This window comes from Vigna unguiculata, chromosome 1 (assembly GCF_004118075.2).
Source record: "Vigna unguiculata cultivar IT97K-499-35 chromosome 1, ASM411807v1, whole genome shotgun sequence".
Lineage (NCBI taxonomy): Eukaryota > Viridiplantae > Streptophyta > Magnoliopsida > Fabales > Fabaceae > Vigna > Vigna unguiculata.
The window spans coordinates 39,336,278-39,387,214 of record NC_040279.1 but is presented as its reverse complement, the minus strand read 5'-3'; the positions used below and the strand labels follow the sequence as shown (position 1 = coordinate 39,387,214).

Here is a 50,937-nt window from a genome sequence, read left to right as displayed (position 1 = left end):
AGTGGATGAAAACACAGCTATTGCTAGCAGTGGCAATGAAACTGATCCACACGAATTACTGCTCATGACTGATGGGGTTCCCTGTATAGTGGAAATATTTCACTTCTTGTGTTCTTTGCTGAATGTCACTGAGCATATGGGAGTGAATCCTAGATCAAACACAATGACATTTGATGAAGATGTGCCTCTTTTTTCATTAACTTTGATTAATTCGGCCATAGAGTTGGGAGGGCCATCCTTCCGCCATCATCCAAGACTGCTGTGTTTAATCCAGGATGAATTATTCTTCAATCTTATGCAATATGGTTTATCAATGAGCCCTCTTGTACTTTCAATGGTGTGTAGCATTGTTCTCAATTTGTATCAACATCTTCGTCAAGAACTCAAGTTACAGCTAGAAGCATTTTTTTCTTGCGTAATTTTGAGGCTTGCACAAAGCAAATATGGTGCATCATATCAGCAACAAGAGGTTGTGATGGAAGCACTTGTTGATTTTTGCAGGCAAAAAACATTCATGGTGGAGATGTACGCCAACTTTGACTGTGACATAAGTTGCAGTGATGTCTTCGAAGATATTGTTAATTTGTTGTCCAAAAGTGCATTTCCTGTGAACAATCCATTATCTTCCATGCACATTCTTTCCTTAGATGGTCTTATTGCTGTAATGCAGGGAATTTCCGAAAGAATAGGTAGTGAATCTTTAAGTTCAGAACAATCTCCTGTGAATTTTGAGGAGTATACACCATTCTGGATGGAAAAGTGTGACAGTTTTGATGACCCAAATGATTGGGTTCCTTTTGTCTGCCGAAGAAAGTACATAAAGAGAAAATTAATGATTGGAGCTGATCACTTCAATCGGGATATTAAGAAAGGTCTAGAGTTTCTCCAAGGAGAACATCTTTTGCCTAACAAACCTGATTCCGAAAGTGTTGCCTGCTTTTTAAGATACACAGCTGGGTTAGATAAGAATTTCATTGGTGATTTCCTTGGAGATCATGATGAATTCTACATTCAGGTTCTTCATGAATTTGCTAAGACATTTGTTTTCCATGATATGACCTTAGACACAGCCCTACGTGTATTTTTGGAGACTTTTAGGCTTCCTGGAGAATCACAGAAGATACACAGGGTGCTTGAAGCTTTCTCTGAGAGATATTATGAACAATCACCAGATATCCTAGCTAACAAGGATGCTGCTCTCGTGTTATCATACTCAATTATATTGCTTAATACAGATCATCATAATGTGCAGGTCAAAAAGAAGATGACAGAAGAGGATTTTATCCGAAATAATAGGCTTATAAATGATGGCAATGATCTACCTCGAGAATTTCTGTCAGAGATTTATCATTCAATTTGTAAGAATGAAATTCGTACCACTCTTGAACCAGGCTTTGGATTTCCTGAAATGACCCCAAGTCGGTGGATTTCTCTGATGCACGAGGCAAATAAAACTTCTCCATACATTGTCTCGGATTCCCGTGCATACTTAGATTATGATATGTTTGTGTTGCTGTCGGGTCCAACAATTGCTGCCATTTCTGTGGTTTTTGATAATGCTGAAAGTAAAGAGGTATATCAAAGATGTATGGATGGATTCTTAGTTGCTGCTAAGATATCAGCCCACTATCATCTTGAAAATGTACTTGATGATCTGGTTGTGTGCCTCTGTAAGTTCATTACCATTTTGGATCCATTATCAGTTGATGATTCTGTCCTGGCCTTGGGAGATGACACAAAAGTAAGAATTGCAACTGAGACAGTTTTCACTATTGCAAATAGTTATGGTGATTACATCCGCACAGGGTGGAGGAATATTCTTGATTGTATTTTAATATTTTACAAGTTAGGCCTCCTTCCTCCTCACTTGGCCAGTGATGCAGCTGACGAGTCACGGATAACTACAGAAATTGGACATGGAAAATATAACTCATATTCTTTAGTTTCATCTAATTTTCAATATATTCCTCCAAAGAGATCCTCAGGATTAATTAGTAGGTTTAGTCAACTCTTATCACTTGGTTCTGAAGAGATACAATCAATACCGACAAAAGAACAGCTGGTTGCTCATGAGCAAGCTACACAAGCAATTCAGAAGTGTCACATTGATAGCATATTCACTGAGAGTAAATTTCTGCAAGCTGAATCTCTATTGAATCTTGAAAGAGCACTCATCAATGCTGGATCTCAACATCTGAAAGGAAACAGAATACTTGAGGATGAAGAGTCTTCGGTTTTCTGCCTGGAGTTATTGGTGGCAATTACTCTGAATAACAGGGACAGAGTTGTACTTCTTTGGACGGGTGTTTATGAACACATATCCAATATTATTCAGTCAACTGTGATACCTTGTGCTCTGGTAGAAAAGGCTATTTTTGGACTTCTTAGAATTTGCCACCGCTTACTTCCCTACAAAGACAACATTACTGATGAACTTTTGAGGTCCCTGCAACTTGTCTTGAAGCTTGACGCACTAGTTGCAGATGCGTACTATGAGCAAATTACAAAGGAAGTCGGTTACCTTGTGAGGGCAAATGCTTCTCATATTAGATCTCAGTCTGGATGGTGGACTATTATAGCTCTGCTCTCAATCACTTCTAGACACCTGGAATCATCTGAGGCTGGATTTGATGCGCTGCTGTTCATTATGTCTGATGGAGCTCACTTGCTCCCTGCTAATTACTTTCTCTGTGTAGATGCTGCGAGACAGTTTGCCGAGTCTCGTGTGGGACCGGTAGATCGATCTATAATTGCACTAGATCTTATGGCAAGTTCTGTGAATTCCTTAGAAAAATGGTTGAATAATGCTAAGAAAGCTGCAAAACAACAGGAAGTGGAAAAGATGTTGCAGGATATTGGGGAGATGTGGTTTAGGCTAGTGCAGGGACTGGGGAAAGTATCTTTGGACCAGAGAGAGGAGGTTAGAAATCATGCATTGTTATCTTTACAGAAGTGCTTGAAAGGAACTGTTGGGACTCACCTCCCACGTGATTTGTGGTTGACATGTTTTGATCAAGTGATCTTCACTGTGCTCGAAGACCTGCTTGAAATTGCGCAGTCACATTCTCAAAAGATCTACCCAAATATAGAAGGAACACTTGTTATTGCCTTGAAGCTTATGTCTGAAATTTTCCTCCAGTTACTCCTAGAACTATCACAATTGGTGGCCTTCTGCAAACTATGGGAGGGTATGCTAAGCTGTATGAAAAAATGTGTGAAGATGAAAATTAAAGGAAGAAGAAGTGAGAAGCTTCAAGAGCTTGTGCCTGAGCTTCTGAAGTACATTTTGCTTGTTATGAAATCTGCGGACATACTAGTGGAGATTAATAATGGTTCGGGAGAAAATAGTTTGTGGGAGCTGACATGGCTACATATGAAGAATATTGCTCCCTCATTGCAATCTGAGGTGTTTCCTGAGCAAGATACGGAGCAGCTACAGCACAGACAGGTTAAAGCAGTTGAAAGTTTGGGATCTGATGCAAACATTTCTGATCCTTCAAATGAAAAAGAGGGCAAAGATGGAGTTGAGATCAGTTTATTCTAGCTGACAGTGCCTAAGCAACCTGAATTGGCTTTTCTGTGTCCCTCTGAACACCACCACAATCTTAGTCTAACCTTGATCAATTTTCATTTTTGTATCTTGAGGTTGTGCGGGTGTTATAGCTAATTATACAGTAGATGACATTATTAATGTGGTTGGAGCAGGTTGATCAGGCTAAGCATGAAGTGAAGTTGCCTGTTATTTGGTATTCTCTCTTTCTCATCATTGGCACAGGGACTTTTGGTTGGAGATGTGTTATACTACATAGATACATTATAAAGCATCAGTATTTCATTCTAGGTTGTACAGAACTCAAAACTATCTCTTTTTGTATTGGCTGGGACATGTATTTACCCTGTATGTTAGGTATGTAAACAACATTTTTTAGATGATCATAAATATACACACACATATTAAGATTATTAAGTGTACTTGGGAACAAGTGTTGTTATATTATATAGACTTTGGTTCTGTTTCTAAAGAGGGTCAAATCGTTTTTGGTTTAAGCAAAATTAATTTGCTTTTGATCAATGTATTCCCTTTTTCGTGCCACACTCAATTTCAACCACTGATAACAACCACTGATAAAATTGTGTTCTTTTTGTAGAACCATGAAACAGACACGGGATTTTACCCCGTTTAATAATTGTTTATGGAGATTGAATTTCAACAATTTAATTGATAGGTTAAAAGTTTGCATTAAATAAATTAAGTATATTAGTTTCATGTGAATTCCTTTATCAGTTAATATAATTTTTATATAAATATATTTATAGAAATATAAGTGAACCTAAAAATATAAGATTGCAAATTTATGAATGTTCATTTAAAAAATTGGTATATTATCATTAAAATAATATTTTACATTATTTAATTATATTTAAATTCATTTTAAATCATATTACTTTACAATATTACTTTTTTTAATCAACTTACTAATACGATTTTAATTTATTATGAAAATATTTTCTTTAATATTAATTTAATAATATTGTTCAATAATTTAATAGTTGTAATTAGGAAAAAGAGTACAAATCTATATAGTATTTTATATAAAAAGTATTTCTTTATTGATAAAAAAAAGTTATCATCGCTATACTTCTAAATTAATTAATATTATTATTTAAAGTCAACCACTTTATCATTATAAAAAAATTATAAATTTAGGCATCATTATAAAATATTAGCAAAAACACAATATTAATGTGTTTGTGTGTGCGTATTTTATAAATATATATGATATTATATTAGTAGGTGACGATATTGTAATATCGTTGTATTTTATAAATATATATGATATTATATTAATAGGTGACGATATTGTAATATTATTAAGTTAATGTACAAAATAAATTTATACTTATTAAAAATAAAGTAAAATCAATGAAAAAAATAATTATTAATGAATGAAAAATAACTATTAAATTAGTTTTTATAGAAAACATGTAAAAATAGTTATGTATGGAGGTGTAGAGGGTGTCGTGTATGGAAGTGGGACGTGCTGGCGACTAGGTTAAATTTTGGGAAGGAAAGGAAAGTTTTATATTTAACTTTTTATTTTTTTTAACAAATTTTTAACTGAAAGGTATTTTGGTTGTTTAAATAAAGATTTGGAGGTGTAGGAAGCAATTATAAAGGTGCATGTAGAAATTGCCCCAATAAAGATTTTGATGACTTGGTGTGAGTCAAATATTGAATTAAGTCGGTCTAAGTTGAAAGGTTCATTAAAGTTTGTCTAAACTAAAAAATCAAACAAAATTAGCACAAGTTAAAATATCGAGTTGACTCAGTCTGGGTCGAGGTTGAGCCAAATCAACCTAGATCGAAGGTCGAATCAAGTTGATATGGGTAAAAGGTCGAACTGAGTTGGTTTTGTCGAAGAATCAAACTGAGTTAACCTTGATCAAGAATCAAAACGAGATGATCGATATGAAGGTCGGTACGAGTTAACCCGATATGAAGGTCAAGATGAGTCGTTTAGTAATCAAGCCTTCTAGTGGCTTATACTCTTTAGCTCGAACCGGGTCAGCTTAGGATGAATAACCAAGCTGAGTTGTCTTGGTGTGAAGTTTAATATGAATCAGCCTATATTGAAGAATTAAGATGAGTTAGTCCAGGTTGAGAAACTAGGACGAGTTAGTCCTAGTTGGAAGTCAAGACAAGTCGCTCACGATAAAAAAGTTGAGATAAGTCAGCCCTAACCACAAGTCGACCATGATCGCAAGTCAATACGATTTCGATCGTGGTTGCAAGTCAAGACAAGTCAATCTAGATCGTAGGTTAAGACAAGTTCGTCCAAGTTAAGACAATTCGGGTATGGCTGAAATTTATGATGAGTGAGTCCTGGTTGAAGATAAAGCCGAGTCGACTCAAGTCAAAAGATTGAGCTGAATCATCTTGAACCTAGGGCCTAGTTGAGTTATCTGGGGTCCATGGTCTAGCTGAGTCAATACAAGCTCATGCTGAACTTAATTAACTCGAACCCAAGTTAAATTGAGTTGGTCCAAACTTAGGTAGAGTCAACATGAGTCTAGGTCAAGTGAAGTCGGACCAAGCCACTGAAGTCCATCTAGGCAATGTTGAGGTGAGGTGACTCAGACCCAAATTGATCCAAGTGAATCAAACATCAATCAATTTAAATCTAGATCAAATCGTTGCAACCCGTGTTTAATAAACTAATATTTAGATATATTAGACTTATCTCATTAGATTTAATTTAATTGATAATTATATTTGCTATGAAATTTGATCAAATTTAAATTGGATTTAAATTTTTTAAGTCTAGTTAATTTAATTAAAATGAATATAAATTATAAATCTCATCTATTTCATTAGATATAAATTAAATCTAGAGTGAATTTTGAAAATCCCAATATGCAGCCTTATTCCGATAATTTAGCAGAAATAAACAATCCTTACAAGTTCTCACGCTCTTGTATATATGGAGAGAAGTCAAAATAACTTTGAGATAGACAAGTATAGTTTATTTAAAGTTTATACGATATAAATAAAATTTGTCCTACAACTTTTACTTTTCATAATGTTAATTATTCACTCTCCATACATAGCAAAAAGTAATATTGATAAATATTTTTTAAAAGAAAAATGTGTCAATTTTCCGTGTACATTTTGGGTGTCAACATTTTGCGTAAGATAACTACTATGATTTAAACTAAAATCAGATAGATTTTCTTACAGTATAAATTTTATAAACAACATTAGAAAGTTAAGGGATATTAAAATGATTATAAAATAATATTTAGTATTTACTTATTATTACAGGCTACAGCAAGATAAATAAATAAATAAAATTTCCTTAGTTTTGGAGAGTCATTTCCTTTTCCTTTCTTTTCTTTTTCAAATTAGTTTACAGAGAGACGCAGTAAAGAATAGAAGACCGAAGATTCCGATGAGGATCAGTAGCAGTACGGAGTTCCGTCAAATTTTCCGCTGAATCGCCGAATAAAGCAAAAACTCGCAACTTTTCGATTCGCTGAGAGTAACGAGTGAGTGAGATTTTATGCTTTCTCTGGATGTTGCAATTTTGCCATTTTTTCAAATGCCCGGAATTTCATCTCAAATTGCTTGAATAAAAATGCTGGATCACATCAGATCTTCTTCTTCTGCACGTGCATTTCGAGTAGTTGAACTCTTGCACATGTGCATACTTGGGAATTAGGATTTGTGTGTGTATACTAGTGTTTTATACTTACATTTCATAGGGTAGGGTTACCTTGTGTGTTAGACATTTACATGCCGTGGAACTGAGTTGAATCTGAAGCGTTCTCAGTTTTGTGTTTCTTGTGTTTGTATTTCGTGCTTCTTTTTAAGTTAGGGCATTACTCTGTGCTGCCTGTAAGAATAATGTTGTATGGCGCTACAAAAATAGCTTACTAGTTCTCCTAATTCTCTATGGAAAAAGCAGAAAGCGTGGAGAAGCATTTAATTTTTTATTTAGGAAGTGGGAAGATTGGAAGGACAAAATAATTTGGTAAATAAATCTGGACTTTTTAGTCTTAATCAGAACAATTCTTGATTATTTGTTTTGTAGAAATCTGGACTTGTTATTTTTGTTGTCTCATTGTATTTCAGAAGACTCAGGCCTTGCTTGGATAAAATTCTCCATTAACATTTACAAAATAAAATAAGAAAAATTGCATGAGTTTTTTCTTGTGAGCTAAAATTAACTTATGCATAATTCAAATCAACTTCTGTTGAAGCTAATATAAGATTGTTTTGACATATTAGCTCGTGCATAAGCTAAGTTTAGCTTTTGGAAGAAACTTCATTTTAATTTCTTGTTTTTTTTTTCTCTCATGAGTGTTTATGAAAAGGTTTATTTAAGCAGACCCTTATTCAGTAATTACTTGACGATTCTTCTTGGTTACCGTACTAGTCAAAGTGCTATCACACAACTCCTTTTAGTTATTTGGTTTGTGGACACCCTGATTGGTTTTACTTATTGGATTTTTGGCACTTATTAGAAAACTCTCGTTGAAAATCTATCAGATCCCTGCCGTGCCCTACAAAGAGTTTAAAAATGGGACGTCTGAAGCTGCAAGCTGGTATCAATGCAATAGAGGAGGAGGAACCTGAGGAATGTGATGCTGCCTACCCTAACAAAACAACTTTGGCATGCATGATAAATTCAGAGATTGGTGCTGTTTTGGCCGTGATGAGGAGAAATGTCAGATGGGGAGGCCGTTACATGTCAGGGGATGATCAGCTGGAACACTCTCTCATTCAGTCTTTCAAGACAGTGAGAAGACAAATCTTTTCATGGCATCACCATCAGTGGCAAGCTATCAACCCAGCTTTGTATCTACAGCCATTTTTAGATGTAATTAGGTCTGATGAAACTGGTGCCCCAATTACTGGTGTTGCTTTGTCATCTGTTTACAAGATCTTGACTCTTGATGTGATCGATCAAAATACTGTCAATGTTGAGGATGCCATGCATTTGGTGGTTGATGCTGTCACTAGCTGCAGATTTGAGGTCACTGATCCTTCTTCAGAAGAAGTTGTTTTAATGAAGATACTACAAGTTCTCCTAGCTTGTATGAAAAGTAAAGCATCTATAATGCTGAGTAACCAACACGTTTGCACCATAGTGAATACTTGTTTCCGGATTGTTCATCAAGCAGGAAGTAAAGGCGAGTTGTTGCAGCAGATAGCACGATACACAATGCATGAACTTGTAAGGTGTATTTTCTCTCACCTTCAAGATGTTGGCAATACTGATCATGCGCTGGTTAATGGGAGCACTAACTTGAAACAGGAGGTATGAGAATCCTGCTACCTACTATCAAAGGCTATATTTTTTCCCATGATTATTGTTTTAGCTTCTGGAGAAAAAAAAACAATACAAGGGAATTGGGGGGGAGAGGGTGATGTTTTCTTAGCATTTATTTCCCACAATTAACAGTTTGGTGATCACGAATTTAATATTTATAACATCTATTTGAATTTTTGTGTTTGGCTATCATTCTTGCAGACTGGAGGCCTAGATAATGACTATGCATTTGGAAGTAGACAATTGGAGAATGGCAGCATTAGTTCTGAATACGATAATCAGTCATTATCTACAAACTCTGCTCCCAATGTTTCAAGCGTTGTGAAAGCAACTGTGATGGATGAAAACACAGCAATAACTATCAGTTGCAAGGATGGTGTACCATATGACATGCATCTCATGACGGAACCGTATGGTGTTCCTTGCATGGTGGAAATATTTCACTTTTTGTGTTCTTTGCTGAATGTTGTTGAGCATACGGGTATGGGTCCTAGATCAAACACGCTAGCATTTGATGAAGATGTGCCGCTCTTTGCCTTAACTCTTATTAATTCAGCAATAGAACTTGGAGGACCTTCTATTTGTCGTCACCCAAGGTTGCTGAGCTTAATTCAGGATGAATTGTTCCATAATCTGATGCAATTTGGTTTGTCAATGAGCCCCCTTATACTTTCGATGGTTTGTAGCATTGTTCTCAATCTGTATCATCATCTTCGTACAGAGCTCAAATTACAGCTAGAAGCATTTTTTTCTTGTGTCATTTTAAGGCTTGCACAAAGCAGATATGGAGCTTCGTACCAGCAGCAAGAGGTAGCCATGGAGGCCCTTGTTGACTTTTGCAGGCAAAAGACATTTATGGTAGATATGTATGCTAACTTTGACTGTGACATAACTTGCAGTAATGTCTTTGAAGACCTTGCTAATTTGTTGTCTAAAAGTGCATTTCCTGTGAATTGTCCATTGTCTGCCATGCATATTCTTGCTTTGGATGGTCTTATTGCTGTTATACAGGGAATGGCTGAAAGGATAGCCAATGGATCTGTAAGCTCTGAATATTCTCCAGTGAATCTTGAAGAGTATACTCCATTCTGGATGGTTAAATGTGAGAATTATAACGATCCAAATCATTGGGTTCCTTTCGTCCGCCGAAGAAAGTACATAAAGAGAAGATTGATGATTGGTGCTGACCACTTTAATCGTGATCCTAAGAAAGGTCTAGAGTTTCTCCAAGGAACACATCTTTTGCCTGACAAACTTGATCCTCAAAGTGTTGCCTGCTTTTTCAGATACACTGCTGGGTTGGATAAGAATCTCGTTGGTGATTTCCTTGGAAATCATGATGAATTTTGTGTTCAGGTTCTTCATGAATTTGCTGGAACATTTGATTTCCAAGACATGAACTTAGACACTGCTCTGCGTCTATTCTTGGAGACATTCAGATTGCCTGGAGAATCACAAAAAATACATAGGGTGCTTGAAGCTTTCTCTGAGAGATATTATGAACAATCACCACATATCCTAGCTAACAAGGATGCTGCTCTTGTGTTATCATACTCAATGATAATGCTTAATACAGATCAACACAATGTTCAAGTTAAAAAGAAGATGACAGAAGAGGATTTTATTCGGAATAATAGGCTTATAAATGGTGGCAACGATCTGCCTCGAGAAATGCTGTCAGAGATTTACCATTCAATTTGTAAGAATGAGATTCGCACAACCCCTGAACAAGGTGTTGGTTTTCCTGAAATGACACCAAGTCGATGGATTGACCTAATGCATAAGTCCAAAAAAACTGCTCCATTTATTGTATCTGATTCTAAGGCCTACCTCGATCATGATATGTTTGCCATAATGTCAGGCCCAACAATTGCTGCCATCTCTGTGGTATTTGATCATGCTGAACAGGAAGAGGTATACCAAACATGTATGGATGGATTTTTGGCTATTGCTAAAATTTCAGCTTGCCATCATCTTGAAGATGTTCTTGATGATTTGGTAGTGTCTCTTTGTAAGTTCACCACACTTTTAAACCCGTCATCAGTTGAGGAACCAGTCCTAGCCTTTGGAGATGACATGAAAGCTAGAATGGCAACTGTGACAGTTTTCACTATAGCAAACAGATATGGTGATTACATCCGCACAGGTTGGAGAAATATTCTTGATTGCATCTTAAGACTGCACAAGCTTGGTCTTCTTCCTGCACGCGTTGCCAGTGATGCAGCGGATGAATCAGAGCTTTCTGCTGAAACTGTTCATGGTAAACCTATTATGAATTCTTTATCCTCAGCTCATATGCAATCTATTGGCACTCCAAGGAGATCCTCAGGATTGATGGGTAGGTTTAGTCAACTCTTATCTCTTGATACTGAGGAACCAAGATCACAACCTACTGAACAACAACTTGCTGCTCATCAACGCACCCTACAAACCATACAGAAATGTCATATTGACAGCATATTCACTGAGAGTAAGTTTCTGCAAGCTGAATCTTTATTGCAGCTAGCAAGAGCACTCGTATGGGCTGCTGGGAGACCTCAAAAAGGGAGCAGCACACCTGAGGATGAAGATACAGCGGTTTTCTGCCTGGAGTTGCTGATTGCAATTACTTTGAATAACAGGGATAGAATTGGGATTCTTTGGCATGGTGTATATGAACACATATCCAACATTGTTCAGTCAACTGTAATGCCCTGTGCCCTGGTAGAGAAGGCTGTTTTTGGACTTTTGCGGATTTGCCAACGGTTGCTTCCCTACAAGGAGAACATCGCTGATGAACTTCTAAGGTCATTGCAACTTGTCTTGAAGCTTGATGCCCGGGTTGCAGATGCATACTGTGAGCAGATTACTCAAGAAGTCAGTCGCCTTGTAAAGGCAAATGCTTCTCACATAAGATCTCAGCTAGGATGGCGTACAATTACATCACTACTTTCCATCACAGCTAGACACATAGAAGCATCTGAAGCTGGGTTTGATGCACTATTGTTCATAATGTCTGACGGTGCCCACTTGCTTCCAGCTAATTATGTTCTCTGTGTAGATACTGCCAGGCAGTTTGCTGAGTCTCGTGTTGGACAAGCAGAGCGTTCTGTGCGGGCACTAGATCTCATGGCAGGGTCTGTCAATTGCTTGGCCCGGTGGACCAGTGAGGCGAAGGAATCAATGGAGGAGGAACAAATGTCTAAGTTATCTCAGGATATTGGAGAGATGTGGTTGAGACTAGTACAAGGTCTTAGGAAGGTGTGTTTAGACCAGAGAGAGGAGGTTAGAAATCATGCTTTATTATCTCTGCAGAAGTGCTTGACGGGGGCTGATGGCATTTATCTACCATATAGCATGTGGTTACAATGTTTTGATCTTGTGATCTTCACTGTGCTTGATGACCTGCTTGAGATTGCACAGGGACACTCTCAAAAGGATTATCGCAATATGGAAGGCACCCTTATCTTAGCAATGAAGCTCTTGTTCAAAGTTTTTCTTCAATTACTCCCAGAACTATCACAATTAACAACCTTCTGTAAGCTATGGTTGGGTGTACTGAGCAGAATGGAAAAATATATGAAGGTGAAGGTTAGGGGGAAAAGAAGTGAGAAGCTTCAAGAGACGGTACCTGAGCTGCTTAAAAACTCCTTGCTTGTTATGAAGATGAGGGGTATACTAGCGCAGAGGAGTGCCTTGGGCGGTGATAGTCTGTGGGAACTAACATGGCTACACGTGAATAACATTTCACCGTCACTGCAACTTGAGGTATTCCCTGAGCAGGATTCTGAGCATTTGCCGCACAAACAGGGTGAACCAATAGGGGGTTTGGTGGCTGATGATAAGGGTTCTGTTCCTTCAAGTGAAACAGCAAGCCGTGAAGATGCTGGCATTGTTGGTTAATTAGAGTTGCTATGATGCTGCTACCTGAATGGATCTTGCTGTTTATAATTATACACACGTTCCCTGACCTCAAGATACTGATTGTGCAGAATTTGTGGATTACATACGCATCCTAATTTTGTTTGCCACTGATAGATGCAGAAGTATTACACGAGGGGAAGTATAGTTCTCAGGCAAGGACGTGCAAGTTGATCTAGTGAAATCTGTCAGCTCTGTCAGTTGCCATTTGCCCCTTGTCGTTCCCCATGGAAGCTTCTTGTTCCAGTAATTTAGATGAAATATATTGTAGTTTGAGATAGATTTCTACCTTTCAGCGGGGTACTGTATGGCTTCCCTTTCTACCCATGGAGCTGCGGCAGGATAGTAAGCCTAATTTCCTTATTTTTATGCAAAACCTCCATTCGCTCTTACTCCAGCATGCATATAATGGGTATGACAACAGATAGTTCTGATTTTGCAGGCTGATTGTCTGTGTGATAAACCTTGAATCCTTTATGCGTGGCATCGGATATATAAATGTTTTGCGCCATTGTATTTAGCATTTACATGTTGGTATTCACCTTTTTTTTTCCTGAGCCAAAATATCGGTCCTTAACTTTAGGCATGCACACAGACTAGCATCTTTCCTTCCTAGTTCCCATGTAATTGGATGTTAAACAATGGACCAAAGACAGTGTTATTGCTAACAGAGTTACAGATATATATTATATATGCTTGAGTGATTTCAGAAGTTAACTGTTCGAAATAATTTGGAATGGTTGCGAATGCATGACTTAAGTTTTGTAACCTTCAATTACGGAATACTTGCTAATTGACCACTGCATTTTCATTTTTACATTTTTCCGCAAAGTTCAAATGTTGCATGTGCCGTTTGAAAAAAACGAATTTCCGATTCGTAGCATCTACTGTTAGCACTCGGTCGAGATTCGCATGTCGGAAAGTTATTCATGGTGGGCTTACGAGTCGTTCCTCTTAAAACACTAAGCATCCAAAACATGCAGTAGTTCTGGCTGTGAAAAGTCTTCGAGTTTAATTCATTTAAGGTTGATTTATTTACAGTGTAATGTTTATACTTAATTCATTGAACTTGGCTAGGACTTCATTACTTATGGAATTATTTTTCTTAATATTATCAATTTAATATTTAACAAACATGTTTATATTAAAAAAATGAAATAAAAAATTAAGGTAGCAGCTGTAAATATAACTTAAAAGAGTAAGATGAAATTTTCGATATAAAGATGATGAATTTTTTAAAGGCTAATTAGTTTAAAATATAAATCTTAAAGAATAAAGTTAGTAAGTTGGATAAGTGGTAGATATAAAATAGTAACAAAATTAGAATATTCAAGTAAATCAATAAATAAATGACCACCCTTTGGGCATGCATAGCTGCTGTGATTACCCAAACTATTAATGAATAAGCTTGCAAAATATAAGCTTAACTTAAATATGTCAACCTTATTTAAAGCTTAGACTTTTTCTTACTTAAATAAATACTAAATCCAACATTTAATAAACCAAACTCAAATAATTCACTAATGACAAGAAAATTAGATCGTCCAACACGCGACCTCCTATAATAGTTCATAGTTTTTTATCTAAAAAATCAGTTCTTTTTTCCACAATTGTAACCATAAGGATCGATCCATGATGTAGTAATTTCTAGCTGTCAAATTCACAGTTTTCGGCAGTTAAAGGAACTGTTAGTTTCGACGTGCATCACAAAGTGTGATATTTTTGGCAGCTTCTAACAATCATCCGTGCGACAGTGGTAGAAAAAACTGAAAAACAAAACAAGTATTTGACATCACAAAGTAGATCTTGAATATGCAGTCTTTTATGTAATAAAAATTGTTCTTGAATATCCAGCGTACGAAGTTAAAAAATTAACCTGCACAGTTGAATGGAGAAGGAAATACAACAATTCAGAAAAAAAAAAGTTATTTGGCCGCAAAACAAGGCCTATGCATGTTATAAAAGAAGAGAATAAGCAACACCTTACCAAATCTTCTCCCTCTTAAAACCGTTCTTCGAACAAGCAAAACGACATTCATCGGTGCTTACTTACTTATCCTGAACCTGTTCCATGAAATCCAAAATGTAGTTAGAGAAAAAGGAGCATCTGTTACTGACAACCATTCCACCATTAAACAATATCAAGTTCTTAACAGTACACACCTGAGATAGGTCTAGTTTTATCTTAGTTTTCATTCTCTGCAGAACATTATTCAAACATTTGCTTGGTCTGCAGTTCAGTTCTCAGAACCTGTTTATAAAGGCTCACCAAAGTAAAATTGAAACTTGAGCAACATCAAAATACGTAGAGGAATCATCTTTACCAGTGTTGGTGAGGTAGTGGCAATTTCTAATGTAAAAGACATTCCCATCAAATGAAGAGGCATAATGAGGGAAGGTAGAATATGAAAAAGTGGAGAGAAAAGCAACACATCTAGATATTGGAGGCCATACAAACAACTAGAAAATTTCCCAAGACATTTATTATTTAAAGTTGAGACTATATGAATATTTTGACAACTATATATGTACAAGGGTGAAAATGTTAGAGGTGACACCAATAAAACTCACTACACAGTAGTAATCTACTCACTATGCCGAGCAAATAAAATAGCTGATTCCTAAATAGTAATTGTTTCTTGAGGTCTGCACTTCCTGATCCTGATATGCATACTACCATTGTTTATGCTTCCACCCGCCAATGATTGGCAGCAATGCCTGCGCAATACCTGGTTAAGTACAGCCAAATCAAATGATCAATTTAACAGCGATTTCAAAACTCCAAATATAGATGGAATTCAATCTATTCACTTCAAGCATATGATTATCATGACAAGCTAAGAAGTTCTAAATCCAGAGATGTTTTTGTTTCAATAGTGTTTGTTGAGTGAAGAGAGTAAGAGAGGTACACTTTTCCAATATTCCGGGTCCAGTTTCAACGCAGAAACTGTAATGCTTTCCACTTCCACGTTATTAATGCCTTCTCTCGTGCACTTGCCTTCAGTGCCTTCATGTCTCTTGTAGATAGTGACACTTCCACTTTTTCCCACCTCCGTTACCTTATCCATGAAAAACACAGATGGCTTCTGACACGGGTCAGAGCTCATTGGTCTTGTATTGAATGTGAAGGGACCGTCTTTCCAACTTCGCCAAGTCTTAAATGTCTGCAATGGCATCTGCAAGTCTGATGCTATCAACAATAATGGATATATTTGTATGGTGTAACCCCATGAGATGGATATTGACCATCTATGCCTATGATCATAGCAAAAACTTTGCTGCACTATCCGGGCAGGGTCGACGTCGTATGCACTGATGAGCTTTTCCATTGAGTGAATTTGAGTCTGGTTGGGAAACAAGGAGTTCACTTGGTCAAGGTGATGGAGTGATACAAGTGGTACCAAGGGGTGTGCAGCTAGAAGACCATATGGATCCCCTCTTATGTCAAGCTGAAAGAAAAAAGAACCACAGTAAACAAAATTTATTATGCATGGACAAGTCCAAAGATTTGCATTCAAGCTGGACTAACAACATTTGAAACATGAACGTGATTTTTTCTTCATACAACAACCAAAAGACTAGCATTGCACCTAGGTTTTTAATATTGCTGAGTTCTATTTTTATGCAGTCACAACTTGCTTAAAGTTACTTTACAAGACAAATTCTGTTTGGTCTACAATTTAAAATCTCTTGTTAAGAAGTGGACTTTAAACCTAACTCAACTTGGTAAGGTATTAATGGGTGGTCCTATAGCGAGTGGCATGATAAGTCCAATAAACAATAAATCTCATTAGGATATGTTCAAATTCATGATTCTGATACCATGTTAAGAAATGGACTTTAAGTCTAACTGAACCTTACAAAACCAGCTTGTAAGGTGAAGTTTGCACCCACTTATACTATAAACTCATCTTATTTCTAATCAATGTGAGATCTCCAACAAATGAATTCATGTACTATGTTTATCCTATTGCTAAGGTTCTAAGTTTGTAATAAGAAGATATCATGCAGGAGGGGAGTCAAAGGGAGATTGACCAAGTATGTGTATCAGTGTATAGTTTGTACCAAAAAATACACAAAAGTAACAAGTGGAAAAAGAATATACCTGGTGGAATCCACCTTCTCTGGTAAGAGGCACACCAATTTCATTCACACAGGCCCAAACCCTTTGATCAGAACCATAAAAGTAGTAGTATCTGCTTAGACAACCATCCATTATTTTGGCTAGTTGAGCAGCTAATGCATAACTGATTGCAAATCCACCACCACCAAATGCCATGTCATAAGAATGCATCAAATCTTGCTCAACACTCTCAGAGCTCCCACCAATATAATACATTTGGTTGTGATCATATTTTCCCAACACAGTAACTAAGTTCTCAGTAAAGAACACAGTATCATCATCTCCCATTACAAACCACCTAACATTTGGCAAACCAAGTTTAAAGCTCTCATAAACTATGCGGGCAATGCGAACTGCAGATGCTGAGTGCACATACTTGAACCGCCTCCAACCCTTTGAGATTTGATATGGCACTAACATGTCATCACGCAAAATCTTAGGCTTCTTGTCAAGCCAAACAAAACCTCTTGTGGTGTTTGGATTCCACCATAGTTTGCTGTAGTTGCTACGGTCATGCCAAGTGTTAGATGATCCACCGATGCCAAACAGAATATGTGAGATGTTTGTTGGTCCGCTGTCAATGACAGAAGTATTCTTTGCAGTATGTATATGGTCCGGTAAGGGGAACCATCGGTCTGGTTTAGCAAATGCTGAGTGGAGAGCGAGTGATATGGAGGCAACAAGGCACACAACTATGCCAAACCTTATGAAGAGAACAACAGTATCACCAAGTCTTTCAGGGATAAAAGATAGTCTGGATGCTTTAAGAGGAGACTCATAACAAAGTTTCAAGCCAGTGTAATTCATCTTCTCCCTGCTGCATTTGAAATAACTCATTACCAAGAATTTAAACATGAATCATAACAAATCATAGACCTTGCAATTCATCAAACTGACTGTGTGAAACAATTCCATTTCATTGCTACTCAGGATACTTTCAGTCATGAAAGGGTGTTTGCTTACTTTTTATCTATGAAATCCTGATTTTCTTAGAAACATAATAATAACAATAATCCAACAAGTGGATGCGCCAAGTTTCTTATTGAGCAAGGAGAGTCCTTTAACCTGACGAATTTGTTTAAACCAATAATTATTTTTACGTGCTAAAAGATTTAAAGATCAAAACCACTATCCAAGTAAGCAAACTATGGTCTTTGTATGTTAAGAATATTGATGTGAAATACTTGTAATATCCCTATATGTTGATGATCTCTCTCTCAAGAAGTTTAACATGGAAGAGAGCAAACTAGCTGCAACTCCAATGAATCAGAAGGGGAATTTTTACAAGGAAAATGGAACTGAAAAAGTACATGAAAAGCTATATAGGATTCTTATAAGCTGCCTAATGTATTCAAATGCAACAAGACCAGACATCTTGCATGTAGTAAACTTGTTATCAAGATACATGAGCTGTGTTAGTAAAATTCATTTCCAGGCAGCAAAGAGAGTTCTTGGATATGTTAAGAGTACAATTGATTTTGGAATAAAATATCATTGTGTTGAAAATTTTAGTCTTCTTGGCTACTCTGATTGTAATTGGGCTGAATGTGTTGATGATATGAAAAGTACTTCAGGCTATCATTTTAGTTCTGGTTCTGTAATTTTTCATGACATTCAAAGAAGCAATAATTCATAGCTCAATCTACAGCAGAAGTAGGATATGTGGCTGCAAATGCTGCAGTTAATCAAGCTCTTTGGATTGCAAAGCTGTTGGCAGATTTGCATATGGAACAAAAGTATAGCACAAAGATATTTGTGGACAATCAAGCTGCAATTTCAATTTCTAGTAACCAGCTTTCATGGCAAAACCGAACATTTCAAGATAAAGTTTTATTTTCAAAGGGAGGCACAAAGGGAAGGAGAAGTGAAATTAATCTACTGCAAAACAGAAGAACACAACACAGATATCATAAGTACCTGTTTTCATCATCTTCTGTAATATTTCTGTTTTTATCATCTTCCCAAAAAACCCTCTAGATTGAAGTTCACTTGAGAGAAAATTTAATATTAATTTCTTTGCTATCTTATTTTATTTTATGCATTTTTTCGTAAATAAACTGAATTGCACTGTAAGAGAATTCCTGGGGGAAAAGACAGAGCAAGTGATATCATTTTCCATATTATTGGGGTTAACAAACTGAAAAAGTTGTTATGAACAAGTAAATTCATAAAAATATTTCTTTTCACGGAACTTTAATTTTATAGTAATGAAACTAGTAGTAACAGTCCCTTTTTGCATAGTCATAATTCACATAAAATGCATTTCTTAACATGATAAATTTAGATCATACCATCTCCCACTGTGAAAAAAATTGGAACAATCTTTTTTCCTTTTGGAAAGAAGCTTGAGTGATAATGTAACGAGGATATATTATAGTTTTCTTTAAAAATAGACATGAGAGAGGTATAAATAAAACTCCAACCATTACTGAAAACAGAACAGAAAAAAGTTCAAACACTTCATACCTCAGTTTAAAGATCAAACTGAAACACTTCTTTTATACGATCCTGCTACTCCCCTTTGCATCAATTTATGACGTTTTATAACTGCAACCTGTTCTGTCTCTTGTTCCAGAACAACTCACTGCAATGAAACAAAAATTATAAAAAAAAAAAAAAGAAATCCTAAAAAAACATAAACATAAAGGTTAAAACTTCACATGAAAGGATGATGATGTCGATGACCCCGATGAATAATAAAAGAAAATAACGATGATGAAGATTCAGAAGAAAAAAGTAGAAGAATTGTAGATTTTGATCATACTCCATCAGCAGAAGAAGGATAGGTTCCCATCATTCAACAGAATTCTCCTTCTCCTTCTTCTTTTATGTTTGGTTTGGTTTTGTTATGGTGCAGAATCCTCAGAACTTGTCTGAGATCATGATTTGGTGTTCCCATTGCATATAAAGGAGAACATTGTACATTTACACAGAAGAAGAGTGAGAGGAATGACTCAATTTTTTGTTGGGACCTTGAGGGGTCGGTTATGGAACATCATGGTAATGTGTCATGTAATATGCTCTGTGGCATCATCATGCACTCACACTGATACACATTCATATAAATTTGCTTCCAAGAGGTTGTTCTTCTAAGTGTCTTTTCCTTTTATTATTATTTTTTCAAATAAATGCTTTTTTTATTTTCAAAGTTAAAAGTGGTATTGCCACCACTAACAATAAATGGCATATATTCTTCATCAAATTGAGAAAAAAAGTTGTTTGGAATAGGTTGTGGTAATCAAAATGTCAATTTAATAAAAAATAATTATGTTCCGTCAAAGTTGCATTGATGTCTAATCATGAGAAAACATAATAATACTTTTAATTAAATTCTAAATTGATAAGGAACTATATAAAGAAGAGTTCAGTTGAATCTTGAAATGACGCGTGGCTTTCAATAAAACGTGACTCTTTTCTGACAGTGATGTGTGAGATCCGAGAAAATGATGAGTGAGTGTCAGACTTACAAGACTCAGTTGATAATAAAAATGTGCTTATTTTTTTAATTAAAATAATTACACTCGGATTATGTTTTCTTCTCCGTTTGTTTGGATGATGAATGACAAAAGAAAGAAGAAATAAATAATTATATAAAATATTATTTTATGTCCTCTAAAAAGTTTATTCTTTTTCACTGTATTTTTTGAGAAAAAGATTTCAATTAATTTATTAAATATAATTTTTATGTATAATTTCCATTTGAGATGATTGCTAAAATGGGAATATTAATTCATTATCAAGATATGATTATTTTTATGTTGTAGATAAAAGAAAAGGTCAAGACTATTTAATTTTAACATATATTTAGTTTCTAAAAATTGTGTTCTACGTAAACACAGGCGCGATAATGAATGTGTGTATTCATTTTTTTAATATGCGTGATATTATATTAGTAGGTGATAATATTGTAATGTTATTAAGTTAATATATAAATTAAAATTATATTTATTAAAAATAAAGTGAAATATATAAGAACAGATGAAAGAATAACCATTGATAAATAAAAGAAAGAGAGAAGAAGTAGAGACATCCGATTTTATAAAAAACTTGTAAAGTTAACGGTCAATTTTTAAAAATTTAATAAATTATTATATTTAAAGGGTAAAATTGGTATTTACACAAAAAAGAATCTCCTTTATATATTGTTATAGATATTATATTAGTAGGTGATAATATTGTAATGTTATTAAGTTAATATATAAATTAAAATTATATTTATTAAAAATAAAGTGAAATATATCATAACAGATGAAAGAATAACCATTGATAAATAAAAGAAAAAGAAAAAGTAAAGACATCCGATTTTATAAAAAACTTATAAAGTTAACCGTTAATTTTTAAAAATTTAATAAATTATTATATTTAAAGGGTAAAATTAGTATTTTGAAATGTGGACACAAAAAGAAAAATACTTTTTATATATTGTTATAGATTATACCGTAAAGCACGCGTGTCTTTCCTTTTCATAATGTTATATTATTTTCTACTGTTTTATATTTAATATAAAAAATAAAGCTTAAGTTATATATTTTTTATTGACATCATATCAGTCTCTTATGGGTATAATCAATTGGAATTTAAATATATATATATATATATATATATATATATATATATATATATATATATATAATATCAGGTAAATCTTTTAGAAGAGGTAAAAAAGCAATGTTTTTTTTTTATAGAAAAGTTAAAAAACTTGTGCGATTATAGTTACTTATTTTACAGATTTAGAAATTTTAAATGATTGCAAGCGTTTTAGAAAAACAAATCATAGTACTAAGTTTACCCTGATATAATGAAATACAGTTTTACCCTCTTGAACAATCAGGAAATAATCAAATGTACAATCAACGTTACTTACGATATATTATTACTCTTAATCATAAAATGTTGAACAATAAATTGTAATAATTCAGTATCTTTAGTAAAATTAAATTATACAGTGAACAAGGAATTTCAAAATAATTATATAGCAATAAAATATTAATATAACAAATAAATAATATATTTTCGATTAAAAAAATTAAAAATCAATATAAACTATTATTATTACTGTATTTGGCAAAAGGTTGTGATCGAATTTTCAGTTAACAATTTAAAGAAACAAGATTAATTTTGTTTTATGGGTTCAAGTAGAAGGGTGAGAGAAGTTGTATGTTCAATTCTTTCAATAACAAAAACTAACGATTAACATTTGTTAACAAAAGAAAAGATTATTATCGGATTTGGCTGAATAATCTCCGAGGTGGGTTGATCTGATGTAACCTGGTTCTGAATCACCACAATGAAAAAATCTATTTGTAAATATTTGTCGATCTTCAAGAGGTTTTATGGTTATACAGTAAGTACTTTTTTATAAAATGTGGTGACATATTTATAATTTTCTTAAAAGTCTAAGAATAACAAATAAATATTACTAATGGATTATGTTATTGTAAATTGATTTCGTTTTTATGAAGTATAAAATAATATATCTTTCATATATTATATTTTTCTTATTTTGAATATTAATATATTATGTAGATCTCATACTTGAATCTTTGATTTTTTTAAACCTTTTGATTTATTAAAAATATAATAATATTATAAATATGAGTCGGATAGGTCCAACTATGATAATTAATTGAGTACAAAACTCTATAAATAATTGAGGTCAAAATAGTTTTTAATACATTATAATTTTTTGATATAATATACAAGAGTTATATTTTTAACTCATAATTATAGATAGTTTAAACCATATTACTTAAAACTATTATAGTAAAAAAATACTTTATTTGTAAAAGAGTAAATAATAATAAGAGTGACAAAATAGACTTAATCCGATAAAACAATCCATCGATCAATAGAAAAAATGGTGGATTAAATCAGAATTTTTAACCCATTAACCTATATCAACTCGCCTTATTTATCTATCGGGTTTGGCCACTGATTAATCGGTGGTATGTTAAAATCAATTAAAATGGATTGGCTTGTGGCCGTTCATATACTGTATTTTCTGGTTTGTGATCTATAAATAGGTTAACCCATTCTACTACTCCTAAATAATAATAATAATAATAATAATAATAACTTAAAAACTGATTATAGGAAACAACAAATTAGAACAATATTAGAAAACAAAAACATAGATAAAAAACCTACCTTTAGAATTAAGAGAGAGAATTCATGGAGGGACTTTGAAGTGCTTTTAAAAAATTCTAACACTTAAAAAAACTTTTACATTCTTTTATAAAAGAGTACAAAAATATTTTATAAAAAGAAATTGCAGAATTAATGATAGAGTTTTTTAATGTGTGATATTGGAGAAGTATAAGAAAGATGGAGTAAGGAGAAGATGACAACAAGGCACACCAACCAATCCTCTTTATCATAGGTCTGCTAAGCAACACCTTTCACCTTTTCATATTCCTACTTTCTTTACCTTTCTCATCTTATTATATTTATTAACCTCACTCTTCTTGCTTTTCCCAATTCCATTATTTAATTCTAACTTTCTTTTCAGATCAATCCCATAATTCATAAATATTTTTATTCTTAATAATAAATATTTTCTTAATCACTAGTATAATATTCTGCCCATGATGTTTTAACAATGTCTGTACCTTTAAGGTGAAAAACAAACATATTGATAGAGACTAATTTGATGAGAACAAACTTACTGAATTTTACATATTTTTCATATTTATTTCTCTTACAAATTTTTTCATATTTCATGCCATATTATGTATATATATTAAAAGAAAAATTGTCTTTTCTCGATCCTTCCGACAATGTGAGCTATGGTGTGTGTTGGTTGCAGAGGCAATGAAGTTAGATGTACACTATCGACAAAACATCATACGGATGCATACAACGTAACCAACATACATGGATGCGATCGATGTTCATGTCAACCATGCATCACCACATTCCATGCTCAATTTTTATTTTTAACATAATAACCTGATTATCTTTAAAATTATTTTTTATATATTATTATTACTTTAATATAATAATCTTCTGTTGAATATTTTTAGAATTATAAAAAATATAAGAGATATATATATATATATATATATATATATATATATATATATATATATATATATATATGCAATGAAATAAAGGCTATTTAGTTTTATTTATATAGGATAAAATGTTACATAATATTAAATATAAAATATTTATAATTTATAATTTATAATTTTTTAAATTTAAATAATTTAATATCTAAAAATAAAATATTAAATACATATTCTCGACCTCTCCCTTATAAAATATTTATTTTCTCATATATTATAATTTACTCGTTTAATAATTTGATAATGGTTATTTATCGGTGAATTTTTATTTTTACTCTTTGATGTCTATTATGTATCACATGTTCGATTAAATAATAAACACCACCCTCTTTTTCTATCTATCATATTTACCTTTTACCATAATTAAGGGGCATGTTTTATTTGATATGACTTCAATAATGATTTGGCTTTAAATTTCATGAGGGATTTCTTTGAATGAATCACGTGTCATCCATTAATTTCTTAAGATTTTAATATTTACTTAAAGGATTTACCCTTTTCAATAGATATATGTTCACATACATGGAATGAAGAATAAAATTTGAATGAGATAGTTTAAAGAATTTGGTGTTTCAGCATTTGATAGAGCCGGTTCCTTGAGTTGTTGTGGGTAGTTGATTGGTTTTAAGTTGTTGAATGTCAAAATGAAGGACCAAGGTGTTGCCCTAACATAGGTCAAGGTGGGTTTCAACAACCATTGCTATCTTAAAGGGATGCTTTATTGAATGAAGTAGGTCATAGTTAAAAGTCTTACCTTTATTTCCATCAAATTGCATCTTTCAATGCTCCAAGCAACCACTCTTGGGGCGCACACTTATTACTGACCTCATTTGACTAAGTCATTTGGGTAATTGCTAAACACACGTCCTTCGTTCTTAGGTACAGTCCCTTTCTATATTTTTTTTTCTTCCAAAAATACCCAATTTCAAGGACTTAGTTTATGATGGAAGTTTACAGCTATAAAAAAGTAAGAAATTAATAACTCTTGTATTTTACGAAAGGACTATACACTTGGAGTTCAATATATTATATTAACTAATGCAATCGTTTTTCTTAATTTGTAAATGTATCTATGTATGTCATTGTGTTTTAGTCTTTTTCTCTAAGGCATCTAAGTGTATAATATGCTTTATTGGGAGTGTAATTAGGCCATTTCTTCCCGCACCTCTATTTTTTCTTCTTGCACACCCTAACTTTAATAATCCCACTCTAAAAACCCTAATTGGTATTTGTCTCCCATCTCTTCCTTTATTTTTCCATCCGAAAAACACGAAAACAACGTTCACTGTAAAACAAAACACGACATTTATTGAAGAAAAAAAAATGAAGTATACCAGCGGATTCCGAATTGACCGATCTGGAATTCTTTTCCTGATCTGAAAATACATTATGAATCCGTCAATTAAAAATTGACACCTTAATTTTGGATTAATCAATTCAAAATGCATTTCCAAATGATTTTGAATTAGACAATCCAATAATACATTAAAATCAAAGTTTTAGATTGAAAAATTCGGAATAAACTTTTAGATCCGCATTATATTTTGGATTGACCACCCGATTAAATTTTTTTTATTTTATTATTTATTTTATAATATATTTATGAGTGGTAAAATTGAGATAATACATTTTATGAGGTACATGAAAAAAAAAAGAAGTAACAGGAAGAAATGGCCTGTAATTAGCCATTCCCAAAGATTTGTTCGCAGTTTTTCAATTGGGCCGCTTTTGTATATTGGGTACAGTTTTTGCGACTATTTTATCCAAGATTTTAAAAGACTCTGTTGGGAATATTTTACAGCATTTGTCTTTTTGACATAAAATATTATTTGAATTTTTGACGTCAATCGGATTGGAACTGACATGATGATCTACTTTCCTGTGTCCAATTACTCCTCTATTTCTCTCTCTACACATTACATTTTTAATAAAATAAAATATAATTAAGAAAGGTACATGGTTGATTAGCAAGTGTCATGTCACGTTCAATAAATGTTGAACACATGCATACATCACTCACCTTTTTATTTTGTTGGAAAGCAGTTATTAAATTTATCTATCACAGTACTCTCTCTCTCTCTCTCACTCTGCACACCCTGCAATTAGGTAGGCATGCTAAAATAATTTCCTGTACTTAATTAATTAACAACTATTATGCAGACACTACTCACACGAAACCATTCTCATCTTTTATCTTTCACTTCAGCCACCTTCTTCTTTTCTGTAATAAATTTACAAATATCTCGGGAGTGCATGTGAATTAAAGTAAAGGTGAATTTATAATATATAATTAGGCGTAATTTTTATTTTACAAGTTGATTTTTTACGATTGAGTTAGACTTAAAGTTTATTTTTAATATAGTATTAAAATCAAGTTAAAGTCTATTTTAGTGAACCTTTTTGAATATTCTGTTTCATCCACTATCGGGCCACTACCGGATCATTTACTAGAGATAAGGCAATTTCATATATAAGTGAGATAATATATAAGTTGTTAAAAGTCTCACATCAACTAAAGATAAAGACAATTTCATAATATATAAGTAAGGTGCAAACCTCACCTTACAAACTGATGTTGTGGGGTTGAATTATTCTTAAAGTCTACTTTTAACGGAACTCATTTTTTTTTTTCATCCACGAGAGTGAATATATACATTTCCACACTACAATCATTTCCATCTCATTATCAGTTTTGGCTTTGTTTGGATTCAAATAATATTTGAGTTGTTCTGATGCGCAGATTTAATGAAGATTCTCATCAAATATTAAATTCTGTAATCTCTATCTACTATTTACATTTATTTTAGTGGGCTATCTAATCTTGTGAGGATAATAAACTGAGCAAGGAAGCAATAACAAGTTAGAAAAAAATGCAATTTTGATCTCAACTAGTATACTATTATGTCTAGGGTGTAGTAACAATAGGTACATCACTCAATTTTAACTCTATCTCTATTTGTAAGTACAATTTCATATTTCAAGGTCTCAAATGAAAAATTTCAACCTAAACATTTAAGAAAATCAAGAATGACAAAGCAAGCAAAACAAAACTTCAAGAATTTTAAAAACAAACTAAAATTGTAAACATAAAATATGGCTAAACCAAATAGAAAGATGTGAAAAAGAGAGAGTTAAGAGTAAGATTAAATTACTTTTAGAAGACAAGAGAGGAACAATTGAATTAAAACTACCACTAAAACTCACTCATACAATGCAAAGTTAAAACAGATCAAGACCCAAAATACTACAACTAATTTACAATACCAAAACAATCAACAACTATAATATTGGATTCAAGTTTACGACCAATATTATTAACTTGTTTTATTTTGATTTTCAACTTTTTATTTCCCAATTACCATGGTGAAGCTCACGATTCTATGAATTTAATTTTCTTTCACTTTGAATTGTATGTTCTGAAAATATGTACACTTAATTTCTATGCTTGAAGTCACTCAATTCAAATTATAAATTAAATCAAACTAAGAATTGAGTAAGATCTGTGTTAAAAGTAGCCTTCAAGACACATGACTCAAAATTGAGAGAGATGGATAAATAAATTTGAGGCAACACTAAATGAAAAATATTGAATTATAAAACAATATGGATGCCATTTTAAACCGTAAGGGTCCAAAAAATGTATAAAACAACATGATACATTTGAAGTATTTTTGGCCATCAATGTGATAAAGAAAACAGGTAATTTTGAACAATTAAAAGGCTGATGATTTATAGTAATAAGAAAACAAATCCAAACACATGAATATATAAGTATGACAATTTCTAAAGGCTATTGAAGCTAGTAAAAATTTTCAAAATATTCACATTCATGTTATTTCATTAGAAAATTCTTGAAGTATTTTCACACACATAGAATAGCGTTAGAGTGTGTTTGGATAGAGTATTTTAATGAAACAATTTTTTTTTTTGAAGAATTTAGATTTTTTTGTAATGAAATGCTTTGTTTGGATACAAAAATTAAAAAACATTTCAAATGCAAACATTTTTTTGAAGGATTTCAATTAGCTAAATTAGTAAAAATTCAAATACCCTCAAAATAGGTGAAATTTGAAATTCTTCTCACTCAACCTCACATTCTAGACTCTCTGGTAGAGTTGTCAAACGGGTATGACGACCCAGACGGGCTCGACGACCAAGACAGATCAGATTCGACAACCTGGACGGGTCCGACGAGCCGAACGAGCCCGACGAACTGGACGGGCCCTTCCAAACCGTCAAGCCCAACGATCCAAACGGGCCCGACGACACAGACAGTCTCGACGACACAGACGAGCCCGATGACTCGGATGGGTCAAACTATCCGGACGAGCCGGACGACCCGAACGGACCCAACGGTTTGGAAGGTCCGTCCGGGTTGTCGGACCCGACCAGATCGTCGACCCGTCTGGGTCGTCGGACCCGTCCGTGTCGTCATGCCCTTCTTGATCGTCAGGTTTCCAAATTTATGATTAACTCAAAACATAATTAAACCTAAAATAAATATTGTTAAAATTAAATTTTATCTCACAATAAATTCAATTTTTTTTTCCAAACAAGAAATTGAAATGTAAGGTATTTTTATTTTCTTATCCAAACAAGTTATTTAGAAAATGAATGGAATTCAATTGCAAGCAATTCAAATGCAAAACATTTTAATTTTTAAACATTGTTGAAATGCTCCATCCAAACACAAGGTTAAACTAGAATTAACATAATTTCCATGTATACTTTTCTCTAATGGTAATTTTATCGATTCAAATTGGGTTGGAGTGAATGAATATCGTTGATTCGTGGCGTATTTTGGATCATCCCTAAATTTCATGGAGATCCAAGAAACAAAGTAACATTTCCTCAAAGTTTCTCACATTTACACACAAGCTTTATCATCACCCCTGTGGGGATCTTAGCTATAGTTAGTTTTCAATAATTGATAACAAACAACTATATCAGAATCTGCTAGTTGGTTTTTCTCTTTATGTTATTTTTTGCTGTGTACATAAATGAACTTTTCAACTTTTGTATAGCAGATTATACTGATCAATAAATACTATAGTTGTTTCATGCTTCTTCTTGTCTCTCTTCTTCATGAAACATGTTGAATCTGGGTTACTACAGTGTATCAATAGTCTGCAACCATCTTTACAAGTTTTATTAGCTAACTTTCCAGTTCATATAATCTCTTTTCACTGTCTTTTCAACTGCTGAATGCAACATATTTCTTTTCGTTTGACCAAACCTGTATACGAAATCACCTTCATGCAACCGCAAATTAATGCTCTAGACGAACACAATTGGACAACACAACACCCACATCATATTACCATCATAAAGTTCTTAAAACTTGTTTATTGCTTAGAAGCATACTCAGAAGAACATACATATATTTATATGTATAGTTTCAGTGAGTTATTGATTTACATGCTGGATTTGGTACGGATATCCATTTTCTTTATTGCAATAGCAGATATGTTGATCGTGATTGATCATAAGTTTTGGAAAAGCAATTACATGATAAATTACGACAGTGTATTGCTGTTGAAATTCAATACCAAATAATATGATATATATATATATATATATATATATATATATATATATATATATTTAGTTGTCGTATCTTAATCGGCTTCCAGATCCACGTGTGCAGGAACACTAGCATGAAAACATAGGTAGCAGCACAAATGGTAGCTAGGCACATCCTTCTTCACTTGCTCACTTCTACAAGTCACTACTTCTTGCTTCAGAACAAGGATTAGGTACTAATAATATTAATTTCAATCACTACCTTGTGGGGCTCGGAGTGCATAATTCAATCACTCATTAGTCTAACCAATAATTGAAATCCTTCTTAATATAAATACGCCCTGGGTAACTATATTCTTCCTCAACAAAGTCCACTAAACATTAAAAAAATAAAACTGACAAAGAACCTAAAAATTAGTTTATACCAATTTGCTGTGCATGATGACACGGATAATTCGTTTGAAAACATAGCCACTGAATATACATTATAATTGGAAGAGGCCAATTCACTACCTAATATAAAAACCCAGATGTTTCAACATTTGAAAGATAAAGAAATGTTTTTTCTTATATTAGCTTCCTTTTTTAATCTTTATTTGTTGTTTCTTATACTACTTTAGAAGAATTGAGTGAAATCGAATCAACTTTGGGCTACCAATTTAATCTGCCCTGAATTGACTAGTTCGTGTGTTTGTCTCAATCTTGTGTGACTGTGTGAATGAGAGACAGGGAGAAAAAACTCAATCATACATCATTATTTTGACTTCTTAATTTGACTTGTTAGCTTAACGTGATATGGGAGAAAAAGCCTAAAAGATTCTTTGGGTGTTTCTGAAAGACAGATGCAAGAGGAAAGGGTGTTTAGATAATCCAAACAAAGCGGTGGCTCTTATATATAGCTTCTTCTCAAACTTAATATATCATTTCTTCATGAATTCAACACTAATATTCAAAGAAATTGTCAAATACTGTATTTTTCTGAGCTTTAGCAATAACTCAAAAGTAATTAGTTGCCCTTTTCTGTTGGTGGAGTTTCCATGCACGTCGATTTATGGAATTGATATTGGTATATATATAGCATTTAAAGTGTTACGAAGATAATTTCTTTTATTTATAACCTTTTTCTTTTGGTGTAAGAAAAACAACCTATATACCTACAACATGTACGAATTGTTTTATGGAGATTTTGTTTGTTCCTCACATGCAATTTGTATTCTTTATTGTGGTGAGGGACATGGTGTAATGAATAAAGTAGTTACTATAGTGGAACAGAAATACTAGACACGAGTTTAAATGAGTGGTACTTTGTGTGCGTGCTACATAGTAGAAGTTATAATGAGAACACTGGACAGTGTAACAGTATTACCATGCATATGGGTTTGGTGGAAGCTTCAGAGAAACAGTTTAAATGTATTTTCTTACTCTCATAACCGTTATCTCCATCATCCGTGTGAATCAAATATGATGCTAGACAGTTGCATAAATGGGACCCTCCCAAGACTGTGTTGCAAGTAAACCAAGCAAAAAAACAACAGAAAAGCTTCAGTACTAAAGGCAAGACACAGGGCTTATAACAAGACCTTTTCAGATAACCTTTTTCTCTTCCCCCATAGATTCTTAGGTTGCTTTCAAATATAATAATAACCAGGACATGCAACCCTAAACTATTCATATTCAATTCCCTCCCTAGCCATCCTTTAATTTTCTCTTTATATAAAGCTTCTTCCACCACACCTCTTTCTCATCACTCTCATTCTTATCATCTCCCAACAGGTTTTAATTTTCCTTGCTGCTGATAAACATGGAGGATTCTCAGTACTTGTTGTGGTTCAAGAGAAAACAAATCTTGAACTCACATATTCAGCAACCATTTGGAGCCCGCAACACCAACACCAACTCATCATGGGAGGAACGAGCTTTTGCAGAAGATGCTGCTAGGATACTTGGTGGGTGCATATGGCCTCCAAGATCTTACTCCTGTAATTTCTGTAAAAGAGAGTTTAGGTCTGCTCAGGCTCTAGGGGGACACATGAATGTTCACAGGAGGGACAGGGCTAGGCTCAAACAAAGCCTTAGTCACCATAATGAATCTCTTCAACATCTTCACAACAAAAATGATTGTAAGTCACCAAGTGCTCAATTTTCTCAAGAGATGGAGCTTCTCTCACCTAGATATTGTTGCCTTGTATAATTACTCTAACCTTTCAGGTTCAGTTGCAGCAAGCAAAGCCTCATCTTCTAGGCCCTCAACTATATCCACTCAAGAAAATTGTTATCATCAGCCTACCATGTCTTCAATTAGCTGGGGGCATCACCACATGGGTTCTTCTGATTCAGAACCAAAAGGGTCTCCAGTGAATGGAAGGGAACAGTTTTTAAAAGGTTCGGGTTGCAATGATTATGTTGAAACAAGTTTGTCTGTGGGACAAAGTTCAGTGTTTGGGCAAAAGTTACCAATTGAATCATATGGGGACGAAGCTATCAGTTATAAAAGATCAAAGACTTCTATGCTTCCTTTGCCTGTCTTCCACAAGCCATGTTCAAGTGATAGACACCTAACTTTTCATTCTGCAGAATTTGTACTTGGACTCAAGCCCGGAATGGAAGACTTAGATCTTGAACTCAGGCTGGGGAAGCCACAGAAAGTTATTTAGTATATAAGACAAACAGAAGAAGTTGTAATGGAATGTCAGTCTTTACCTTTATCTTTCCCCTTTCCTATTAGAGGTTCATAGAAAATAGGCCAGAACCTTCCTCGCCTAACCTAAAGCCACCTTCAGTAGAATTCTTAGGTTTATGTTCATGAGATGTTAATTTGAATACTAATGTTATATCTAGTTGCATGTTACTATCTTTTCTTTTTTCTTCTTCTCTTTTGAACATGTTGATGTTTCAACCTTTCTCTTACGAGCATAAAATTTACGCGTAATGGTTGTTTTCACATTTTCGCAGTATATAAAAAAGGAGAAAGAAGTGTAAGATAAAACTTCCATGTGATGAAAAGAATAAAATTATTGTGAAAAGGTGTGAATGAGAATAAGATTTTTCTTGAATTATTAGTTTGGTTAGTACTGCATGCAGTTCATCATTTGAAAGCAAAGGACAGATGTTGAAAAATACAAACACTATAGTACCTTCAACAATATATGTAAATTTCACCATCTCAAATGTGATAGTTAGATTTGAGCAACAAACAAAAACATGTTATGTGCTAGGGTTTCAAAAAGAAGGGACAATGCAAATACAGACAAAGTTGTTTCTTTCTTTTCAAGAAAAACAGTAATTTGTTAGAAGTTTATTTTATAGGAACAGTAGAGTGTGATTTATTTGTGGTGAGAGGAATCAAAGGAGAGGAAAATTGAAGTGTAAGGTAATAATTAAAGTGGGGGAAGAACTGACAGTAACTGACAATTAGAAGTCACTTCAGCTACATATATTCCAGGGAACTAACAGTGGTCACATGCACACAAACCTGCACAAAATTATGAATAACCTTTTTACACGGATCATTACAAGTGATCGCTCACCCACTTACCACTTCACCTCATCATTCCCATAAATTCCAAATGGTTCAGTTGCTTTCCACATGCTTTTTCCTACAAACACTTCCAAAAAACCAACCAACCACACGGAAATTGAATATTAACACAAAAACCACAGCGAAATATTAATTTAGTTTGGCAGAGAGAGGGAAAGGATATCACATCATTGGCCTTATTAGCATGTCATTGTTTTTACTCTTGGTGTGATGTGTATTATATATATCCATGTTAGTTATAGTTATCCCTAAAAATGTCCACTTCTTATCTTTCAAATATTTGGAAGCCCGAGACTCTTCTGCTCCCTGTAGTAACTTAAAAACAGTGTTAGCCACCTTATTGTGACACCGACCGTTCCTCCAGAATACACGGGGACGTCACAGTCTCTTCTTTTCAACCTTTCTTTCTAAGGAAATTTTATGAAATATCGCTTTTATTTGACTTCATGTTCTTTGCAGTCTGCCAAGAGCAACATACACACAGAACCAATGCATTTCTGTCTACGATCAAGGGGGAATTCCACCAATATACCCTTTTCACCATGTTTGCTTTCCCATTATGGACTAACATATATATATATATATATATATATATATATATATATATATATATATATATATATATATATATTTACACATATTTTCATTCATAACATTCAACATTCGCTCAAAAGACAGATTAATCAAGAAAAGTAAGTTTTCCATAGCAACTTAAATCAAGCACAAGCTTATTATAATTGTACATCTACACTTCTGCTAAATATACTCAGGACCACTTTTCTTATGCAGAAGTTTAACTCTTGTTTAAAAGTTAGAACAATAAACATTTCCAACTCAAAATTTACTTCAGGAAAATTATATTAACGTACAAATGAATAACAGTCTATACTGTGAAAGTTAATAAACTAATCGCAGTTGTTGATTAAATAACATTACATAATTCAATTCTAAAAGGTTACATTGGCAATGGTTAATTAATGCAGGATTTTGGTTTTGGCAAGGCCTGATATCTGGCTGAATCTTATGTTTGAATTAAAGTGTAAAGATGTATATGCATGCAGCAGAGAGAGGTCACATGGGGATGATGATGTGTGTGTTTCTGTTTTTATTTGGTGTATTTATTGTGGGAATTGAGATTGATACATGTTCCCCACTTTAGCAAGTTTGTTTACTTTATTTAGGGTGCTTCGATGTATGCAAAGTGTAGTGATAGTATTTTGTATAGCTAATTGCTATATACTGATGAAGTTTAAGAGTGTCTATAGAGATTGGAATTGTAATTGTAGGTACCTAGCACGTGTGTGACTATGCATTAGGATTGTTTCTAGCTTCTGCCACTGAAAACAACTACACAGACATTTCGTCGTATAATTAATCTATTCATTGGTTGTGAAAGACGATTTGACAAATGACACTTCACGACCTCATTCTCTCCTTTACTCTTCCATCTACAAATTCAAACCTTTCAAATATAAAATTCTTCTTTCAATTTGACAAAAGGAAGGAAGAATAGGGGCTTCTACAATCTGCATGCACGTGATGACAATTCTAAAATGCAATCCATCTCCTCCGTGACTACAATAGCTTTTCTAATTTTCTAGCTACCTAAACCTACTCATGTGATTCTGCCACATGATTTCCCTGAAAATTCATTAACTTCAAATTATTGTTAACAAAAATTATTATTTCAAGTTCACATAAATAAGTCAAATCTCTTCGGATTAGTTTTGTGACTCAAACTCAAACTCAAACTTTATGTTATTCGGCCCATATGGGTATGGGAAGAAAAGTTATTGGGCCCAAAAAAAAAAAGAAAGACGCCATCACCACAACCAAATCTATGTGCCCAATCAAAAACGTACACGTTTTCAGATAAAGATGACCCTTTTCTTGTAAATTTGACATAAGATGATGGTAAATATACGCGGTCTCGATCTCCATGATCACGATTCACAAAAAGGTAAAAACTTAAGCAAAAGCAAACAACAATGGCGAACCCAGAGGGTAGTAGCAGAGGTTCAAGATGGTCACTTAAGGGAATCACTGCTCTCGTTACTGGAGGCACACGTGGAATCGGGTTCTTTTATCGTTTATGTTTTTATTCTGTTTGTTGCATCATGCATGAAGTGAATTGGGTTTCTTGAATCCGGGGTTTGTTAAAAAAGTTATTTTTCAAGCTGTTTTTTTTTTTTTCTTTCTGGGTGTGATCTGGTTTCACGGTTGATTCAGGCATGCTGTGGTGGAGGAACTGGCGGAGTTTGGTGCCACGGTGTACACTTGTTCCAGGAATGAAGAGGAGCTGAATGCACGCTTGAAGGAATGGAAAGAGAAAGGGTTTTTAGTTTCTGGGTCGGTTTGTGATGTGACTTCCCCAGCCCAAAGAGAGAACCTCATTAAGCAAGTGGACTCTGCCTTCAACGGCAAGCTCAACATACTTGTGAGCGTTTCTTCTTTTTTGTTTGTATATTTGGAAATTGAAATATTTTGTCTTGTATTTGCGTTTGAAGTAATTTAGAATAATCTTTGTGTTCCGCTTTATAAAAAGTCATCCCTGACATGAAATCGATCTCTAACATTCGCGCATTCATGAAAAAGGAACTGTTGGATGAAGATAAAATGGTTACATTTCAAATAAATATCTTAAAATTGGATTTGGCAAGACGAAATTTGAGTTGTTGCATCTTCATCCAACGATTCTGATTAACCAAATGTGTGAATACAGGAAATCCCTTGCTATAGTACTATAAATGTAATATTAGAGTATGTGATAATATACCAGATATTGATCTCTTGTATTACAATTATGGTGTGAAGAACTATTGCATGATGCTATCATGAATTTTAGTAACATCCTGGTAAAACACCCAGTTTATAAGTGTTTGTTCTTCATCCTTTTCCTGTGGTATACGTATATGCACTCAATTTGCAAGTGATTTTGTATATTTTGCCTAATTGAGACTTTCTTCTTGTTGTTTGAACCATGCAGTAGGTAGCATTAGTATCTGCACAATACAGTTAATAGTTGAAACATAACAAGTTTTGTCTCTATGAACATCTTGTGAGCTTAGGTAAACAATGTGGGAACAACTGTGAGGAAACCAACAATAGAGTATAGTAGTGAAGATTATTCAAAATTGATGGCAATTAACTTGGACTCTGCATACCATCTGAGCCAACTTGCATATCCTCTTCTTAAAGCATCTGGCAATGGAAGTATTGTGTTCATTTCCTCTGTTGCAGGTCAGACAAGTGCAGCTTCTGGAGCCATTTATGCAGCAAATAAAGGTGGGTTAATGTGTAATTATGTCATCTCGGGCTCTGACATAGATTACAAACTATTTTGAAATATATTGACGAAATAGATTCAACACGATGTTTTCTTCAGCTGCAATTGATCAGCTTTCTAGATATCTTGCTTGTGAATGGGCGAATGACAATATAAGGAGCAACAGTGTTGCACCCTGGTATACCAACACATCAATTCATACGCAGGTAGTGCTCTATGTTTGATTTCATTCATTCAAATAACATTATCTTCTTAATCTTGGGTGCTAATTGTTATCATATATCTGGAAGTTGCTTGCAAATAAGGAAATTGTTAACGAGATAATATCTCGAACGCCAATAAAGCGAATTGCAGAAGCACATGAAGTGTCATCTTTGGTGACTTTCCTTTGCTTGCCAGCAGCTTCTTACATTACTGGACAAGTTATTTGTGTTGATGGAGGATTTACTGTGTATGGATTTCAGCCCAGCATGAGAATTAATTGAAAGAAAAATGGATGATTTTTATTATTGTTAGATTATGCGAAGAAAGTGATTGCTTGAGTTTTGGACCACCTATGATCAATATATTTTATGTAATATATATGTAGAGAGTTTATAATATTATTAATTACATAATTATATTTAAGGGAAATATTTTTTATTTTTAATATACTTACCATATCTTACTATTTATTTGATATTTGAAAAAATAAAAATAACGCTAAAGCCAGATCCAATCAGATTATATTAAAATAGAGAATGAAGTTACCGAAGAAAAAAAAAGACTATAAAATAGAGAGGAATGAGTGAAAGTTTAAAAGTTATTTTATTGATGTGATAAATAAAACTATATAAAGTATATACAAAGAAAAAAAGTTAATGATATAAAACATCTTTGAAATAATGGTTTGCAAACACATACAAATATATATTGCAAATAAGTAAAACAATTTATAAATTTTACAATATACAGAAATTACTATAACAAAAAGTATATGAGAAAATGTATATGTAAAAGAAAAGTAACTATTTTATTATTTAATTGATTGATGAGAAGAAAGGAAACAAAATTTTAAAAATTTATTTATTTTCATATTTCATAATTTAATATAAATATGATTTCTTTAAATTGCTTCAAATGTTACAAATCTCTCAAAAATTCGGATGGCAACCTTTATATTTCCATTCAGTTTCGTTCTAAACTTTGAATCAAACTAATTTTTTTTAGAAAAGAAAAACCTTTTCTTTTTCTCCCTTAATCTTCTTTCAACAAAAACATTATGCAAGAGTAATCTCTTTGAGAAGCCAAAATATCATTCCAACAAATTTTTTTTCTTCTAAACAGAATAATTAAGATTATATTTTATCCACGTGCTTGAGCTTGAGCTACACAAATTCATCATTACTGGACTCAATCACTTGTTGATTCACTTTTCTTTCTTCCAAAAAAAGAGAAAAACATATTGAGTTAAAAGCAAACACCCTAACAAATTTTAATACAAACATACATTCTTTTTGTATTAAATATGTTTTTTTTTAAATAAGTCTCTCTTCTCGAAACTTTATACCAATTTAGTCTTTCATCTTTAACAATGCGTGAATTTAATCATTCTTACCAATTTTTGTTAAGTTTATTTGACATTTTAAACGTATTTTATGATAATATTTGAGTTAATATTAAAATGAAAATGTGTCAAACGATTTAAACAATTCAAACACTACAATGAAATACGTTTGAAACGTCAAATAACCATAACAAAATTTGGTTAAAAAGACTAAATCTACGCATTTTATAAAGATAAAAGATTAAATTAGTTAAAAATTTAAAAAAAATGACTAATTTTAAATTTTATTTAAACTTTGAGGAATCAAAATCATATTTAATATATTTTTAATTGAAACTGATTCCTGATCCTTTTCCAAAAGTATTCTCTCTGTTTTGCCTAATCAGCAGTGACTACAACACACACAAACAAAGTCCACAAATGGGCCCATATGGACATCAGCACCCCAAATATCTAACATTGTCGATTCCGCACAAGATAAAAACACTTTTCTTTATCTTCATGGTCAGAAATCACCAAGATACGCAAACAACAATGGCGAACCCAGAGGGTAGTGGCAGAGCTTCAAGATGGTCACTTAAGGGAACCACTGCTCTCGTTACTGGAGGCACTCGTGGAATCGGGTTCCTAATTTCTTTCATCTGTTCCTCGTTTTCTTTATATACGTTTTTGTTTACTCTCTTTTTCTGTGAATTTCATTAGTTGCATGAATTGATTTGGATTTCTTGATTCTGGGGTTTGTTAAAACGACTTGAAGTTGCGATCTTTGCATTCTACTTTTTTATGGGTGTGATGTGGTTTCACTGATGATTCAGGCATGCTGTGGTGGAGGAACTGGCAGAGTTTGGTGCCAATGTGTACACTTGTTCCAGGAATGAAGAGGAGCTGAATGCACGTTTAAAGGAATGGAAAGAGAAGGGGTTTTCGGTTTCTGGTTCGGTTTGTGATGCGTCTTCTCCAGCCCAAAGAGAGAGCCTCATTAAACAAGTGGCCTCTGCCTTCAACGGCACGCTCAACATACTTGTGAGTCTTTCTTCTTTCTTTGTTTATATATTCGGAAATTGGAATAGTTTGTTTTGTATTTCTGTTGAGAGTAGTTTAGAATAGTAGACACGATAACCTTCAGTTTTACGAAATGTCATCTCTAATTTATAATTCATGAAATCGATCTCTAACATTCATGTATTCACGAATAGATCTGTTGGATGAAGATCAAATGGTTCTCATTTTAAATACATATCTTAAAATTGGATTTGTCAAGATAAAATATGAGTCTTCATCTAACTGTTCTGATTGAGTAAATACAATCTTAGAGTTTGTGATTATATTATAATATGACACAGCTCAAGATAGTACCTTTAAAATTAAGGAAACTATACTGTCAAAAGTGAATTAATGTACCACTTTCTAATTTGTTTATTTGTGTTAAGTTTCAAAACATTTTGGAGCTCCTCTACATACCCTGTCATGTAGCCTGATGCAACTCGACAGCACTGCCTGTGTTTAGGATAGTAGCAGGATAAACAGGGTGTTCTGCTGTATTGATGACTCTATTTTATTTTGGGATACTAGTTACTGAATTTGTTAGAGTTTGATCTCATGTATTTCAATTCAAACAGGAGTTTCAGTATGATGTGTATTGCTGAATATTGTATCATGTATTGTATTAACATTATCACAAAACACTCAATGTGCTAGTGTTTGTTTTCCATCCTTATCTCGTCTTGCATGCACTCAATTTGCAAGTGGTTACTGGCTTGTAAAACAAATAAATAAATAATTGCAATTTCTTGATGTATTTTGCATGAAGAAGGCTTTCTTATTGTTGCTTCAAATCCATCCTGTAGGGAGCATTAGTATCTGCACACTATATTTAATAGTTGAAAACATAGTTATAACTTTGCCCTTTGGGATTATTTCATCTTAAAACTGTTAAAACTAATAATGTTCGAATAGCTAGGCTTGTTTCTCTTACGGGCAAGATTTCAGCACATGATAAGTTTTGTTACTATGATCATCTTGTGAGCTTAGGTGAATAATGTTGGAACAAATGTGAGGAAGCCAACAATAGAGTATACAACCGAAGAATATTCAAAATTGATGGCAACTAACTTGGAATCTGCATACCATCTGAGCCAACTTGCACATCCTCTTCTTAAAGCATCTGAAAATGGAAGTGTTGTGTTCATTTCCTCCGTTGCAGGTCAGAGAAGTGTAGGTTCTGGAGCCATTTATGCAGCAACTAAAGGTGTGTTGATATGTAATTATGTCATCTCCCGTTCAAACATAGATTGCAAACTATTTTGAAATATATTGACGAAATAGATTCATGGTGCTGTTTTCTTCAGCTGCAATTGATCAGTTTACCAAGTATCTTGCATGTGAGTGGGCCAAAGACAATATAAGGAGCAACAGTGTTGCACCCTGGTATACCAAAACACCACTTGCAGAACCTGTAATGCTCTTTCACCCTGTTTATTTTCTGTTCCAAGAGGGCTAATGGTCTTTTCTCTGAAGATTGGTTAATTATTTATTTAACTTGTGTATTCAGCAACATAAGAGTATTAAGGAAATCTAATTACCCTGCATATTGAGATACCTCATCGAAGTGGGTTAATGTTAAAAACTGTTGAGAGGTCCAACGCAATCATCATGACATAAGTGTGCATATTGGAGAGATACGATAAAAATACTATATGAGTTGAGAGGAGAGGGATAAGAATTTTCATCCCTTAAGCTAGTTTTTGGGTTGAATTAAATCCAGTTATGTATAAGATGATATCAGAATCTATTAAAATATCCTTGTAAACTTTGTATGCAAGGTGTCTATCTAGTCTTCCAAACCTTAAGGTTAATTTAGTACCAAATCCAAAATTCTAAGAGAGCACATGAGTATTTGTGCTAACAGTACATTGCCTTGTCCTTGCTTTTCAAATGCTGATGAATTATACCTGTACATGTCATGTATGTTAGCATGCTAATTCTTATCATTTATGTGCAGGTGCTTGCAAATAAGGAAATTGTTAACGAGATAATATCTCGAACGCCAATAAAGCGAATTGCAGAAGCACATGAAGTGTCATCCTTGGTGACTTTCCTTTGCTTGCCAGCAGCTTCTTACATCACTGGACAAGTTATTTGTGTTGATGGAGGATTTACAGTGAATGGATTTCAACCTAGCGTGAGAATTACTTAATTACTTGAAGCCAAATGAACTTTTTTATTGTTGGATTATGTGAATGAAGCAGTGGCCACTTTGATTGGTGATTGAATTATTTTAGTATTTTTAAAAACTTAGACAGTCATATTCGGTGCCATCATTGTAACATCATGGGTGCGCTAGGAGCTCCTTACACATCATTCAAGATATCTGTCTATTAGTGTCGAACTACTGCCAAGTGCCTTAACACTGTGTATTGCATCATTATTGCGCTTCATCTGTCACTGACTGAATCAAATGCAGATCTTCCAACAAGTTTGATTCTTATCTCAAATGGAACCAATCGCTAATAATGATTAATCTTATACCAAAATATAGATAACCTCTATCATTATGGGTGGCAATTTTGGCCGGCCATTTAGAACTATCTTGCATTGGTTCGTAAAATGCTTGTTGGTTATTTTTTTTATAATTTTTTATGATAAAGCTTTCGGTGTTTAATAAATTAAAATTTTTTAAAAAGTATACAAAATTAAAGCAAAAATTGTTGAGAGTTGAATGATAAATTGATAATTTAATATTTTTATGATTTTCATATTCAGAAAATACATAAAGTTTATCTTTTTCACTTGTGCAAAAATTTGAAACTTTCACACAAAAGTTCAGAAGAAAAGTAAGTAAAATATACAAATATAAATTTGTTTTCTTTTTATACAGGTCAACTCGTCGTATCTCACCTCTATTTTACGCTGGCTACGGGTTATGTGAGTCGGATTTTTACAAGCCAACGGACTTAATAGCTCGATCTGCATATTATTTTGACAAGCCGACTTATTTGCTGAGTTAAGCCCACGTTATCATCCATATCTATCATAGGGCATGTACATTGATTACTAAAATGAGGTGAGTTCTCTTAATATTAGGGGTGACAGTAAATTATGGTTCATAGATATGTTAGTATGGGTTGATTTAAACTCCTAGTGTGTTAAAATTGGGGGTGGTAGTGTGGGTTTGTTCCACATTTTGTCTAAACAACATCTGTCAGAGTTTTGTGTAAAAAGTGCAGGTCAATTTCTTTAATCCAATGCATAATATTTGGTCTACATATGAACTGTTTATTTTTTAATCTTGTTATTTAAAATTAACAAGCTTAATGTATTCCATTAAGAAAAACTAAATTTAGTGTAACTAATAAAATATTCAAAACAAATTAGCAATTCTACTTTCTGAATCTTGATTTTCTTCGTTGTGACTATTAAGATTTTTTTATTAAAATTATGAGCGCTATTAAATATAATGGCTAGGTTCACACATTTATACCAGTGCTTACTTAATAACCTTTATATTTATACACTTTTAATGATTACAATTACAAATCACCATTATTACATCATAAAGTATTTCACTTTTCATTTAATATTAAAAACATGTAATTTTTTTTCGCACTTTAAATTTATGCAAACTATGTGGGTCGACATATCTCGTCCTGTTGTTGGCCCGCACAAACTATGATTTATACGGACAAACCAAAGCAAGCTTGTAGTCTCAAAAACTCCTCACTTTTCTTAGGGACCGGCTCATACAGTCCATCCGACATTGTCCTTGTCATTCTTATTAGAGGATAAATCAAGATTTTCAACCTGTTTCATTTTTAGCGAATTGATAATCAATTAGGATAAAATAAACCGAATTGTTATATTTTGTTACATGTTACTCTCTACCTATGATACACGGATACGATACGTATATCGGATATGACACGTATCTAATAAGATACAATACGTTATATATGCATATCAAAAAGGTGGACAATTTTTTTAAAAAATATGATAAATATTAAATAAAAAATTATAAATTATTATCATTATAAAAGTATTGCTGCTTTATAGATTAAATACTTCATTGATAAATATTAATAATTATCGAATACAGATACATGACAAAAATTGAAATATCGGTACATCATTATTATCTACTAACCAAAGTTAATCATAGCTAACAACTTTTATTTATAGAACAAAAGAATACAAAAATTTGAAAATAAAATCCTAAATTCTAAAGATTTGAAAGATCCTACATGTTTTATTGAACTTGATCGTAACTTCTCTTATATGTATAAAATTATGGCCAAACAGTTGATTTTGTATAATGAATATAGGTATGTTTTATTTTTAGTACAATAAATAGTTGTACTTTTAGTATAATTTGAATTCTTTTCAATTCTTTTTAAACTTTGCTAATGATTAATACAAATAAGTATACATGTTTATTCATTAAAATTAAATTTGAAGAAGTTAAAGATTTCGAGTTTAAAAAAACAAAGAGTAAAGGGTTTTCTATGTTTAATGATATATCAAAGTTAACTTTTTTTGAATAATAAATACAAGATTTTATCTAAGAATAAAAATGCCTTTAACTTATTTAATTATTAATAAGATTTAAATAAAATTAATGAATTAAAATTTATATACTCAAATTACATTTTTTTATTATACTAAAGTTTTTAATATTATTAAATTGAATCAAATTTTTACTTAAAATTGTTATCTAGATTATATGTATTTACAAAAAATATATTTAGTTCACAATCAATTTTCCTTATATATAAGTTAAGAGAGAGAAATATTATTATTAATTTATATAAATTTTATATTTTTACGATGTTTTGTAAAATTTATACTATTATTATTTATTATCTTAGATGTTAATAATATTTTTAGTCTAATTATTCTATTTTAAAAATTAGAATTAATTTCTTTAGAAAATTTTGGATTTTGATAAATTTATTTAATATTTCTAATCTAATAACTTAGATGAATTTAATAAAATTTAGTTAAAATAATTAAATTCTCTAAATTAGTGTAAATTTTTTGAATATAAACTAATTTCAAATTTTATTAAATGAAAGAAAAAAATATATTTAGTCTTTTTATTTAATATTATAATATAATATATTTTTTTTAAAAGTAGAAGGTAAAAGTAAAATAAAAATAATATTAATCTAAAATAAATTCATTAATGAAAGAAGAACATTTTTAAATGATGAGTTTTTCTATTCAAGACTGGTTCATTCAGGTTGACATATCTAAAAAAATTAATAAAGAGATCTGTAACTGTTAATTGTAATAATTATCATAGTTATTAAAATAAATAATAAATAGTAATAACCATGGTTTAATAACAATTTAACTATTTTTACAATTATGGAAATTAAATTTAAGAAATACATTTTTACTTTCTTAATATGGGTTTACCCTTAAAATTATAATAATTTCTTTGCTTGATCAAAATAAACAATAAATAATAGTTCTAATCGGTAATTATGAAAATTAAACTCATACAAGTAAGAAAATATAGAAAAGACAAATGATTTTTTTATAAAATATTTATAAAATATTTATGTTTTTATTGTGATAATAATTATATAAAAAATTACTTACTTTACTGTTGTTAAAACTGTGGGCATACCGGTACCCTGAACGTATATACATAATCAAATATGATTTTATCTGTTGTTCTTTTAAAGGAGTAAAATATATTTATTATATTTTTTAAAGCAATTATTGATCGTAATATATTTTTTTTCACAAATCAAATAAGCTAGGTACATGAAAAATTTTGTATATTGATACAATTAAAATTTATTAAAACAGAAAAGTTTTATATATGTTGCAAAGATGTTCAAGTCATTTCTACTTAAATATATTCAAAATAAATAAAAAAAATTATGCTTATGATATTTTAAAGCTTTGTTTCTAAGCACGACTTTGACACTTTTTATTTTATAATTTTTGTTCCATGAAAGCTTTTATTTTAATTTGTAGGTTGTTTTAATTGTCATTTTTCCACCTATATACTTTCATTTTCATTTAATTTTATTAGATTAAACATTTTTACTATATGATAAAGACCTTCTTAAATTTGGAGATGATATTCTTAGGTATTTGGGCTAATGAAATAAACTTATTATAACAATTTAATATAATTTTTAGTGACTTTTCTAGAAAAAAATGACTAAAAGATCCTCTTTTTATAGATAAATAATTTCATTGGAAGTTTAAGAAAATAATTTTTATCTTTAAAAAATAGTTTAAAAGGTTTCAGTATTATAAATAATTATATTTAAGTTTATATTTTAAACTTTATGTCATTTCAACATCATTTCTGTCAGAAAAAAAGTGTTATAAGATCGAAATATTAAAGCAATGTACACCAGTTACTGCATGGTAAGGGAAATCCTTGAGCTGTTTGGAGCTTATCGCCAATTGGATTTTTGATGACCAACCAGACCAGGTTTCCGTTCACGTTATGCTACCTCATGCTGCACACCACTTGTTTGACTAATTTATTCTTCTAATTTTTCAGCCTTCAAATTTCAAACCAAACTCCTAAGTTTTTCCTTCAGTTAAAAAAAAAAAGAAAATTCCACAAGTTTTTCCTATCAAATCTATCTATAGTGTTCTCACGGAAACCCAACTCACCGATCTTTACTTCAACTGCTATTAGTGACGTGCCATGGTTATATTCAAAAACTTGACTTCTCAGTTTTGTTCATTTATGTTATGAAAATGGATAAGGATGGTACCATGGTGTTGCTTTCAAAGGCCCTATCTAACCAATCTTGAGACCACTTATCCCTACCCTTCCATATTTTGATTGTATTTGAATTTTAGCCAAAACACTTATCTCTTCACAATTTTATCATATCTCAACTTTAGTCATGGATGAGGTCAGCTAGTTTTTTAAATCAGTGAAAAACAGGTTATTTATTTCACTTAACTATGAAATTTATTTGTATTTTTAATTAGAACAAGTTTAAAATGTTAACTTATTACTTCTAATCTTATCCCATATATAGGGTTTCAATATATAGCTAGGAAAAATTAACCTTATTCGATTAGTTCATTCATGAAATATGGATTTAAGTTTTTTAATTTATTTTGATTGTTGGTTATTAATCCAAACCACCATTGATCTATTTTTCTTTCACTTTATTTATTTAAAGACTAACAAAGCATTACCAAATATACCCATTTATCAAATAGCTTTTAGTTTTTTTTTTTTTTTTTTCTGAATCTTGTCTCATACAGCATGTGGGGTCATGGGTCTGAGACATGTGTATTTAGGATATCAACATAGTCTAAATAGACGGTTGAATTGAAATAATTTTGATGAAAAGAATGATTGAGAAAAGAGATTATTTATAAACACTTCTTCAACTCTATAATAATACTTACAATAATGATAACAAAAAAGAATAATATAAGATAGATACAATTTATGTATATTATTTTATTTATATTATGTTATTATTATTATTATTGGTTTAAAGTTTATAAAAAAAAAAAGAAAAATTTAGAAGTTGACGTCTGAATAGAGATAAGATAACAGTGGTGGAACAAACTTACATGTCTGCTATTTGTTTCTAAATCTCTGATGAAGTGATGATCGATGTGAAAATGACCATCAATGAATACACCAAAATTGGATCATGGATTGCATTGGCCTAGATAAAGACACTAAACACCCATTGTGCCAATTTTTTTTTGTTACATACACAACATGTTTTATTTGTACATGTTATGGCATTTTATTTAGTCCCTTTTCGACAAGCATCTACTTTGTTATAAGATGTGTTTTATTCGATATGTTTTTCTGGTTCCATTCTCACTTTTTTGATGGCTTACAGTAGATTCATTTCAAAGTGGCATCATTACTTACGTATTGGTGGCAGTGATCCCAATTCCCATGCTCATTCACAACACACACACCAAAATTTCATTCAAAGCTCAAAACAAACAAAACCAAGGACTAGCTATCTCAACAACTCATACACTGTACACACAATGTCATTTTGGTTATTACTATATCAGCCTGTTGTTGATGAGAAAAAAAAAAAGAAGTAATATTCATGACTGAGTTGATAAAATTGAAAGGTAGACATAAAATAATTACTGTCTTGAAAATATAATAATAAAAAAATGATTACTGATTCTGAAGTAAATTTCCCTGTGAGAGGGACAGTAGAAAAGAAATAATGTTGGCGGTGATGTTTCAGAGACATTGGCATTCGTTATTTTTGTCGCCATTTGCAGACATTGATGTGCCCCACTCCTGCTCCTGCCGCCCTCTTATTACTTTCTTTATTCCTTTCTTTTTTCTTTCATTTTTATTTGTTTCAGAACTTCACAAAGTAATTATTTTTCTCTACAACACTAAACTCTCACCCACAAAACACACTTTAATCACAGTTAAGCTCCACTCAAGGTTATTTATAAACTGTAACCAAACACCTTTGATCTTTATTTAATTATTATTATTATTATTTCTAGCCAACTATTTCTATTTTCTGAACCTGCATAATCGTAAAATCAGACCTTGAATTGACTTATATCTCTTCCTCCTAATAAATATATGAAGACTCTAACCAAAATCTAGATGTAAAAGTAACCAACTAAAAAAGTTTACATTTTTTAGTACTTTCTGATTGTTGAAGGTAGTAAATATAATTTTTCTGAAATAACCTATGCATACTCTAAATACACCAGTTAACTGTTGACAACATTTAACGATGTACTAATGGTTTGATGTTATTTTAAATCTGCGATGATTCCAAAAGAAAAACATGGAGTTTTCCATGAGAAGTTGACAATGCATGTTATATTATTAACTAGGTTTTGTTGTTGTTAGTGGTAGAAGTAAACAGTGAATGCATAGTATGTGATGGAGCAATAGATTAAAAAAGAAGAAAAAGAAAGAGAAAGAGAAAGGTTGTGATATAAATGCTGAAGAGGTGGGAGTATTGGGAGAAGTAGAAGAGTGAATGGAGTTCAGAAGTATGCAGCACAGGAACAGTGGGAAGAGAGGAAGAAGAGAAGCAATGCATTTGATTTTGGCGTGGAAGGCCCACCCCACGCGTCACTCCAGCCACCATGCTAGCAAGTACCACTTCCTCAATCACTAACCTGACCAACCAAGCCACCAAGGCACAGGGGTAGCAGAGTAAATTCCCCTTTTCCTTGCATATCTCGCGCAACTTGCTTCGCCTCTTTCTCTCTCTAATATTGTTTTGAACGAAGCTGAGTGAGTAGGTGACACAACATCAACAAGTGGATGGAGTTCTGCTTGCTTCGGAAGTTGAAAACTTTGAACACAACACAGGAACCGCTTACCAGGGGGACACCCCAAAACCACTCTCTCCTCAAAACCGCTTACCCTTCTTCTCCAATATTACTTCTTCTTAATGCATATCATAACATAACACAACCATTATTATTGCTGTTGCTATTGCTACCATCATCTTCTTTCTTTCTCACATAAAATATATATATATATATATAAAAAAGAACAATAGAGGACCCCGCTCACTCTCAAGGTACTTCCCACTGTTTCCATCTTCTGCCCGTACTAATCTGACCCTTTTAGTGGCATAGATTGAGGTACAATTACAAAAGCATATTACCATATTACCGTATTATATCCTTTCTGCTGCAACAACAACCCCCGAAAACACTGCGTTTTTGTCAAGAAAAAACACCTCCTTCAACTTCAACCTCAACTACTCCTTTCTTCTCTTATCTTTTCCTGTACTTTCTATACACCCCTTTTTCTCTCCAGTTTTCCTGTTGCTTCTTCACCTTGGTTAATTTTTCCGACACTCTCTCAATTGGGTGGATGTGACTACTCCTGTTTACATGTGTGGTTAGGGTTTACATGCAAAAAGCATGTCTTTCGTGTCTAATTGAGACAGAGATCTGAGCTGTCTATTTTTTTTTTTTTTATCAGTCTGTCTGGTTTGAGTTTTGAACATAAAATAAAGGGTTGGAGTCGAACATGGCGAATCGGTGGTGGGCTGGGAATGTGGGAATGATTAGAGAGCAAGAGTTGATGGAGAACAATAACAACGCCAATACTACTCCGACCAATAGCAGCAACAGCAACACGAACGCCAACACCAACACCACGGAGGAAGAGGTCAGCAGGGACAACGGAGATGACCAGAACCAGAACCTCGGAAGCCATGAAGGTTCGGAGCCCGGAAGCGGTGGTCGGAGGCCACGTGGCAGACCTCCCGGTTCCAAGAACAAGCCCAAGCCGCCGATTGTCATAACCAAAGAAAGCCCCAACGCGCTCCGAAGCCACGTGCTGGAAATCGCCAGCGGCAGTGACGTCGCAGAGAGCATCGCCGCCTTCGCCAACCGCCGCCACCGCGGCGTGTCGGTCCTCAGCGGCAGCGGCATTGTCACCAACGTCACTCTCCGCCAACCCGCCGCCCCCGCGGGAGTCATCACCCTCCACGGAAGGTTCGAGATTCTCTCCCTCTCCGGCGCCTTTTTGCCCTCTCCTTCGCCCCCTGGCGCCACCGGACTCTCCGTCTATTTGGCCGGAGGGCAGGGGCAGGTCGTTGGCGGCACCGTTGCGGGTTCTTTGGTGGCCTCCGGGCCGGTGATGGTGATCGCCGCCACATTCGCCAATGCTACTTATGAGAGGCTGCCGCTGGAGGATGAACAAGGTGAAGAGGAAATGCAAGTGCAACAGCAACCGCCGCAGCAGCAGCAGCAACAACAACAATCTCAGGGTTTAGGTGAACAAGTTTCAATGGCCATGTATAATTTGCCTCCTAATTTGCTACACAATGGTCAGAACATGCCTCATGATGTGTTTTGGGGAGCTGCTCCACCTCGTCCTCCACCTTCCTTCTGAGCCTCAGCAACAATGGATTTGCTTAATCTTACTGACATGTGAATTAAGTATGTTAATTTTTCTGACGGTTTTTCTTTGTAAGCATAAGACTAGGCTGTTTTTTTGGTTCGTTTTGTTAATTTTTGCTTCTTAAAGACACTCGAGTCAAGTAGATGTTTTATTATTATTATTATTATTAGTATGGTTATTATCTTTTAAGACACTTTGTAGTAGCACTGGTTTGCTTATTTGTTTGTTTCTTTTCTGTCTAATGGATCTGCTATTTTTTGGTGGAAGAGTTTGATTATGATTATGTGTAGGTAATAATAAGGATGGAGTTTGAAATGGTCCAGAATAAGAGAGTGGAGCTAGCTAGCTTTGTGCGGGAATTTGTGGTAAGCAAACATGTTGTTTGACTCTTCCAAGTAACATTTAGTACTTCATTGAGTAGATGAAGTTGATGGATAATTGTAGTGTGGAAATGGCATTAATTGGAGTCTATGCCGCATTGAATGTTTTTGCACTTGCTACATTTTCATATGGAGATGGAACAAACTTTTCTTTAAAGAGAAGGGAAGGGGTGACAGTGATATGGTCGGGTTCATCTCCCTTTACCTGAATGAATCAAATCACTCTCATGCTGTTTCTTTGGACTTTAGAATAGACCATACTTGGTTAACTCGGTCAACATTATTATGCTTCATGTTGTCTCGGTGTAGTACCCCTTGTTTTTGTTTTATAGGTTTTACGGGGTTTGCCTTTTAGTATTTTCTCAGAAACAACCTGCACCCATTAAAGTTGGACCCCATAATGGATAATATTATTTATGCTCTTCGCCTTTCGGTTTGTGTCACTCGTGCTTAGAAACTCCTCTAGCCAGCATCATTTCATAATTTTTTTAGAAAATAGTTATCGAGTATGGAATGGGTCGCATCATGTGTCCACTGTATTTTTAAATGTTTGGTATTCATCGGACCGAGGCTGTTCAATATCTTGTACCAATCCTTAGGTGTTCCTTTTGATATCTTATTTTTGCTTGCTTTCTTGCTCAATTTCTTCGTCAATTTGACACTTTATATATTCTCATTTCGCATGTTTTGGAAAATGTTGAATGTGGAGAAACTGTAACTTCTTTCATGTTTCATCTGTGTGGTTGAAATCCTTGCGCATTGTTAACACTGTATAAATGTCATACATTTTAATTGAAAAAATATACTGTTCTAAGTGCAATCTAGAACGATCGATTTTAACTTTTGTCAGATATGTACTATACCAGTT

General features: G+C 33.2%; 7 protein-coding genes across 17 annotated transcripts in view; 6 read left to right on the top strand and 1 right to left on the bottom strand.

Annotated features, from left to right (window-relative positions):
- LOC114193095 (ARF guanine-nucleotide exchange factor GNOM-like) overlaps positions 1–3,963 on the top strand; it is a 6,770-nt gene extending 2,807 nt beyond the window's left edge. For both annotated transcript variants that reach the window (XM_028082804.1, XM_028082796.1), the window contains exon 5: positions 1–3,963. This exon is cut by the window's left edge and continues 134 nt beyond it. In XM_028082804.1, the coding sequence (XP_027938605.1) occupies positions 1–3,544 (3,544 nt within the window). In that variant the 3' untranslated portion in view covers positions 3,545–3,963.
- A 2,914-nt stretch (positions 3,964–6,877) lies between these two features.
- Positions 6,878–13,451, top strand: LOC114169279 (ARF guanine-nucleotide exchange factor GNOM-like). Of its 3 annotated transcripts, XR_003600929.1 has the most exons (4): positions 6,878–7,047; positions 8,051–8,822; positions 9,036–13,079; positions 13,177–13,451. XR_003600929.1 is itself a non-coding variant. In XM_028054389.1 (3 exons), the coding sequence occupies exons 2-3, from the start codon at positions 8,082–8,084 to the stop codon at positions 12,714–12,716; spliced, it is 4,422 nt and encodes a 1,473-aa protein (XP_027910190.1). In that variant the 5' UTR covers positions 6,878–7,047; positions 8,051–8,081; the 3' UTR covers positions 12,717–13,451. The 3 variants fall into 3 exon arrangements, 2 of the variants coding, with proteins under 2 accessions (XP_027910190.1, XP_027910266.1); XM_028054389.1 differs by having other exon boundaries at positions 9,036–13,451; XM_028054465.1 differs by having other exon boundaries at positions 8,026–8,822; positions 9,036–13,451.
- A 761-nt stretch (positions 13,452–14,212) lies between these two features.
- LOC114169011 lies at positions 14,213–19,892 on the bottom strand. Of its 6 annotated transcripts, none has more exons than XR_003600844.1 (7): positions 19,622–19,892; positions 19,324–19,441; positions 16,840–17,674; positions 15,644–16,183; positions 14,898–15,463; positions 14,722–14,798; positions 14,213–14,500 (listed from the first exon to the last, which is right to left on the bottom strand). XR_003600844.1 is itself a non-coding variant. In XM_028054059.1 (5 exons), exons 3-5 carry the CDS (start codon positions 17,662–17,664, stop codon positions 15,356–15,358), a joined length of 1,473 nt encoding a protein of 490 aa, XP_027909860.1. In that variant the 5' UTR covers positions 17,665–17,671; positions 19,324–19,441; positions 19,622–19,892; the 3' UTR covers positions 15,192–15,355. The 6 variants fall into 6 exon arrangements, 3 of the variants coding, with proteins under 3 accessions (XP_027909860.1, XP_027909923.1, XP_027910090.1); XR_003600848.1 differs by having other exon boundaries at positions 14,435–14,610; positions 14,717–14,798; XR_003600835.1 differs by having other exon boundaries at positions 14,435–14,610.
- Positions 19,893–31,042: 11,150 nt separating this feature from the next.
- On the top strand, positions 31,043–32,304 carry LOC114195077 (probable transcriptional regulator RABBIT EARS). Of its 2 annotated transcripts, none has more exons than XM_028085481.1 (2): positions 31,043–31,567; positions 31,662–32,304. In XM_028085481.1, exons 1-2 carry the CDS (start codon positions 31,249–31,251, stop codon positions 32,099–32,101), a joined length of 759 nt encoding a protein of 252 aa, XP_027941282.1. In that variant the 5' UTR covers positions 31,043–31,248; the 3' UTR covers positions 32,102–32,304. The 2 variants fall into 2 exon arrangements, with proteins under 2 accessions (XP_027941282.1, XP_027941275.1); XM_028085474.1 differs by having other exon boundaries at positions 31,052–31,567; positions 31,656–32,304.
- A 2,576-nt stretch (positions 32,305–34,880) lies between these two features.
- LOC114183201 (tropinone reductase homolog At5g06060-like) lies at positions 34,881–36,904 on the top strand. The gene is made up of 5 exons (XM_028070130.1): positions 34,881–35,062; positions 35,215–35,422; positions 36,054–36,270; positions 36,371–36,477; positions 36,562–36,904. Exons 1-5 carry the CDS (start codon positions 34,974–34,976, stop codon positions 36,754–36,756), a joined length of 816 nt encoding a protein of 271 aa, XP_027925931.1. The 5' UTR covers positions 34,881–34,973; the 3' UTR covers positions 36,757–36,904.
- A 1,324-nt stretch (positions 36,905–38,228) lies between these two features.
- On the top strand, positions 38,229–41,292 carry LOC114183193 (tropinone reductase homolog At5g06060-like). The gene is made up of 5 exons (XM_028070124.1): positions 38,229–38,440; positions 38,633–38,840; positions 39,849–40,065; positions 40,166–40,272; positions 40,819–41,292. Exons 1-5 carry the CDS (start codon positions 38,238–38,240, stop codon positions 41,011–41,013), a joined length of 930 nt encoding a protein of 309 aa, XP_027925925.1. The 5' UTR covers positions 38,229–38,237; the 3' UTR covers positions 41,014–41,292.
- Positions 41,293–47,807: 6,515 nt separating this feature from the next.
- LOC114193727 (AT-hook motif nuclear-localized protein 15) lies at positions 47,808–50,494 on the top strand. 2 transcript variants are annotated; one of them, XM_028083650.1, is made up of 3 exons: positions 47,808–48,352; positions 48,763–49,727; positions 49,980–50,494. In XM_028083650.1, exon 2 carries the CDS (start codon positions 48,811–48,813, stop codon positions 49,678–49,680), a length of 870 nt encoding a protein of 289 aa, XP_027939451.1. In that variant the 5' UTR covers positions 47,808–48,352; positions 48,763–48,810; the 3' UTR covers positions 49,681–49,727; positions 49,980–50,494. The 2 variants fall into 2 exon arrangements, with proteins under 2 accessions (XP_027939451.1, XP_027939443.1); XM_028083642.1 differs by having other exon boundaries at positions 47,808–48,416.
- Positions 50,495–50,937: the final 443 nt, after the last annotated feature.

Excerpts from the sequence above, each read along its gene's own strand:
- LOC114169279 (XM_028054389.1), top strand. The coding sequence starts at position 8,082 with ATGGGACGTCTGAAGCTGCAAGCTGGTATCAATGCAATAGAGGAGGAG. Across the intron at positions 8,823-9,035 it reads GCACTAACTTGAAACAGGAG|ACTGGAGGCCTAGATAATGA; the intron begins GTATGAGAATCC and ends TCATTCTTGCAG.
- LOC114169011 (XM_028054059.1), bottom strand. The coding sequence starts at position 17,664 with ATGAATTACACTGGCTTGAAACTTTGTTATGAGTCTCCTCTTAAAGCA. Across the intron at positions 16,184-16,839 it reads GAGAAGGTGGATTCCACCAG|CTTGACATAAGAGGGGATCC; the intron begins GTATATTCTTTT and ends TTTTTCTTTCAG. Across the intron at positions 15,464-15,643 it reads ACCCGGAATATTGGAAAAGT|GTATTGCGCAGGCATTGCTG; the intron begins GTACCTCTCTTA and ends GTACTTAACCAG.
- LOC114195077 (XM_028085474.1), top strand. The coding sequence starts at position 31,249 with ATGGAGGATTCTCAGTACTTGTTGTGGTTCAAGAGAAAACAAATCTTG. Across the intron at positions 31,568-31,655 it reads TCTTCACAACAAAAATGATT|GTTCAGTTGCAGCAAGCAAA; the intron begins GTAAGTCACCAA and ends CTAACCTTTCAG.
- LOC114183201 (XM_028070130.1), top strand. The coding sequence starts at position 34,974 with ATGGCGAACCCAGAGGGTAGTAGCAGAGGTTCAAGATGGTCACTTAAG. Across the intron at positions 35,063-35,214 it reads GGAGGCACACGTGGAATCGG|GCATGCTGTGGTGGAGGAAC; the intron begins GTTCTTTTATCG and ends CGGTTGATTCAG. Across the intron at positions 36,478-36,561 it reads ACACATCAATTCATACGCAG|TTGCTTGCAAATAAGGAAAT; the intron begins GTAGTGCTCTAT and ends TATATCTGGAAG.
- LOC114183193 (XM_028070124.1), top strand. The coding sequence starts at position 38,238 with ATGGGCCCATATGGACATCAGCACCCCAAATATCTAACATTGTCGATT. Across the intron at positions 38,841-39,848 it reads ACGGCACGCTCAACATACTT|GTGAATAATGTTGGAACAAA; the intron begins GTGAGTCTTTCT and ends TTGTGAGCTTAG. Across the intron at positions 40,066-40,165 it reads CATTTATGCAGCAACTAAAG|CTGCAATTGATCAGTTTACC; the intron begins GTGTGTTGATAT and ends TGTTTTCTTCAG.
- LOC114193727 (XM_028083650.1), top strand. The coding sequence starts at position 48,811 with ATGGCGAATCGGTGGTGGGCTGGGAATGTGGGAATGATTAGAGAGCAA.